Genomic DNA, 72,089 nt, shown 5'->3' on the forward strand with positions numbered 1-72,089 from the left:
TTATATGTAAAGCAAAACTAGGTAATTATAAACATACCTTCATTAATGTTATGGTGTTTTGTGGGAACTGGGATAATTTTTCCTTGTGAAGGACTATCTTGTAGATTGCAAGACACATAGCACCTCTGCCCCCTGCCAACTAAATGCCACTAGTATTCCCAGTCATCCAATTTCCAAAACCTCCCCTAAGGGGCAGTAGCATTCCCACTGAGAACCATTTTTCTAGGCAGTACCTTCCCATAAAATCAATTTATAATCTCTCCCAGGTCCACCCATCACATATTTGGCAACACTGCAAAATGAGTGTTTTGTTCATACAACACTTTCAGATCATCCCAACGTCTATGCTGTGGGACTCCTTGGTACAAGTTCCTCTGTTATGGATATATCTGGGGACTTCTAAATTTCTCAGAATTTTGTTTGAAAACCATAGTACCACACTGCCTTCTATTCTTGTCTTTGCCCACATTTCTATTGAACTATTTTGTCATTGATTGAATGAGCTGAATACTACTAGATTAGGAAACGTAAGGAAAATAGAGAACCAGAGAGGTCAAGCGACTCAGAGTCCCAAAGATGGAAACTGAGTAGACCAGGACCAGAGCCCTAATCTTCTATGTAGAGATTTTCTACTATGTCATATTATCATGGCCTTATAAATTAATTCTTAGCCAGGTGCAGTGGTGCACACCTGCAATCCAGCACTTTGGGAGGTGGAGGTGGGAGGATCCCTTGAGCCCAGGAGTTTGAGATTAGCCTGGGCAATATAGCTAAACCTTGTTTCTGCCAAAAAAATACAAACATTGGTCGGGCGTGGTTGTGCGCCCTGTACTCCCAACTACTCAGGAGGCTGAGGCAGGAAGATCACCTGAGCCCAGGAGGTGGGGGTTTTAGTGAGCTGAGATCACACCACTGCACTCCAGCCTGACTGACAGAGCTACACCCTATCTCAAAACAAACAAACAAACACAAACAAGCAAAAATTTATTAATTGCCTTATTATTTGGAAATTAGTGTCCATATATATATATATATATATATATATATATATATATATATTCATTTATTTATTTGGACAATAATTTACCTACCTACCTATCCCTGTCTATCTATCTATCTATCTATCTATCTATCTATCTATCTATCTATCTATCTATCTATCTCTATCTATCTCTATCTATCTATCTATCTATCTATCTATATCTATCTATATCTATCTATCTATCTATCTATCTATCTATCTATCTATCTAATCTATCTATCTATCTATCGAGATAGGTAGGTAGATTATTGTTGATGTAAATCAACACTGCAGGACCTGCTTGTGCCTTGGTGAAGTTACCCATTGAACTTCTCTACCTATAGATCAATAAAATAGGAACCCCCCCCACTAATGCTATAGCCACCCACCTCCCAAGGCCCAGCCAAGGAAGTCTTTCAATTATACATGTAGCTCCTTTTGGACCCAGGGTACCTTCTTGACTTTCCTTAGTTTCCTATTCTGTATTTAATTATTTTTATAGTCAGGCTTTGTTTACTGTATTGTTTGATTTATTTATTTATTTTAGAAGGAGTCTTGCTCTGTCACCAGGCTGGAGTGCAGTGGCGCAATCTCAGCTCACTGCAACCTCCGCTTCCCAGGTTCAAGAGATTCTTCTGTCTCAGCCCTCTGAGTAGCTGGAAGTACATGTGCCCACCACTGCGACCAGCTAAGTTTTGTATTTTTAGTAGAAATGGGGTTTTACCACATTGGCCAGGATGGTCTTGATCTCTTGGCCTCGTGATCCACCTTCCTCGGCCTCCCAAAGTACTGTGATTACAGGTCTGAGCCACTGTACCCATCCTGATTTATTTATTTTTTAATGTGAATTAAAAGAGATTTCCAGTTTCTGACTTGGAACAATTCATTTGCTTGGAGCCAGATATTATAATAAAGTGAATCAAACATATAAAACAAAAACGGAAACAGTTTAACCTTCTTCTCTTGATGTAGCAAGCTCTGTTTGAAAGGAAGGAAATTCATGTCTTCTGTACAAAATTAGAAAATAATTTCTTTGTCAAGGGAAAATTTTATGATTGAATTCCCTCAATTCAAGTACTTCTGATCTACCTAGATGTTACCCTTTCTAAATCAAGAAAAGTATGTGAGGTGTAACGGTTGAGTTGTGAATGATAAAATCTGTATGTGTATTAGGGAGAGAATGCATATGTAGCAATTGACTTAACAAGGTGTGCAGCCCGTGCACATTTATGTCTGAGTTCCAAATCAAGCCCTTAACAGGCAAGGTTCTTTAATATAAATGAGAAATAGGCTTTATCCTGCCATAATGACCTGCAGCCTCTTAGACATGACTCTCTACAGACCGATCACTCCACAGAAAGGTTGGCCAGCTCACTGAAGCCATTATCTTTTATTATGCAGATCAGATTGTGACAATCTTGGAATTCTTTGTTTTATCTCTCTCTCTCTTTTTAAGCCTCTTGATATGGTTTTTTCTTTCTGTTTCTATATAGGCAACTCCCCAAACAAGCATTTTCATGACTTTCCAAGTCATTGAATGAAAATATTAGAGTATAACTTGGTTAGCTTGTACTGCTGCACAAAGAAAACTGTTTTAATTTTGGAGGCTACTAGATAAAGGGAGAAGGGAAAATTCCTTAATTTTTTAAACCACACAGGGAGCTATGTACTGTGCCAACATAGTAACCAGCACCAAATCCCAAGAGTTTACATTTTCATTATTTAATATGCCCTCTAGAGTTTTGGATGAGGCTCAGAAATTTTTTTAAAAACAAATTTCTTACAGATGACCTTAATTTCAATGAGTATGCTTTAAAAAACTGTAGCTTTCTTCCTTTTACATTTTCCATTAGTCAATATTAGCTACATATTAATGGTTGAGAACCTAAGTAGCATACTTCTTATAAAAAAGCATATAAGGGTGACTTTTTTCCTGGGTGTGTTTCCAGTGATCTTTTCCTCTGGGGATGGGGGTGGCATTCAATAGTAGGAGTTGAAAGAGAGAGAGAAGAATATTACTTTTGACTGTGGCAGTTCAGTCTCCATTGCGTATTACTGTTTTTTCCTCCTGTAGTGCTGTTCTTTCTAGCTTTTATCTGAGCCAAGTAGCAATGCGAGAAATCCACTGAGAGATCAGGAAAGAATGATGGTAGGCAGGATTTTCCCAGCTGATTTGGGGTAGTGCTGAATTCAGCTGACATCCTTAGCGTTCTTATTCCTGCACTTAATCCATAAGCATTTTATTGAATGCTAATTAAGTTTCAGTTACTTTGCTAGATGTTATAGCAGATATAAGAATGAATCAAATACTATTCTTACCTTTATTTATTCATCTGATACATATTTGCTATCCACTGGCAACACAATACCAAATCAGCAGCCACAGTGGTCTTTTCAGTCCAGTGTGAAAGATGACCTGGGTATGTGATGGGGAATGTGACAGAGCAGGATGAGTTGTGCTGGCTGTCATAAAAGTACAAGTGCTGGGTGCTGTGGGAGCACTAAACATGGGACACTAACGTAGTGTGTATGTGCTGGGGTTAGCAAAGGTCTCTCTGAAGCAATAAAGTTTATGTTGAGACCGGAAACATGACACCAAGTTAGCCCTTGGGATGTAGGGAATGGAGAATGTCCCAGGAAGATGGAACAACAGTTTGGATGAAGGTTGAGGTGAGTTGTGCAGTGGAGGAACTAAAAGAAAGCCCTAAGGCAGATAGGACTCAGTTTCTTTTTCTTATCCAGTTGGTGAATCTCGAGGGCTTTCTGCAGTGGCTGCTCGTGGGTGCCTTCAGTGACTGGAAAAGATGAGCTGGTTAGGGGCAATTCACCATCTGCAAATCACGTCTCCCAAGGAGTGGGGAAGCACCACCCCCACTCCACTCGGACTCAGCAGAGATTAGGGGAAGGGAAAGAGAGTTCAAAAAGTAAATTGTTTGAGATGGAGGTAATATAAAGAACAAGCAACCTATAAAATATTAATTGATGATAAGAGAAAATTTCTCTGCACATGCAAGGAATCCCTGAGCTCCTGAGAGTGACATGAATTGTATTGCCGGCTCCTTATCAGATATTATTAACAGCTTCCTAGGAACAAGAATTTAGCTACTGGTTTAAGGCAGGGTACTAAGAACATGGGATTTGGGGTAGAAAATTCTATGTGGGATTTGGAGAATGGAGAAGTGATGGGAAGAGATGGAAAAGGTGTTAAGATTTGGGCAGCCAGATGCTCTATGAGGATGAGGGGGCACAGGGGCTTCAATTACAACACTCATTCATCTTGTCACTATCCAAACCACTCAGGGTGACAGTGGATACCTCTATCTGCATCTGAAGGTGGTGGCCTCATAATTATTAGCAATGAAGTTTTCCATTGTTCCCTCTTCTATGGTTATTGGGAAAGACGTTTTCCACAACAACAAAAGAAATTTCAGCATCAGTAAGAAGATATGTGGTTGGGATGGAGAATGAAGTATAGCAGAATAAAATAGTCCTAGAAGGATATTACCTAAGTGTCTTTGGGAGAGAAAATCAATTTTTAAAAACTTACAATTGTCATGAAATATTGCACTAAATGGCACTGCATTTATGATGAGTTTCTTTTTATTTTAGTTCGGGCATTTGTTTTTCTATTCCTTTTTTAAAAAGCACTTTAAATATCAGAAGTAAGTTTAGGGAAAGTGTTGGATCTAAGAAAAATCCCTCATGGCTTTAATTTATAACGGATCAGGATTATTGCTTAATTATTGAGATAAAGAAACTACAGAGGAGACCCTATTTGGGTACCTTTATGCAGCAGACCAATGGTGAAGTATGCAGTGCAAAGTGGGGATCCTAGGAACCCAGGAAGAAAACTAGTTTGAGAATAGTAGAAACAAAGGGGGAGGTAGTTACATTTTAAAAAATACTAAAAAAATTCCAAAACTAATCTATGCAAAAGTGCTGGAATCCCCTTAAGCTGAGCTTGTCATTTTGTATTGACATTATCTGTGCATGTGGTTTTGACCAATTAATGCTAGTTTCAGATGGATGGGTTTCATATTAATACTCATTAACTGAAAATGACCATTGAATCTGAAATTTCTATGTTCCAGAATGACAGCTCCCTTCACAGGGCACATCAATGAGAATGCAGTACTTATTTATGGCATTCTGGATAAGGCAAGCTATCTTGTTCATTTGTGAGAAACTATAATGCATCTTTCACATTTAAAGTGCCCTCTGAAGCTTTCTGCTTCACAACCTCTCTCCTTCCTTCCTTGTTACCTCTAAATTTTTCATACCATCTTGAGCATCTCTCAAAGAATTGCAAATTCTAGCCAGAACATGATTAATTTAGTATTCAGCCTCCTACGATGGAGTGCACTGCTGTCCGTCCTCCTTAGACAAGGCTACCTCTCCTCTTGGCTCTTAGCAGGAAAAGTGAATTAAGGCAAAGGCCCAGGTTGTTCCGGTGTGCTGCTTGAAAATGAATTTTTACTGGCAGTGTCATGAAGTCAAAAGTGTGGTGTTGCAAAAGGGAAATTACAATATATAGTTGATGTTATTTTAGTTGGGAAGCTTGGTCATCCCATTTTCTTCGCTCAGTTTGCCAAGGAAATATCTATTTTTCTTTATTTGAAGGTGAAGGGCAAAATGCAGGCATTCTTCTTTCTGAAATTCCCTACCTTTATTTTGTTCATGTTTCCAAAACCACCTTTATTTCATCAGCTAATATTTTCTGTGAGAAGGTCGCTTGTCTTTAATGTTGAAAGAAGAGGCACATTTATTTCCATTATTAGGGTTCTTTTAATAGGACTCAATGAAGCTGAGCTATGAAGGCCAATGCCACTATAAGCACGATGACTTCCAGTGGTACGCACCAAGGAAATCTGTCCCAGGTTATCTTCTAGACTTGGGTCCACTTCGCTTAATTTTTTTTTTTTTTTTTGAGACAAGGTTTTGTTTTTGTTGTCCAGTCTGGAGTGCAATGGCACAATCTCTGCTCAGTGCAACCTCTGCCTCCTGGGTTCAAGCAATTCTCCTGCCTCAGCCTCCTGAGTAGCTGGGATTACAGGCATGCACCATCATGCTCAGCTAATTTTGTATTTTTAGTAGAGATGGTGTTTTTTCATGTTCATCAGGTTCGTCTTGAATCCTGACCTCAGGTGGTCTGCCCACCTCAGCCTCCCAAAGTGCTGGGATTGCAGGCATGAGCCACTGTGTCCGGCCATTTGGCTTAATCTTTATGAAGAAGGACAGCAGAAAATACAGACTTCCTCTTTGAAAGGTATTATACAATCTAATTTGGATATACATTCTATAATTATTTGTATAAAAATACTTCCTATACAGAACGTGATTATCAGGCATCTAAAGCATTTAGCAAGTACTCGTATGTAGTCAGAGCTCAATCCTTGTTAGTGATAATGATGATGATAATGATAATGTAATACTGGCACTCCAAAAATATCACCAAAACAACTTGTTGATAAGAAAAGGCTGAGTTTATTCTTACTGCATCATAGTTTACTGTAAGACCCCACAGAGTCCTAGTATTGGGTGACATGGTAAAATCAGGAAGTCAGCCTTAAGACGGGTCTTTCAAGCCAAGGGGTAGTAGAGATTGGGGAGTTTGTAAGGCTAGGGCTAAGGAGAATGTAGGAGGCTGTTGTTATTTGGGACTGAGTAATTATTATCATATGGTAGTTTATAATTGGTAGAGTTGAGAGTTTTGAACGATCTTGGGGAGTAAGCAGTTATTTGAAGAATGATCAGTTAGATATTCACTTAGTGGGATTTCTAGGAAGTTGATGAAACTAACAATAAAGTTACTTGCAACTTTTCTATCTTCTTGAGCAAGAATTTTCTGAATCAGTAAAGTCATAGAACAGTGAAGGAATAAAGCAATGTTAACGAGAGTGAAGATAGCTAGCAGGGAAGCAATGTTAACATAATACATGGTAAGTTGTGTGGATATAGATGGCTTTGATTCTTCTTCCTCCTCCTCTTTTTTTCCCCTCCTCCTCCCCGTCTTTCTTCTCCTTTTTCTGGCATTTTGTAGTTGAAGCTATTTACTATCACGGTATAAGTTATTTGAGAATAGTTGTGTGTGAGTGTGTGTGTATGTGTTTTATAATATGGTAAATATTCTGTGCTAATTTGAAAAGAAAGAAGCTGTGTTAGGGAAAACATTTTTTGAGGCCAATTTTCAATGTGACTCTTTATATAATGAGTGTAACCAAAGTGCTGGTGAACTTCTACATGTCCTTCACAATCTAGCTCCCTGTGGACACTCCCAGGCATGCCCGAGAGGTATTGGGCTTTGCTGCTTTCTTGCCTCCCCCTCCTCACATTGCGAGATCCTCAAAGCAGGAGGTGCATCATCTTTCTACTTGATGCCAGGAATGTACTATGTGTGGAAGATCCAATGAAGAACAAGAAGCTGTCCTTGACCTCTTTGAGTTCTCATGCTAGTAGAGAAGGTAAATAAAATAATGGTTATTTATTTACCTTTTTAATGCTTCTGTGCCTAACAGAGCTGTGTGCCTAGCAGTGACCCAATAAATCTGTGCTGAATGAAGAAATGCCTGTACATCTATGAGGTGGGTGTGAAAGTAGTTTTATTTTTCTGAGAAATTTGAACACACACACACACACACACACACACACACACTGCCCATTGCCTATTTATTGTTTTTCTTCTAAAATTGACTATTTGTATCTTTAGCCCATAGTTTGTTATTAGGTTGCTGTATTTTAAAAACTGGATATGCAGGATTTATTGAATTATATATATTTTGTTATTTATTGCATATACTGAATTAAACATTTCTTGTTGGTTTTAGGGATTGTAAATATCTTTTTGCTGTGTCTGGCTTGTGTCCGTCTTACTTTTTATTTATTTATTTATTTTTGAAGGTCTCACTTTGCTGTCCAGGCTGGAGTGTAGTGATGTGATCTTAGCTCACTGCAACCTCCACCTTTGGGCTCAAGCCATCCTCCCACCTCATTCTCCTGAGTAGCTGGGACTATGGGTATATGCCACCATGCCTAGATGATTTTTGTACTTTTTATGGAGATGAGATTTCGCCTTGTTGCCCAGGCTAGCTTCAAACTCCTGAGCTCAACAATCTGCCAGACTTGGACTCCCAAAGTGCTGGAATTATAGGCATGTGCCAGTGTGCCTTACCCAGTCTCAGTTTTTATATGTGTCTTTTAGAGTCCAGAAGGTTTAGTTTTAGTGTACACAAATGTATTCATCTTTTTCTTTATGGCCAATTTTTTTTGTGTGTCTTGTATAAGAAAAATTCTCTACCTTGATGTGATAGAGATGTTCTTTATTTTCTTCTAAAAGTTTTAAAATTTTGCTTCTTGAATTTATTTTATTAAATGTACCTGGAATTGATATTTGTGTATGATGTATGTAGCTATCTGATTTCATTTTAGTTTTCTCACGTGTATATGTTGATCCGTATCAGCTGGATACGCAAGGGGAATTATCTGCAAATCACTGGGGGTTCTTCCTTTGTGCTACTCTCTCTCTTCTCTTTTACTTTGTCTTCTAGCTCTTGGCTCCTTAATTTCCCAGAATTCCCAGCTCTATCTCCTTAATTCAGAGAGTACACTAGGCTAGGCCTTGGTTCCTCTTCCTTGTGCTGTGACTTGGAAACTCTCTTAAGGCAGTAAACTGGAACAATGACAGAGCCTACAACTGTTTTAGATTTTGGATTCTTCTGGATTTTGTAATTTTGCATAAATATAGTGAGATATCTTGAGGAATGGGGCCCAGGTCTCAATGTGAAATTCGTTTATGTCCAATATACAACTTACACACACAGCTTGAAGGTAATTTTATAGAATGTTTAAAAATCATTTTGCACATAAACAGACTTTGTGTACAAACATATCCCAAGTGTCATCAAAAAGCAAAGGTGTCACTATCTCAGCCACCCATACAGGCAATCTGTGATCATCTGGCATCATCATTATTCCTGACTAACATGAGTAACAGTTCAAGAAGTGTCTGTCTGTTTGGGGCTGGAGAGGTAGAGCAAAGAAAATTCCAGAAAAAAAATGCAGCGCAAAGAATTGGAAGTGAGAAGGTGTTTGAATAACTGTTGGTTGTCTAATGTCACTCCAGAAGAAGATTTTTACAAAGGCGTAGGGCAAGAAACAAGTAGTACAGAGAATTAGGGGCGGTCATGAAGGCCATTAGATGCCTCTATCGTGTTTGTTGTGCAAGCCTGGGAAGATGTCAAGATCCTGAGCCAAGGTGGGGTACAACTGACAGGTGCATGAGGAGATTGCTTCAGTGGCGGCTTACAGAAAAGATAAGCGAGGGCTGATTATCCTGGGGAGAGACTAAGGATTGAGGAGGAGGGTGATAAAGAGAGGGAGATAGGGGGGTAAGATACTGATGAGATCCACACTCTGGAAGTGGCAATAGGAACAGAAGAAAAGACTGGGAAGGATGGTCAGGTAGTGGGCTCAAGGAGAGGTAAGAGCCAAAGATAAAGTTGAGGTTTTCTTGCTCTGGTGAGGATGGTGATGATGGAAAAGAATTGAGATATGGAACTAAAAGATGAGCTGTGGAAAATACATTTGTTTTGTTTCTTTTTTCTTTTTTATTTTTTGAGACAGGGTCTTACTCTATTGACCAGGTTGGAGTGCAGTGGCGTGATCATGGGTCACTGCAGCCTCTATCTCCTAGTCTCAAGTGATTCTCCTGACTCAGTCTCCAAAGAAGCTGGGACTACAGGTGTGCAGCACTGTGGTTGGCTTTTTTTTCTTTTGTCAATGTGAGGTCTCACTCTGTTGCCAAGACTAATATTGAACTCTTGGGTTCAAGTGATCCTCCTGCCTAGACCTCCCAAGGTTCTGGGAATACAGGTGTTAGCCACTGTGCTTGGCTGTGCTTTTTTCTTTTAAATTCTCATAGAATTTTAGTTTTGTGGATAAAGTACAATAATCCTTTTTCTTTTGGAAAAAAATTGGCAGGCAAGAACTATGTGTTCTGTGGACTATGATTTATAGTGTGTAGTTGTTGGATACATTTCACTGTCTTTGGTCTAACCACTCAAAAGAGAGCTCTTGCTGGGACACATATTCCAATTTGGTGTTTCTGTATTTTACAAGGGAATTGAAATGCACCACTTCAGAGTGAATTAGAAGTGAGTTTGTACATTTTTCTGCTTAGTGGAACTCAAATAGTTTCCCTGGGAATATGTTCTCTATTTTTCCAACACCTTTCCCTTATTCCCCAAACAGATTAGCACATGTCTCTCATACTCCCCACTTTGTCATCAGAGTAAGACAGCGAGAGGGAGAGATCGGTGTAGGGCATGATAATTTTACACTTGAGACAGTGATATGTACGATCTGAAGTTTTTAAACTCTTGGAAGACTCTTGCGTGCGAGATATCTTTCGTGTTCCAGCACGAAACCAAACAGCACATGCAGTAATCCCTAAAGGTATCTGGGCCCATAGACGCTGCACCTGAAGGCTTGTATTGTTCAGTGTTGGGAAACATTTCAAGTCGTTTCCTCAATGCCCAGTTTCACATTTATAAGGTATGAAAATTAAAAAGAATGCCTTTGTTAATATTTAACAGGGCTGACAGTAGGAAATGTAGACAGAGTTTCTCTTACCTCTTCTTTTAACACCTTTCTCCCGTATTTAATCTCATGGGAGTCCTTTCTCTTTTTCTTCCACTCTCTGTACTACAGCCCACAGACCCCTGGAACTCTCACATCCTCTAACTTCCCTGGGCCACAGCTGGGAGAAATTCTCTGACGTAGACCTGGAAACACTCAGAAGAGCTAGTTAATCTCATTCTGAAGAAGACGCTTCAGAAGTTACCTGTATTTATATCTATATCTATAACTGTATCTCTATCTATGTATCTATCTATCTATTTAAAAGAGGCCACTTGTGTAGTAGGGTTATAAATTTACGTGCATTACACCCAGAGTGTTCAGAAAAATAAGTAACATGATCAAGAAAGCAGAGGAGAAAGCAAATAACTAAAGGTGGCATACAATTTAAATCTCGTTTGACAGAATGTAAATAGGCCTTCATAATTGCTCTCCTCCCTCTTCTTTCCCCCAAGAGGCATCTCTCTGTCCTGGGAGTGTTTTCTGATGTGGGGGAGGAGCCCTGAAGTTTCTCGGTGTATCCCTGTTCTGTCCTGTGTCCGTGGCCCTTGTCCTGTGGGTGCACACTGCCCTACTGGTGATCCAGGCTGGGTGAACTAATTTCTCTTGCTTGGCCAGGACCTGGAAATTCTTCATCAATGAGTCAGTTTCCTCCCAGGCCTGAGGCAGGTCCCACTCAGACCCACAGCTACTTGTGCCTTTGGAGCTTCCCCTCAGAATAGGGGGAGGGTCATGGGGCTTGCCAAGTCCTATCCTTACACCCTTTGTGACCTGCAAGTGACCAAGAAAGTGCTTTTTTAATAACTTCTGCCTGTATTCCATGCTGTTTGCTGTGGCTGATAGGATTCGTGTGATTTGCCTTTAAGGATTGTCAGTTCACTTGGCAGAGACCCTGTGACAAAGGGGGAAAGATGGATGACAGGGTTTGGCTGTGTCCTCACCCAAATCTCATCTTGAATTGTAGCTCCCATAATTCCCACATGTCATGGAGGTAATTAAATCATGAGGGCAGGTCTTTCCTGTACTGTTCTTGTGATAGTGAAGAAGTCTTATGAGCTCTGATGGTTTTATAGCTGGGAGTTCCCTTGCACATGCTCTCTCTTGCCTGCCACCATGCAAGATGTGACTTCGCTCCTCTTTTGCCTTCAGCCATGATTGTGAGGCCTCCCTGGCCAGGTGGAACTGTGAGTCCCTTAAACCTCTTTTCTTTAGAAGTTACCCAGGCTCCGGTATGTCTTCATTAGCAGCATGAGGGCAGACTAATGCAATGGACTTTGCTCTTCATATGAATTCAGGTCTCTGCTCTTCTTATTGTCCACCAGCATGTAAAGTGACCATAGAATTTTGTGTCCCATGTTGGAATACTTTTGAGACTAAAAGCTAGTGCTAAAATAACTATAATTATACAATATTTTCAAATATATGTTTATTGACTGATGTGTTGATTTTATAATTTTGACAAAGTAATCAAATAGTTCTATTCAAAATTATTTCAAAATAAAATGCTTTTTACTAAAAATAACAATGATCTATATCTGTGTACAGGTAAAAATGGGAACAACAGCCATCCCTAACTATGAGCTGAGCCTGCAAGACCCTTGAATTCACATTCCTGCTGCAGGAGCAGGGCACTCAAGGGTTGGGACTGCAGAGCTAATGGGCTGCCAAGGTCAATCCTTGGGGGTCCCCTGTGCCAGGGCTGAGTTGTCCTCAGAGAGTTTCTAGATCTTGGTCACATAAATAGACACCAAGTGATACACCTCAGGTGCCTTTGGAGCAGCGCCCACTTGCTGGGCAAGGACCACCACTACAGCAGCAAAGAGGCCAATAAATCCAGTCTTATTCCACGGCTGGTTCTGCATGCCATAGCAAAGTCTTGAGATCCTAGGGCTTTGGCCTTTTGCTATCTTTGTAGGAATTATTAAAGCCAGAAACTCTAGTCTGCAGATAAAGCACCTAGAGCAATAGAAGAAGGAGGTGCCTAAAGGAGGCCTCCCATAGAATTCTTTTTCCCCTGAGGGTATGATGACCACAGGAAGGCACAAAAGCACTGGCTACAGCTCTTCAGTGAGGCAGGGCCCTTTAAAGCTAGTAAAATACCAGAGTCAGCATGATAGTCATGATCTAGGAAATACTGCCTCGTAGAAAACAATGAAAAGAAACTAGTTATGCTGGGATTAAGCAGAACAAACACTATGCTGAAATTTATCAGATGAAGAAAGTGAAACAGAGAAACCCATTTACATTATTTCCAAGTGAGTTTGAATGGCTCTCTAAGTACCGTCTTTAGTTACCTGCCTTCAACTCCCACTAAAGTTTTCAAATAATTAATATGTTAGAAATAGCATTCTAGTAGTATTTTTCTAAGGGAACGGGAAAAGGATAACTTTTGGCTTTCATTGAAGGGAATGCAGAAGCTCTGACAGGAAATTTAAATCAGAAACCCAGCCCAGTTCCATATGATGCGAGTCCTTTTGGAAATGGCTCTGTCATCAGTTAGTGGTGACCTTGCAAGCTCTTTTAACAGCCGACTGTCTGTTTTCTCATGGGGAAATGGAAACTGGGCAGCTTCTAGGTTCCAATGGTCCTTCCAGCCTTTCTAAGGACATTGAACTTTTTCATCTGGGGAAGATAGGGAATGGCCACAGGGGTTTAAGCAGTAGAGGCATAATAACATTTGGGTTTTAGGAATCACTGGCGCCATTCTGAGGCAGAATAGGACAATGACTGAAGGTGATCAATACTTCTGGGATGATGGCCAGAAAAAAAGTTAAAGACTCCAGAAAACAGCATTTCTCTGCAACCAGAGAGCACTAGCCCATGACAGAAGAGGTCCTTGAGGTCAAGTCATACCCAGGGGTCTGATGCTCTTGAAGACACACACACACAAAATAATAATTCTTTGCTCCTACAGAATTTCTCTAGCTAAAGGCATTTTTTTTTTTCTGTCTAGATTTGCCCCAAATTGTGTTCTATAGGGTTCATCCTATTGTTTCAAACTGAGAGTCAGGTGTTTTAAAAATTTAGATGCAATATTTCTATCATGGACCTCTCGAGCAAACATTAAGATCAATACCTTGAACTGAATTCAAGATTCCTGGTATCTTTAAAAAAGGAAGGAAGCCGTTGTTTTACAGAACTAAAGGTAAAAATCTACCAAAAGCAATACCTGGAATGCATATAATTCTGAAACAAATGGCAGTGGGTTACAAAAATGTAAACATTTACAAACACCATTCTGCGAATTATGTCTTATCTCCTGGCAAAGCCATTTAAGGCCGAGTAAGGGCAATGCCTCCTTGTATGACTCCACATCCTGAGGAGTGCTGGTCTCTCTCACTGTCTCCTAATTGCATGTGTTTTCCCTAGTAAGCCAAAATCTGTATAGCCAGCGTCACTCTTGGTAATCACCCAGCATTTAGTGCAATTTGCCTTCCTACCCTTTGTTGTTATTGTTTTAAAAAACAAGGCACACATTCTTTTTTTTTTTAGCACAATTTAAAAAAAAACAAAAAACTTGATTGGTCCACATGGTAGAACTCTGCCAGTGGAGATTTTGAATGAGAAAGAGTTTATTTGAGCAGCTGTCTTCTGTTGTAGAGTATCTTGTGACTTGCCTCAAGGAAAATGTCTATATTCCCCAGACTGTTGAATTGCAGCTCCTGTTTTTGACTCTTTGGGGCTGGCTGTCTCTTTATGCTATCTGATACCAGCTGTAGCAGGCAATGGGAGAGGTATCTTCTCTGCAGCCTGCTGATGTCAGGGTCTTGGAGAGCTCAGGTTCGAGGTCAAATCTGCTCTGGCAGGAGTGCTTTATTTGTATTGCTTTTGTACCCCACATTTCCCAGATCAGAATACTGGGAGTCAGGATAACAGCTATAAAGCAGTTTAAAAAAAAAAATCTGTTGCAGTACATTCAGAAGGACTCACAACCCACGGCAAATTGCTTTCCAGTAATCCTAGGAGCCCTCAGGGAGTGTCTTCTCTTTTTGTAGTCTTACCATCAAGCTTGTCCTGCATTTTCCTCCTCTCCTGATCCTGTTTGCTGGGAAACTGTGTGTGGTGACTCTGTTCCTATCATTCACCAGCAATGCTATCTCTGAGACTGGTGCCTGCTGGGGGAGGCCTGGGTGGAAGATGTCTTCTGTTTCCGCATAATGCTGGTGCCCGCTGAAGGGGAGATCTCAGCAGAGGACACATCTTCTGTCGCCATAAATGTTGGTGCCCACACCATGAATGTTTTACTCTGAGTGAGACATTGCTCTCAGACTAGAGATTAACATTTTCATGGGTGTCCTCCTGCTCACAGAATAGCATCAGCCATAGAGGGTACATGACAATTTCTGCTCCCTGCTGGGTGCAGGACTCTGTTTGAGGAGAATGTATGTAGCTCCCTACATCTGTCTTTCCTTGTACTTTTCTGTCCTCTTCCCACAGGAGTATGTCCTCCTCCCATCCCTAGGAAGTGTGCTAGGGTCTCTCAGCCTGGCTCACTCCACACATAACAAGACAGGCTTGAGACTTGGGTTTCTCAGACCTGAAGCCCAAACTGGAATCCATGCTATTTTCAAAGAGTAGACCTAGGAGGAAAATTGTGCAAGTTAAAGCCTCTTTTCTTTTTCTCCAGGGTCTGGCTTGGCCTTTATCGTACATCTTCATATTTATCTACTTCTAGTCCTCAAATCAAACTGAAACTATCATCAAATTGGTGTTTGTACTGCCTCCTACTTTTTTCTACCTCTTCTTGTTTTCTCACTCGATTTTCTTTTCCTAAGTTAACACTTTGTCCTCTTTTCTATCTATTCAAGTCTATTCTCTCTTTCCTGTCCCTCCCTCTCTCTCTATTTCCTGTCCCTCCCTCCCTCTCTCCCTCCCTCTCTCCCTCCCTTCCTTCCTTCCTTCTTTCCTCCTTCCCTCCCTCCTTCCCTTCCCTTCCTTCCTTCTTTTCTTCCTTCCTCTTCTTCTTCTTCTCCTCCTCCCTCCCTCCCTCTTTTCTTTCTACAAATATTAATTGGGTGGCTACTGTGTAAGGTATAGTATTATATTCTAGGGATACAAACACAGTTCAGTCATAACTTCTTCTTCTAGAAACTTAAAATTCAACCTCACATTGTCTCTTTTCTGATTTCTTTAATTTGTCCTGCTTATGAAGTTCCTTTCCTTCTCTGAATTCCTAGTGTACACATGACCTGCACTGTAAGCTTTTTTATATTTCATTATTAGATTTTAAATCTCTAGCTGTCTTGGACTGGATTGTCCCTGTCTACAGACACATTGGATTTGCTTGATTTGTATGAATGACATATAAATGTAAACATATTTTTGTCATGAAAGTCTTTTTTTGGCCTTATGATATGACTGTGTACTAAAAGTACTTATTATATACTATGTTCCTATTCTGTAAGCTGGGGTGGAGGTGGAGAAGCAATTATGGATAATGATAACCTGGGAAACACCTTCTCTGAATATAAAAAAATCTATCCATTAGGTGGCATTCACCTTTCCAAAATTGTTTTCAGCCACCATCTCTTTTGATACTCATGATAGATATTATTTGCTATCATTTTAAGCCGCATTTTAGGTAGGGAGACTGAGGATCTTAGAATGTTAAATGATTTATTCAAAACTAGAGTGTGACCCCTGTTCTTCTGAAAGCAAGACTGACACAATCTCCAACACCTTTTATCTCATCTTGCCTCCCCTCACTTCTTCACACCCCATCTCACCTTCCTCCTCTCACCTTGCCTCTCTCATATTGCTGGAGGAACTCTTTTAAAATGATGAAAGACTATGTAGTCTCTCACTCTCATCGCATCGCAATGCAGAAGGACATTGTAAGTAGGTTAGGTATATTTGTTCTTTGTGGTTCTAACATTGAATTTTGCCTCTTTAATAGGATAGGCTATGTGCTGAAGCCATTTGCACATCTACCTATGTCTGTAAATGGCCTGTCAGCTTGAGGAGAGGGGCTGTCACTTGCTCATCTCTTTGTCTCTAGCTCCATGCACAGAGCTGGGGCCCACCAGTGTGGAAACTGGAATAGAGTATAAGATGCCTGCAGGGAGTTCAAAGATATATCAAGGTTCTGTGTAGAAGTGAAGACTTGAGCTCTTGCTCCCTTCTAGCAGGACTGGTCTAGCCCATTGGTGTGTGCTGAGTTGAGAAGTGGGGTGGTCTATGGGTGAGATCACACAATTTTTTGGAGACGATAAGTAATGCTGATGATTAAAATGTTGCCTTGTCTCTGATCCTGAGGTCTCACAGCCCAGCTGGAATCATTCTCATTGGGTTTGGGGTATTCCTCAAGAACCCTCATTGTAGAGGATGCCAGCAAAAAGGTAGCATTTATCACCTTCAGTGTTTAACACAACGCAACATCTACATTTGATGGCAGTACGTTCTCTATCTTTTCTGGAATTCCTACCCATTGTGCCCCTTCATTATTTAGAGTTAGTTTACAGAGCTGCTGTAACAAAGTACTTTACCACAAACTTGATTGCTTAAAACAACAGAAATCTACTCTCTTATAGTTATGGAGGCTCTGGGTCTGAAATCAAGGTGCTGGCTGGGCCGTGCTCCTCTGAAGGCCCTGGGGCAGAACCCTTCCTTACCTCTGCCAGCTCCTGGTAGTCTGCTTCCTTGGCTTGTGCCTGCGTGACTCCAGCCTCCGCCTCAGTTTCACATAGTCATCTTCTCCCTGTGAACATCTGTTATGTGGAATTAAGGGACTACCTTACCCTAGTATGACCTAATTTCAGCCCGACTAATTACATCTACATCAATGCTGGACTGTAACATATATTTTGTTTTTGGAAATCCAATCAATCCCCAATAATTATTACAGAGGCAGGGAAGCATATTGTGTCTCAAAGGCAATCAAAATTAGCCAAACCTAAGATTAGTCAGGATGCCTAGATGCTTTCCAGGAGCAGAGAGATGCCTCCTGGACCTGCGGTCCTAGAGCACTGTCGTGGTTCATATTGAGTGGGAACTTTATTGGATTGTAGGAGGCAAAGCATTGTTCTTGGGTGTGTCTGTGAAGGTGTTGCCAAAGGAGATTAACATTTCAGTCAGTGGACTGGGAGAGGCAGACACACCCCCAATCTGGGTGGGCACCATCTAAGCAGCTGCTAGTACAGCTAGGGTAAAGCAGGCAGAGGAACGTGGAAGGACTATGGCTGACTGAGTCTTCCAGCCTTCATCTTTCTCCCGTGCTGGATGCTTCCTGCCCTCCAACGTTGGACTCCAAGTTCTTCAGCTTTTGAACTCTTAGACCTACACCCGTGGTTTGCCAGGGGCTCTCGGGCCTTTGGCCACAGACTGAAAAATGCACTGTCGGCTTCCCTACGATTGAGGTTTGGGGACTCAGACTGGCTTCCTTGATCCTCAGCTTGCAGATGGTCTATTGTGAGACTTCGCCTTGTGACCACGTGAGTCAATACTCCTTAATAAACTCCGTTTCATATATACATAAATTCTGTTAGTCCTGTCCCTCTAGAAGACCCTGAATAATACGAGTGGTAATGTGCAAGAGTTCCTTGGGTTCCACAGGGGAGAGCCTGTTCCTATGGGAGGGCGGTGGGAATGGGAAACGGGGAAACTCAGTACAAGCGCCTGAGTGGGCGGGGCCGTGGCAGCAAGACCCGATGGCAGATGAGGGTTGTGGGAAAGGACTCAGAGCTGACTCAGGAGGTACGCTGGGAGGGATTCAGGACGGATCCTTCCAGTTTGTGCTCCTGTCCAAGACTCAGAGGGGTGCTGCACACGCTGTTAACCACGCTTCCGGAAAGGGAATTTACAGTACTCACGCATTAACTTCACCACAATAAATGTGTTCTGTGAAACCTTGAGGCCAGCTCATTTTCATTCTTCATCCATATCCAGGACTCCCCTTGCCATGGCCTCTGCCCACTTAATTTACTTATATTGCTTCTGTACACGTCTCTATGCTCTTTTAGATTTTAAATTCCTTTGAGGGTGGTCATTGTATCTTCTCCATTTTTATTCCATTCTCCAGAATTTAGCACTGACATTTACATAGAGTAGGTGCTTAATAAATGTGAAGTTAAAGTAAGCTTATCAGTGTATTAGGCTATTTTTGCATTGCTACAAAGAAATACCGGAGACTGGGTTATGTAAAGAAGGTAAGTCAATTGGCTTATTGTTCTGCAGGCTGTAAAAGAAGCTTGGCTCTGACATCTGCTTCTGGTGAAGGCCTCAGGAAACTTATTATTGTCCTGGAAGGTGAAGGGGAGCAGATGCATCACATGGTGACAGCAGGAGCAATAAAGAAAAAGAAGGAGGCGCCACAAGCTTTTAAAGAACCAGATTTTGCGTGAACTCAGTGAGAATTCCTGAATCACCAGGGGGATGACAGGTAAGCCATTCATGAGGATGTGACCCCATGGTCCAAACACCTCGCTCCAGGCCCCACCTCCAATACTGGGAATTACAATTCAGCATGACATTTGGAGGAGACAAATATCCAAACCATATCAATCAAAGCATGGGAACTTTCCACTTCCTTCAATAGTTTGTCAAGGGCTACACCTGGTGAAAAATTCTCAGTTTAGGTCTCACTGTATTTGCCATCTGTGAAATGAGATAATCTTAGTCCTTCATCATGTAAGTAATATCATCATGAATTTTAGGGAAAATAATTCATGTTAAGGACATACCATGTCGTTAATACTTAATACATGCTAATTAATATGATTTATGTAAATGCTAATAATAGTTGCTATTTTGCAAAGCTGACCAAGTCTGAGATTGACTAAAGTATCTGCGAAAGTTTAGAACATTGCTGATTTCATCAATTTGAACAATATTGGAAAGGAAACTTATGGGAACAAATAGTGTTTATTTATGTCTTTTTTTGTTCACATTAAAATATGCTGTAACAATTTGTTTATAACAGTTTAACTTACCAAGTTTGGCAGGCCTGTATGTAACCTGGTGACTGTCAGGTGAGTGGAGAGGAATGCCTCTTGACAGGTAAGTCTGATACTTCTACTAATGAGGTCTGGAAATCTGAATCGTCATACCACAGGCAAGCACTTGCTCTTAAAAGAGGCTGAATATATTTGATAAAAGAATTAATGTATGGTTCAAAGTCAAAATTCCTTGAAACTTCTAAATTATACAAAATATGCTAAATATATCACATGAGAAAAGTTTTATGTATGTGGCTTTGAGATGTGGTTGTTTATAGCAAGGTGATTATTTCTTATGGCAAACCAAAAGATCAAAGTAGTTCAGCTATTTGTGACTGAATATCTGACTAGAGTGACGTGAGTGGAAACAACCTGCTGTGGCTGGAGTGATCCGCCAGCCTCGGCCTTCCTAAGAGCTCGGATGACAGGCATGCTTTCTTTATAAACTACCCAGTTGTAGGAATTCTGCTAAAGTAACAGAAAGTAGACTAAGGTACAACCTAAGAGAATTTCGGTAAAGGGCACTGATTTGAATGTTTGGATCAAAACACTTTTGCTGAATGTCCAACAGAAGAAAAGCTAAGCTGTTTAACAAATAATAATTTCTGAAAGAATACTTACATAGACCCTGACCCACATTTCAGTAAGTGTGAGTAGAAATGCTAAGCTGGAGTTTTTCTCTATCCCGGGCCCTTAAAATAAATGCAGTGCTCCTGCTGCATTTGCCTAGAAAATTGTCCCGCCGTATTCCTTTGCTCTACTGCAGTGCGCAGCCGTCATCCAGGCCAAACGGGCAGAGAGGCTTCCACTTTAAATGTAAACTATTAGGTTGCTGCAAAAGTCATTGCAGTTTTAAATAATAATCACAATTACTTTTGCACCAACCTATAACAAAGAATTTTCTTCTCCACTATAAAGTACCAGAATTCCCAAGCTCATGAAGAGTATTAAATGATGTCATCTATATGAAAATGATTTTGCCAACTCTAAAGTACTACTTTTTCTCTTTCTTTCTTTCTTATTACAAATGACAAGGTAATTTTACATACTTGACTTATTTGATCTTCACAGTAATTCTGAATGGCGGGGACTATTATCAACCCTAAAAGATAAAATAACTGAGGCTAAGAGATCAAATGCTTGTCTAATATATGTCCTGTTTGACATTTTGAGTGTCTTAATAACTGCTGAACAATGGTGGAGAGGAAGGCAGGGTGAGGAAGAGTCAGCAGTATTGTTGATAAATAGATGAGACCATGAAGTGTGAGTGACACGAAGGCGGGGAGCCAGCTTTCCATGTCGATAAATGCGTGTGTGCAGTCACACCTGCACAGCCAACTGAGGACTCCATAAATACCAGCTTTAAAGTGGAAGTAGCTTAGGCTCCAGGATGCTACCTCAAAAAGAAAGATCTATGGAGGAAGGATTAAACTGCTATTTAATTGCTGGGGACACATCCGCAATGTAACAAAGTCCTGAGAGCAACAATTTGGAAAGGAGTGAGTTGGAAACCTTGGGGGAAAGTCAGGATCTTTAGTCATAAAACACCTGAACAAGACATAATTATTAGCACCAAGCTTTATTATAATGATGTACTATGTCTTAAATATAATACGGACAGTTTGCTGAAAGATGCCAGCTGTTCAGAAGGAATGAAACAAAAGGAAAAAGACGACCATTTGTAATGAGTGTCGATCTTTGTGCAACCTGTCATTTTGATTGCCTGATGCTCTGGTACCCTTAAGGGGCTGACAGAATGTGCTGGCATATGCCATGGGACATCTGCCAATGATCCCTTGGGCTCTGAGTGGTCCCTACTTTGATCCTTCACCCTAGTATGTGCCTCAATGCATTTCCATCATAAGAGATGGTTGTGAGTGATGGCTGGTGGCCGGTGCCTGGAGTAGGGCAATCAGTCAAACATTTTCCTTGGCATTTGGAGATCTGGATTCAAAATCTGACTCTAAACTTGACAGATAACTTAGCTTTTTGGCCTCTCAGTTTCTTATCTGCAAAACAGGATTGAATCTAGATATTTGAAAGGGTTATGGTGAGGATTAAGTAGAATTCTCTTTGTGAAAATGTCTGGGAAGTAGCAGAAGCTTTTCTGAAGGAAAGGAGATTATTTCACTGTCTCTTTGGAAAGATCAAGTCACTTATTACAAATTTAATATTCATCCACACAATCAAGATTTTATTTCTATTATTTACCTTATTTTCTCTGTTATAAAAATATATTCTCCAACCTAAATTCCTCGAGGCAATATACCTTGGTGACCTGGCTGAATGAACAGATAATTTCATTTAGAGAAGGGAATAGGTTGGTGATCTTCTTTGGCCCTTTTCACTTAAAACTAATTAGAATTATTCTGTCTTTTGAGAAGGGACAAGATAAACAATACCCTCTGATGCATGTAAGTATTAACTTAGTCTTGATTCTCTCAAGAAGCCATTCATGAACATCCTGGCTGGGTTGACACATTCATTCACTGATTCCGTTGCCAGGTACTTCTCTGCTTCTGTAATTGCACACACACATCTCAATCATTTTTCTATTTCATTTACAATGACCTTTTCATAGGTTTCCTCTTCTTCACTAGATTAACATTAATATTTGTAATAGCAAGTAGAATTCATATGGCACCTTGCAGTTTACAAAGGGTGGTCTCGTATGTTTACTCCTTTTGGAACCTCACAAGAACACCCGAAAGAAGATGAATGAGTGTTATTATTGCTATTTATTATTATTATTATGATGCTTATTTTATAGGAGAACAAGATCAACTCCAAAGACTTAATTACAGGGCAGAAGAAGAAATCTATAAAGGACTTAAAGGTGACAGGTATGTAAAGATAAACTTAGCATTTATCTATACCTTCTCCTGCAAGATCCACAAGAGCAGAGTTAGGAAATGGCCAAGGACAAGAGGCAACTTCACATTTTGGGAAGATGTAAAACTAGTGGAGGAGTGGTAACTGATGTAGGAGAGTGGAGAAAACTGAGACTCAACTGCCTGGAGAGAAGATTGCCCAAAGAAACAGGCTGATAGAAGGGCTTAGGAAAGAGAGGCCCCTATGACTAGAAAGAATGAGATTGGAGCTGAACATTGGAGACTTAACTTAAAGGCTATCTGAGGAGAACTTATGCCCTTGACTCCCAATCTTATTCCACATTGCCTGAACTATTTCTCACATGCTGGCAGGAGACGTGTGGTTTATTCTAGATAGTAGATTCAGTCTCTGGTACAGCAGAGGGTCATCTTGAGAGTAGAAGGGTTAAATTAAATTCTACTGGATGAATTGAGAGAAACTCCAGCCCAACCAGCCCCCCACACCCAGCCACCACCCACAGTTGGTATCCATAATTTTGAAAGCCAGGTTTTTATACTTCTGGACAAACTGGATGGCAGCAAAGAAAATACATATAGACACTGATATTTTTGGTTCTCATAAATAAAATTACTCCATAATACAACCTTAAAAGTCTATGAGCCTTATCCATTTGTGCAGAGTTTCTAAGCAGGTTTTTATTAATTCACAATCAAGCTTCAGTATACATTGAAGGAAAGCCTCTAACATCAAAGATAGAGACAAAGCAAACATAAAAACAATAATTTGGAGGGAACATAGGCAAAGAAGGATGTATAAGAAAGAATCAGAAAGATAAGAAGATATTGTATTCATGAAACAGGTTCAGAATACCATAAAAGGAATAAAGAACAAGAAAGAGTTCCTGAAACTTTATATATATGTGTGTGTGTTCATGTATGTGTGTGTGTGTGTGTGTGTGTGTGTGTGTGAATATATATCCATATAAATGTATGTTCTGTGGACTGAATGTGTGCTCCCAAAATTCATAGGTTGAAATTCTGTCAATATGAAGGTATTAGGAGTTGGTTCCTTTGAGAGGTAATTAGGTCACAGTGGTGGAGCCCTCATGCATAGACTAGTGCCCTTATAGGAAAAGATGAGACAGCTTGCTTCCACTCTTTCTTTCTTCTCTCTATATGAGGATACAGTGGTAAAGTAGTTGTCAGCAAACCAGGAAGCAGACCCTCATCAGGCACTGGATTCATCAGCATCTTGATTTTGGGCTTCCTAGCTTCCAGAACTGTGAGAAATAATTATTTGTTGATTAAGCAACCCAGTCTATTGTATTCTGTAATATTAGCAAATAAGAATATTAAGTAATCATCTCATGAGTGCTAACATAAAATGAACAAAAATTCCAGAGAAAGAATGCCCATATGTGCTGAGAAAACAGAGAATAAAATATTATCAAGCAAATAACAAATGATTATTCAGAATTAAAGAACTTAAATTTCTGAATTTAAAGGAGACCAAGCCCACCATCCTAAGTGATTAACATCATGAACAAACAAAACACCAAAAAAGATACAAATATTATGAAATTTCAGAACACCGGGGATAAGAAAATAATTTAAAAGCTCCTAGAGAAGAAAAGAAAAACAGATTAAATATGGAGGGCTGTGAATGATAATTATATTAAACTCTATAGCAACAACTTCAGAAGCCAGGCCAAAAAGGAGAAAAACTGTCAAAATATGAGGAAAAATAAATTTCACCTCAGAATTGTATACCAAGCTGTGGGTTTGTATACATATATTACTTTTGAAAATGGAATAACATTTTTAGATTTGTGAGATGTCAAACAATGTCTCACAAAAGTACTAGAGGATGTGCTCCACCAAAATAATAAAACACTTGAAAAAAGAAGATAGGTTCCAAAAACCTTGAGGATTTCACAGAGTGGAGTAGCAAAGGGAATTCCCAGGGTGAAAATAGGAGGTTCCAGACTGAGAGCTGTGTACCCAGTTAAAACAATAACCAGTCCAAACTGGAGCAGAAGGACAAAGGGATGCAGAAGAAAAAGGAAGATCATTTGATATATTTATGTAGAAAACAGTACTGAGAGAGGTTGGAAACTATAGAGAATTAGTGAAAGGAAAGCGTATATAGAAATAAAGCAATTATTAACTCCAAGAAGACAAAAGTTACGTTTTTCTTTAAAAAAGAAAATACAGATGAGCACAGTGGCTCACACCTATGATTCCAGCACTTTGGGAGTCAGAGGTGAGAGGATTTTTTCAGCCCAGGAGTTAGAGACTAGCCTAGGAAACATAGTGAGACCCCATCTCTAATAATAATAATAATAATAATAACAATAATAATAATAATTAGCGATTACCCAGGTGTAGTGGCACACATCTGTAGTTCCAGCTACTTGGGGAAGCTGACACAGGATGATCACTCAAGCCCAGGAAGTAGAGGCCACAGCAAAGCGCCATCATGCCACTGCACTCCACCCTGGGCAACAGAGTGAGATTTTGTCTCTTAAAAAAAAAAGGAAATACAATAATAGTAGTGGTGATCTAAGCAATGATCAATATTTATCTAATCATAACATTCTAAAGTATAATATTTTAAAGAAGAAACTCAGTTATAATTTTATTGGGAGAATAAGGTAATGTTGCAAGAATGCTAAACCCTTCTATATAGGAAATCAATAATAATAACATATATAATTATATTTCTTAGAAATATGAAGATAAATATTATAAAAACCACTAAAAATATATGAAATGATTCATTCTCAAGAGAAAAATTCAGGAGTGATATGGGTAGGCATAGGATTTTTAATTTTTATTTTATTAAGCTTTATAATATTTGACTTTTTAGTTTCCAGAATATCTATATATATTCTGCAGAAATACACACACACACACACACACACACACACACACACACACACACACATTTCTACAAATCAATAAGAGAAAACTCACCAGAAAAGAGGCACACAATTCACAGAGAACATTCAGATAGCCAATTATGGGTAAAAGTTTGCTCAATTTTACAGGTAAACAGAAAACAAATAAAAAATTAAAGCAACAATGAAATATTATTTCACTTCTACCAGAATGACAAAGACCTAAACTTCGACAATGATAGATGTTGACAATGTTGTGGGAAAATTAGAATCATATCTTGTTTGTGGGCATGTAAATTATTCTACTTTGGGAAACAATTTGGCAATATCTTGAAAAGTGGAAGATAAGCACATATTATGATGCAGCAGTTTTACTTCGGTCTAGAGTGGTTTTCCCAAAGCTTCCCTGAGGAAAAGAATCATTCAGGGTGGCTGAGTGGGGGACTTGTGAAACATACATCTTCCCAGTTTTGTCCCTGGAGATTATGATTGGAAAAGGCTGAGATGAAGCTTGGCATTCTATCTTAAAGAAATGTTTGACTAAGTATGCAAAGCTGTTAAGTATGCAAAGCTGTTTGTTGCAGCATGGTTTTAAAAAACCATAATTTGGAAATTACTTAAATATTTATGAACAGATTTATGAATAAATTGTGATAAAAGGAAATAATTTTGAAATAAACTAAATACATTATTACACATGTATTCATTACCAGGGATAAATCTGGCTGGGCATGGTGGTGCACACCTGTAATGCCAGCAATTTGGGAGGCCAAGGCAGGTGGATCACTGGAGGTCAAGAGTTCGAGAGTAACCAGTCCTAAATGGTGAAACCCTGTTTCTACTAAACATACAAAAATTAGCTATGCATAGTGGCACACGCCTGTAATTCCAGCTACTTGGGGGAGCTGAGGCACAAAAATCGCTTGAAGTCAGGCAGTAGAGGTTGAGCCCAGATCGAGCCACTGCACTCCAGCCTGGGAGGCAAAGTGAGACTCTGTCTCAAAAAAAAAATACTGAATTAAAAAAAATTGCAAAATGATAAGTACAGCATATAATGTATGCAAAGTTTAAATACACAGATGGTACTATATAAAGTACTATTATATATTAATTTTAATACTGCATATACTATTTTTATAGTACTCTTACAAATATTATATATTTATGTTGTATATATAATATAAAACAGTGGAGGAAAGTGATACATTTAAACTTCAGGAAAATGAATTTTCAGGAAAATGAAGCCCCTATTCTCTAGAGAGAGAAGGGGCTTCAATTCTATGTAATGTTTATTTACTGACTAAAAAAGATCTGATACAAATCTAACAAAGTTGTGCATTGGGTACACAGTATTATTGCTTTTTTCTCTACTCTTTTTATGTTTTGATTATTTTGTTTTAAAAAGCAAAAATCAAATAGGCTTAAAAAAATGGCAGTGATTTGTATGATGTCTCATTATAATGGAAGCGCAGTTTTAAGCCACATATATTTTCAAAGTCTCTCCTCTTTCCTTAAGAAGTAGAAAAGGAGTAGATAGAAAATCAGTGAATTCAGTGGAGGAGAATATCTGGAAAAAAGCACAGGATGTTGCATTCAAAGTCCTGGGTTCTAATCCTGAAACGGGTATTTTCAAGTTATGTGACTGGGGAAAGTAATTGCAGATGGCCTCACTTTTTCAGCTGTAAAGAATAGAGACACATTAAATACCTTAATATAGGTAGGGTGCCTATCAGTACTTGGAATATGGTTGCTACTCTGAATTTCCTTCTTTTCTTCTTTCCTCCTTAAACTGAATAAACAACCATGTATCTAAAGAAGGCGGTGTAAGTGTGCAAACTGCGCTGTTCTTTGAAGTTACATCAAATTCTGAAGCGATAAAAGGTTATTTGACCGATCTCTAATTGTACGGTTTGTTCTCATCTAAATGCTCTTTGAACTATAGAAATCCAGGTCTGAATGACATATCTGTCTTCTCAGAGAAGAGTTGTTTGCTTTTCTTCACAAATTTTGCCTCCTAAACAAGGTGCCTGCATTAAAAAACAAACCCTTAATCATGCACCTTTATGCATCTTCACATGAAAGATTAACTTTCTACTCTATCCAGTTCTACTGAACCTCTCAGTGTTTGCTTTACCCTCTATGCAGTTAAGTTGTTTAGAAGAACTGCCATGAGATAGCATACCTATTAGAATGGCTGTTATTAAAAAGACAAAAGATAAATGCTGGCAAGGATGTGGAGAAAAGGGAACCCTTGCACACCGTTAATGGGAATGTAAATTAGTATACCATTATGAAAAACAGTATGTTTCCTCAAAAAACTAATAATAGAATTACCATATGCTCCAGCAGTCCCACTACCGAGTATATATGCAAAAAAAAATCAATATGTAGAAGAGATATTACACTTCTGTGTTTATTGCAACATTATTCACAATAGCCAAGACATGGAACCAATCTAAGTGTCTGCAATAGATTACCCATCTATTAAAGAAAATGTGTATATATACATAGTGAAATATTATTTAACTATAAAGAAGGAAATCCTGTCATTTGTGGCAAATGAATGAACCTGAAGGACACTACGATAAATGAGGTAAGCCAAGCATAGAAAGACAAACACCACATAATCTCACTCATATATGGAATCTAAAAATGTTGATCTCATAGAAGTAGAGAGTAGTTAGAATAATGGTTATGAGGGTCTAGGGTCTTTGGGAGTAGGGGTTGGGAAAATGTTGGTCAAAATATGCAAAATTTAGTTAGACAGGAGGAATAAATTGCACAAGAGATCTATTGTGAAATAATGTATTAAATTATTGAAATATGCTACGAAAGTGGATGTATTCTCATCATAAAAATAAGTATGTGAGGTAATGCATACATTGATTGATTAGCTAAATTTAATCATCCCTCGATGTATATATACAAAAACATGTGGTGGATAGTAAATACACAGTTTTATCTGTTAACATAAAAGCAAAAGAGAGAGAGAATTGCCATGAATGCATCTCTATTTTGACTTTTTAAAATAGAGATGAAAAGTAGGATGACTTTATTTCTCATCTTGACTATTTGTATTGTCAGGGCCATGTGGTATGGTAGAAGCTTTTAATGGGACTGTGATTAGACTGCTCATTTGAGAGTTAATTGGAAAAAAGAATAACTTAAAGCAGGACATTATTGACAATTGATTAAAGGTTTAACTGTTTTTTAAAACTCCATATATAAATGTGCATACTTGTGAATTCATTTATTGGTATGATGGAGCCAAGGTCTATCCTTTGTGTGTGATTCTTATTGCAGGGCCCAGGATTTCTTGTGCACATTGCACTGATTGAATCCTTGATAATTTCCAGCTTGGGATTCTTTAAAGTAGAGCAAAAAGTCAAACACTCCTGGAAAGCAATTTGAGAGAGCACAACATTCTCTTAGAGTTTTTCTATTTTTCTCTTCATTTTATAATTCTCTATAATTTCTGAGCATTTTTTTTTTTCTTTTTGAGACGGAATCTCTCTGCCATTCAGGCTGGAGTGCAGTGGTGCGATTTCGGCTCACTGCAACCTCTGCCTTCTGGGTTCAAGAGATTCTCCTGCCTCAGCCTCCCAACCAGCTGGGACTATGGGCACATGGCACAATATCTGGTGAATTTTTATATTTTCAGTAGAGACAGAGTTTCACCATGTTGGCTAGGTTAGTCTTGAACTCCTGACCTCAAGTGATCTACCTGCCTTGGCCTCCCAAAGTGCTGGGATTACAGGTGTGAGCCACCGCTCCTGGCCTTCAGAGCATTTTAAAAAGAAACTTTACATTAGCAAATCTCTTCAAAGTATTCATCTTAGCTTTCAAAGAGACATCTGTTTTGGAACTTGTATTTAGAGGTTTGTGTAATGACACATTAAATAATATAATAAAAACTGAGATCACAAGCCTTGTGAATATACACAACTAATCCTTTTATTTTTATTTTTTAAAATTTAGAGACAATGTCTCACTAAAATTTCCAGGTTGATTTCAAATTCCTGGGCTCAAGTTATTCTCCTTGCTTGGCCCCCCAGAGTGCTGGGATTGCAGGCATGAGTTACCATGCCCAGCACACAACTAACTCTTGACAGACTGTACCACCAACCTGGAGGAGAGGAAATGGATGGGCATAGTAGAGAGGGACCTAACATTCAAGAGTATTCTGCATACTGTCAATAACTGCTGGAGGGAATAATGCACAGAGGGAATGGAATGTGTAGTGAATCTGATAAATTATTTAATTAGAGGTTGGTTAAGACTGCTTCTATATTTTCATCTATCTGGGTATAACTACAAATAAGAACCGGGAGCCTTTAACAGTTGAAGTGATCAAAAATATACTTTCTCTGAAGTACAAGGAAGCTTGTGTAACTTTACAGGCATAAATGATTTTAAACAAATCTGCACTTTATGCCACATGACAGAGTAGGAATGTTCATAATCGCTTAGAGAAGAAGATAATGTTTTATGTGTCACTGGAGGAAAGTGTAAAACAAATATTTTACAATTTTTCTCTATCCTATTTATTGTTTTGATTTGACTCAAATAACCTTTTTTTGTTATTGTAATAGACTTCTTAATGCATCTTCTCAATCACGTGGGCAGATACACAGAACTTTATATGCATGAATAATATAAGTTGATGTAGCAATATATTTTCTTTGTTTTCACTTTACGCATATGGCACAAATCCTAATAAAACTAGACTGGAATATATTACGAATTCATTTGGTTAGGATTCAGTTACTGAGGGAGTGAATAAATATATATGATTTAAATTAAGAATGTGCAGTCCATTACTTTCATGCCACCTCTTCTACTTTATTTTGGCTTTTGCACTTATCAAGTTTTATTAACGTTTTGAAGTCATAAACATGAGTAGAGTGAAAGTCATATCCCAGAGTGAAGGTTAGTGGTGTGTTATATGTTGGAATATGGAAGTCCTGAGAATAAATGCAGAGAAACTTATTCTCAGATTTCACTTGAGAGTATTGCCATGTCTGTGGTGCTTTGAGCTTTCCTTTGTTGACAGCGAGTACTGATGATCTAGACAAGTGCATTTCAGAGTAGTCAGTGGGCTGCTGTATTTACTCCATATTCAGAGTTCTTAAAAATACCCAACTCCAAGCACACCATGCATGTATTAAACTTACTTCTCAGGAGGTAAGGCCAAAGAACCTGCATTTTAAATTAAGCCTCCTATTGATTGCCAATTCTTATACAAAATAAAGTTTGAGGTTATTTTAGTTTGTGCTCCTTAGGAGCAAAGACTTGGATAGGGTAGTTGTAATCATGGCACATGATTTATGGAGGAAATGGTTTTCAGAACAATCTGTGAGGTTGAGAGTGAAGCAGGATGGAGAAGAGGAAAATGTGGAGCGATGGTGTGGTCTCAAGTAAAATGGATCAGCAGGGGGCAGACTGTGAAGTTGTCCCCCTTTGAGGCAAGGGTGGCAGTATTTAGTACCTTGAGTTCAGTCAGTCCCATGTTGTGGGATACATGGGGTTAGGAGGAGGGGGAGATTGATGCAGTCCTTCCCTGGTGTCATGTTGAACCCCTACTCTTCAACAGGGATGCCACCAAGTTCAAGAGGTTGAAAAAAATACCTAGAGCTAGCAAACAAGACGTAGGGTTTTTTGAGGGAACTTACAGGGCAGCCTAGTCTTGGTGGGTGGACAGGAGAACCACTACCACTTGTAAAAGCATGAGGTTTATATAGCATTTTCACATAGCACCCTCCCCCTAGCAACCTCCACTTAGCAACCTTCCTTAACCTGGCAACCTGCCTTTAACCCAGAACAAAGGGCCTCAATCCCCTGTGCAGCCTGCATCCCACAGGATGGGCCGGGGGGTTCAGATATTCCTCATAGATAGAGACTGAACCTCCAGGTTGACCACTCCTGATTTCATAGCTCAGAACTCCAAACACACAGAGTCTTCTTAGACTGTCAGGTCATTCTCAGGTTATGCTCAAGTGATTGCTGTCAGGTGTGTCTGTCGTACACCTAGTGAGGCAGTTCCTATTCCCAGAGGGTAACCTTCAGAGAAGCAGGTAAGCAACGGTGTGTCTTTGGCAGCCAAAACTCACAGCAGCTGAGAGGCGGATGTTCTGGTTTGGTTAAGAAGGGTTAACGAGATGTGGATGGGGGATCAAAACAGCACCTTCACAGTCCACCCCTGCTCAGGTCCACCTGAATCACATATGAAATTCACTTCAAACATATGAATCCTGAGATCACAACTTTTAGGAAAATGTAAAAGAAGGGTTGATGGACTAAACTGCAACCCCCTCCACTGCTCATCATCTCCCCACTATATTACCCACTTCTGATTCCCCCTACCCTCAGCTAGCACTTCTGGCTGATGTCTAGGTGGCTTGCATTTTGGGTTTATGTAGTCTTCATCCCTGCAGGGTCTGAGTTTCCCAGTTAGCATGCCTTTGTGAAACTGGGGTTGTCAAATTTGCCCATTTATAGTAATAAACGGGCACTGATGTACCAAGAGATGTACTGGCAGATGGCTAGACATCTTAATTTACGTTCTCATTATTAAATGACTGTTCTACTTCCTCACGATGGTGATGGTTCATTTTCCTGGCTGTAAGAATAGCTCCTTTTTCTACCTAATGGCCTATTAGCATGAAAAGCCCAATGTGACTAGGTGATAGTCATTGCTTTGACTTTAGTTGGAGCTATGCTGTGTCCTTTGGGTGGGGATGTTCCCCTTCTTGAATTCAGAACCCCCAGACTCCTAGACCTTATACATATGAGGATGAGAAACACAAATTCTTCAAGTGAGTCATCAGAAGTGAGGTGAATGGAGCCATTTCTACCTTTCCACTACTTTCATACCCTATCAAAGGTATTCTATCTATTGAAGACACAGCACTACGTGATGGAACTTTGTTGAAGAAATGTACTAAATCCTGCAGAATAGCACCTATTCTCATAGGATCTTATCTTCAAGCTAGTGTCTCAGCTACATCTTTAAGAGGTGGGTTCATCATTCTGCTTAGATGGTAGCTTCTTTATGGTATAGAAAGTGGTAGGACTGTGTACCCTACATATATAAGCCCACTGCCACTCCTCATAGCCATAAAGTGGGTCCCTTGACCTGGAGTGATACCACATAGATTCCATTACTGTAGATTACACCTTCTGTGAACCCTTTGATAGTGGTGCTAGCTCAGAATGTATGAGTGATAAGGGCAAACCTGTGCTGTTTGTCAATCCTGGTTAGAAGGCTTTACTTCCCTTTCCATGAAGGGAGATGTCTGATGCCACCAATTTACCAGTAGGTAGTTAGTTGGTTTATTTGAGAGATGTGTATGTTGTATGCCCCAGTAAAGGAAATCTGGGTGAGGCACTGCAATTCATTCTGCCACAGAGACCCACTGACCTTTTGTTTCAGAGTACAATTTTAACCAGATTTAAACAAGGGACTCAGTTTGATCATATTTTTGGATCAATTTATTGATTTCATACAGGCTATTTGATTGAACCAAAAGTATGACAAATTAGTTGAATTCATAGTTATTTTCAATTCAGTTTGAGTAAACCCAAACTAAACCTATTATTAGACCAGATAATTCAGTAAACACAGATGATAGATATTAAATATTAGCCAGTTAATAGGGGCAAATGTAGATAGTCAAACTTTGAAAATCTTAGCTGCTAATCAGGAAGAAAAAGCTCAGAAGCAGGAAATGCAGAGATATGTGTGGACAAATGAGACCTTTTTGATTTTGAAAACTGCATTTTATAAAGTATGTTTCTTTAAAAAGGTACTGGCCTATAATTTTGGAATAGAAGGAAATAAGTACTACCCTTATTGCTATCAACTGGGAAATTACTTATGAATTTTAAAATACAGAATAATCACAGTCATGACATCTCAGAATTGAGAGGGCTTCAATTCTTACATACTTCTTTCTTCCAGTAAAGAAACTCTGTTTATTATAGGCTGATGGTCAAATAGCTTAAATTAATCATGTGATAGAAAACCTAGTACTTCACAAAACATCTACTTAATTTCTTTTAAACATAATCTTTTTATGACGGTAAGGGTAATATATTTTATAGTAGAAAACACTTGGACTCAGAACTGGAAAGTAAAAAAGCACTTTAAACCCCATATTAAAAACTGTTGCTATTTAGCATTTTGTTTTTCTTTTCAGTATTTTTATGTGCTTTAATCTTCCACCAAAGTAGTTGCAATCATGTTACATATACAGTTGTATGCCTTGCTATTTTTTTACTTTATAATAAAAGCCTTCCTGTGTTGTTACAGAAACATTTGAAGCATCCTTTACAATGATGCGTAACGTTCTGTCCTGTGGTTCAACCACAATGCTGCTTAATCATTCTCTTCTGGTTAGACAATTAGATTATTTCCATAGGCTAAATTGCAGGGTGACAGATAATTTACCTATATATACTTAAAAAGACCCCCCCACACAAGATTGCCTTCTGAAAGTTATGCCATAATATTAAGACATGATGGATAATTATGTCTTTATTCTTCTGTGAATCCTAATGAGCTTCATACTTCACTTTTCAGTTTGCATATAATTCCCCTTGATAATGTATATGCAAGGTAAAAATTGAATAATTTCATTTTCTCTGGTGTCAACACATACTTCAAAAGCATAGGGACTTGTTTTCCTTTGATCTCCTCTCTTTGAAAAAGCCAACATGTCCTCTTTGCTGTACTTAGTTTCTTTCTTTCTTTTTTTGGTAGGACTCAATTCTGTTCTTCAGTTTTTTTCTTTACCTTTGGTTTTCAGCAATTTGTCTATTATGTTCCTAAGTTTTTTTTTTTTTTTCAATTCTGTTTGGGTCTTTTTCAATCTGTTAGTGGATATTTATTATCAAATTTGGAATATTTGCCACCATATTTCTTAAAATTTTTTTCCATTCCAGTATTTCTCTCTTCTCCTGTGACTTTAATTATGTGTGTACTTGACATCAGTTGGATATTTGTCTCCTTTAAATCTCATGTTGAAATTTGATCACCAGTGTTGGAAGTGGGACCTGGTGGGAGGTATTTGGATTAGGGGGATAGGTCCCCCATGAATGGCTTGGTGCCTTCCCCACCGTCACCATGGTAATGAATGAGTTCTCCTCTTAGATCCCCCCAGAGCTTGTTGTTAGAGTCTGGCACCTCCTCCCTATTCTCTTCCTCCCTCTCATGTAGGTTCCCCATTCCCTTTCCACTATGCTTGAAAGCTTCTTGAGGCCCCTGCCAGAAGCAGATGCTGGTGACAAGCTTCTTGTACAGCCTGTGAATTGTGAGCCAAATAAACCTTCTTTATAGATTACCCAGCCTCAGGTATTCCTCTACTGCAATACAAAATGGACTAAGACAAAAAATCGTACCCCTTGATATTTTTCTATAGGTCACTGAAGCTCTTAAAAGTCACGTTTTCTTTTCTATATTTTTGTTTTTGAGACGGAGCCTCACTCTGTTGCCCAGGCTGGAGTGCAGGGGTGTGATCTTGTCTCACTGCAACCTCTGCTTTTCGAGTTCAAGCACTTCTCCCTGCCTCAGCCTCATGAGTAGGTGGGATGACAAGCATGCACCACGACGCCCGGCTGAGTTTTGTATATTTAGTAGAGATGGGGTTTCACCACATTGGCCAGGTTGATCTTGAACTCCTGACTTCAGATGACCTGCCTGCCTTGGCCTCCCAAAATATTGGGATTGCAGGAGTGAGCCACTGTGCCCTGTAGCCTCTTTTCTATTTCTAAGATGGGATCCAGAGTGTTTTTTTTTTCTTTTAAATATAGTCTTACCAGTATTTCCTTCCAATGTAAACACTTCACTTGTGATGATGAACAATTTACTTGTTTTTAGAATAATAGCCATCACATGTTTTGCTAATACTTGTTTTTCCTTTTAGTTTGTCAACTCCATGAGGGAAGGACTCTGTTTTCCATTGAACTGTTAACAAACAATACTGTGCCTGAACATGGTAGATGCTCATTTGTTAAATAGTGATATTAACTGATATTATAACTAATCTTTATCAAGAGCTATGTACTAACAGTCCTTCTAAGAAACATGTATTATTTTTTGAAAATTACTTTGTTTTGTATACAGTCATGTGTTGCTTAATGACGGGAATACATTCTGAGAAATATGTTGTTAGGTGACTTCGTCGTTGTGTGAACATCACAGGGTATACTTACAGAAACCTAAGTGGAATAGCCTACCATATAACTAGGCTGTATGGTATCATTTATTGCTCCCAGGCTACAAACCTGTACAGCATGTTACTTTGCTGAATACTGCAGGAAACTGTAACACAATGTAAAGTATTTGTGTACTTAAACATAGAAAAAGCAGTCAAAATACAGTTTAAAAAATTAAAAATGGTACACTTGTGTAGGGCACTTACCATAAATGGTACTTGCAGAATTGGAAGTTGCTCTAGGTGAGGCTGTGAGTGAATGTCTGGCCTGCTACTGTAAGTTTTATAGACACTAGGCATTATGGCTACACTAAATTTATTAAAAAACATTTTTATTAAATAACAACTTTAACTTACTGTAATATTTTTACTTGATCACATTTTCATTTTTTTAGGCTTTTGACTCTTGTAGTAATAGTTAGCTTAAAACACAAACACATTGCCCAGATGTATAAATATTTTGTTCCTTTATATCCTTATTCTATAAGAGTTTTTCTATTTTAAAAAGTTTATTTTTTTTTTACTATTCAAACTTGTTTTTGTTACAAACTAAGACACCAACGTTAGCCTAGACCTACACGGGGCCAGGATTATCAATGCCACTGTCTTCTGCCTCCACATCTTGTCCCACTGGAAGTTCTTCAGGGGCAATAACACACATGAAGCTGTCATCTCCTATGATAACAATGCCTTCTTCTGGAATACCTCCTGGAGGACCTGCCTGAAGCTGTTTTACAGTTAACTTTTATCTTATGAGTAAGTGTACACTCCAAAAAAGTATAAAACTACATAGTAAATACGTTAACTAGTAACAGATATTTATTATCATATCAACTATTATGTACTGTGTATGATTATATGTGCAATACTTTTATACAACTGGCAGTGCAGTAGTTCATTTACACCAGCATCACCATGAACATGTGACTCGTGGTATTGTGCTATGATGTTATGATGTCTACAATGTTACTAGGTGATTGGAATTTATCAGCTCTATTATAATCTTATGAGACCACCATGCATGTGCACTCCATCATTGCGCAAAATGTTATGTGGCATATGACTGCATTTAATTTTTCTTCCTTTGACCCTTCAGGTATTGGTTTTTGGCAGGAGCATTTCCCCCAACAACATATCGTAGGTGACTGAAGAAAATGTCTAAGTTTTGAAATTCCAAGAGACTTGGAGAACATGAACTTTCCTGGAGATGTGGCTACCTAAAAAAGAAACAGTATTAAGGATGTGGATTGGATCCTATTTTTCAAGGGGTGGACTGCGTGAGGAAGGGTCATCCATCAACTTAAGATAGGGAGCCAGTGAGATGGGGAAAGCTGTGTGAAGCATAATACTCTCCGTAGCCTTTTAGAGCTTCAGACACATTGCTGAATTTTCAAAGTTGATGAATGTAATTGCATTTCTCGTGGAAAACAGTGAAATATTTTTAGTCTGTACACTGACTTGTGAGAGGCAGAATTTGTGTGTCAGATCCCCATAGAGGAACTGAGAGCACCCAGAGGAATTAAGGTCAAGAATTCACAACAAACATCAGTGTTACCTTTTTTGGGAAAAAAAAAAAAAAAAAAAAAAAAAAGAAGAATCCATAAAAATTATAGGGAGAGAGTTCAATTCACAGGTTCTATAAGTTGAGCATTTTGATAAAAGTTGAGCTAATATCCAAGGGGCAGAAAGGCTTTATGTGTTATTTGGGTCACATGTCTGACAGTACTCATTCAGCCATGTGGTTGTTGCTGGGACTCAAAACTAAGTTAATTAATTTGGTACCCATGTTTGAACTCATGTGCTTCCTGATATCCAGATCCTGCTCATAAAACAAAATAGAGAAGAAAGGGTCTCTACACACATGCCATTATTTGAGAGCCTCCTGTAGTGGGCCACCAGCTAATGTGCCATAGCATATGTCTTAGAAAATTAGACTAATGGTCAGTACTAGTGTGGAAGAAGCTCTTTGTAGAAAAGCATCACTGGCAAAACACAGACTGAGAGAGGTAAAGTCTTTTTAAGTGCCACTTTAGCCAACCTAGATATCATAGTTGGTAAAACTGATCTTGGAAGAGGAAAAGATGGACACAAAATTGGTTGATCTGAGGGAATAAGACAGAACAAAAGTGGCAATCCAGGGTAACAGGTCAGACATTAACAGTGGGAGTTGACATGGGAATGATTATGTTCCACGTCTCCATTCCCATTGCCAAGCTATCTGTGTAACAGGAACCAGGGAGGAGGGGAAGAACAGGTACCTCTCACCATTGGTGAGGAGATGGCCCAATGGTGGCCCAAGCTCTCTAACGAAGATTAGTCTCACATCTGTGATTTTCTTGTGAGAAGCTTATCTCTCTAACATGTGTAAGCACAGGAATTTATTTACCTCTTGCCCTGTGGAAGTCTTCAGCATTGTGTCAGATAGATTTTTAAGAAAATATTTAAACTGCCTCAGATTCCATGAATCAATTGCTAGTTCACTTGTGGTTAAGGCAGCCACCTTGTTACATGCAGATTGTCTCTCAGGAGGTTCCAATAGATCAACATCTGGACAGAAGTAGCAGAAGTGATTAGCTCTTCTGGATTTAAGAGAGAAGAAGGTCTGGAAACCATTACTCTTTTACCCAGAGAGAAGTAAGACCACTTGTGGGGTTGGGCCTAGGGAAGAAACCTCAGCCATAAATAATTATGGCTCTTCTCACCAATTCTTCAGGATGAGATGTTGTAGTGAGACAGCAGGCGTGTTATTCCCCTGAATTCCAGAGTGAAAGTGTAGGGCTGCTCCGTGTCCCAGAAGCAGTGGATGTAGCCATGGTGGGCATGGATATTTCCCAGAAGCAGTGGATGTAGCCATGGTGGGCATGGATATTTCCCAGAAGCAGTGGATGTAGCCATGGTGGGCATGGATATTTCCCAGAAACAGTGGATGTAGACATGGTGGGCATGGATATTTCCCAGAAGCAGTGGAGGTAGCCATGGTGGGTGTGGACATTTCCCAGAAGCAATGGACATAGACCATGGTGGGTGTGGACTTTTGTCAGGGTCTTGGTTCTCTCAGAGGTGGAGGAGCAGGAGGCAGACCTGTGGGCTAGAGAAAGGTGTGTGGGAAAAAAATGACCTCTCTGTAACTCTCAAGTTGAGCTGACTCACAGTATTTATGAGTATCATTGGCTTTCTCTTGGGAAATAGTGCAGGGTGAAACTGAGATAGCAGACCCCATGAGGAATGGAAAAGCAGGCAGGTCAGAAATAAGAAAGTAGTCTCAAGAACATGCTTTTCCTACTCGCGGAGCAAGGTAGTCTTCCAGAAACTTAATGGATGGGCTATGTTGTCTTATTTATGTGTAATACACTTTACATTTATGAAATGTCAATGGGTTTTGAGATTTATGACTAACAGAAACAATGTGAAAAGCACCATCACCACCAATGATAGCAATACTGTTATGGAAGACTTTGCTCCTTTGCTTTACTCAGAGTACTCTTGATAGGGTTCTATTTGAGAATATTATTTAAAGATTTAGTGCCCAGAAATACATTGTAACTTCAAAGAAAATTGATGTTTCCTCTATGAGATAATTAAAATGAAATGCCAGAATGAAATGAAAGTGAAATGACAGAAATGTTTCCTTTCTGTCCTGGTTCAGTGGATGCTGAGAGCCGAATTTGTTAATTATTTCTAGTAATGTTATCGTCTTCACAGTGAGCCTAACTTGTTGGCTACCTATAATTTTGAATTTCTATTTTCCATTTTATTAAGCTTGCCTAAATAGCCTTTCTTGTAAACCATCACAAATCCCACTTATTATAATAATTTACTACTTTGGGGATATAAATAGATTTGATAAATGAAATTACTAATAACTTAATTAATGATTTGTGGACTCATATCACATGTGCTCATCATAATAGCTTATTTTTTACCCACTTGATCTCAGAAGTAAGTTAATTATTTTGGTACCCAGTTTTGAACTCATGTGCTTCCTAATTTTGATTACAGAACTAAAGTCAATGATGTGAACAGAAAACATGGAAAACACTTCCATTGTTTGCCCATATGCATGATATATTAGATTCCTTATTTCCCACTTTTTTATTTTTTTCAGATGAATTCTGTGTAAACTGAGAAATTACATTTTTATTTATCCCTTTCCTCTTTATTTATTGTCCAGAATAGATGCATTTTGTCTGTTACACTTAGTTCAAGCATAATTATTTTTGAGTTCAAGGTGACAATGTAATCTATTTTATTATGAACGAATCAAATTTCCCAGGCAGTGTATTTATTTGGGGACTTAATATGCTCCATCGACTGCCAGTGTAAGATTCAATAGTTAATTTATTCCCTTTGAGGAATTGCATGTCCGCAGCCTCTGGGATTTGCACTGAAACACTCCTTTAGGAAGGTTTAACATGGGACGACGTTTAAAGAAAAGACAGATTTGCAGAGCTGGAGTTTCATTGTAACGTCAATTAGATTGAGTTGTATTATATAAGCAAAGGTTATTTGCAGAGTTTCCAGTGACAAGAATAGCATTATTCTGAAATTCTCTCTTGATTTGTGCAGCACACTTCCCATGGGAATTTGGGGCTCATGTTCCTATTCCCTTCAGGGAATGTGCAAGGGTATGAGACTGGATTTAGACTAGGAATCCCTGAATGAGACTTAGACATTTTCTTGAAAAGGATGGTAAAATTTGGAATACTTTCAAAAAATTGGTGGAAAGCCAATTTGCCCTGTTAAAGACTCTCCTAAGCAGAAAAACAAATGAAGTTGCAAGAGCTTATGAGTTAACCATCCAAACAGAATTCTTCAATGCCTCCCCTAAAATGTATATACCTGCTTAGCCATGGAAAATCTTACTGCATAGGTTTTTCTCTCTGTATCTACCATTGGCAGAGTAAGGATGTATTGGATGGAACAAATGTAATTGATTGATTGTATTTCCATCAGACTTTCAAGCATGTATACCCTTTACTTAAATGCATTCTAATAATCTAAAAAGTGATAAAGGTCACAGACTCCACTTAGATGAATTAATATCACCATTTCTTTCATCCACATGGATCTGTGTCGCACTTTGCTGGCACAGGACTCATTCCGCTGAATGGCATAATTGTAGGTCCGGCATCTCCAGTATTTCTTGGGCACATAGAGAAAAGAAGTCATCAATTGTACTAACTAGCATATTAATTAGGGCTAATTACAGTGACCTTTTCCAAATTACCTACTATTGCAAATAAAAATTCAGTATGGGGACCTTAGATGTAAACTTAGGGACCAATGACCCTTAATTAAATACAAAGTCAAGTTAATTTAGCTGAATATAAGATATAAATTCACAGTATACCAAACTGTACCTTGTAATGAAAGGTTCACAAAGCAGAGAAAGGAGACAGTGGAAACTGCTTTGTTTCTCATTTGGCCCTTGCTGGGTTTACTTTTATTCTGCTGATCCTGTAGGCAGCTATGGGGGAAAGAAGGGCTTAGGACCTGGAGGAGGAGACCTGGGTTTGAGCCCAGCTCTGAAATTTATTATTCACGTGACTTTGAGAATAACTCTCTGAGTCTTAGTTTCTTGACCTGTAACCTGGAGACTTAAACTTTTTTTACCATTGGAAGGCTGGGAAGATTAGATGTTTATAAGTTTTTGTAAACTAAAATATGTACTAGCTGTATAAAGAATATTAATACTTATTACATAATGACATTAATTTATGTCTTACAAGATATTCTGATACAATTTGGGAGAGCAACGCACCAGATTTATTTCTTTCAAAGGTGTCCTGGATGTCTATGGTGGTAAATAAGTAATGATGATAATAAATAAATCCAGGAATTAAGTATTTATGTATAATACTTTACAACTTCATTTGGCGGAGCATCTTTCATGCCAACTATATCCCCAAACAGATTACATTCAATAAAGACTTACAGTGATAAGCAATAAATACTAGCAGTGAGAGACAGACATTGAGATAAACAGGCAGCAAAAAGTGCTTTTCAGCTAAATTCTGAAAAGAAATGAAGAATTTAGGGGTGAAGAGACCCAGCAGAGATGTCACAACAGGCGGATACTATTGGAGATAAAGTTCTCACACTCAATTTTCTTTGTGAAAGGCCTGAGGCATGAAGTCCAAGGTCTTGAACTTCTGCCTGGGTCATCTCGCAGGCAGCAGGTCTTTGCTGTGGGGAAAAGAAAAAAAAATGATATTAATTCTGAGAGAGGTGAATTCCAACTTCATGGGGATTATGAAGCAGGAAAATCTTTCGTAAATGGCTTTGCTTTGATCTATATGGACCAGAAGGGAACTATGTATTGGTATTTTATTGTTCATAAGCTACCCAAAAAGTGCAGCTGCAGCGTTCATCACTAAAAATCAGCTGGAAATTTGATTTGCAGTCTAGAGAAAGGATTTTCAAGTTAGTTCAGGATAAACTGATTTCTGACTCTTCCATGAGTTTGCCTTTGGCTCAGCCAGTTTTGGACAATAGATGAGAGTGACTTCCTTGTATGCTAATTTGACTTTTTAGTAGGCATGTGGATAACAGACACACTCTGAGTAACACTATGTAATGTGTGTGTGTGTGTTTGTATCAGTTCTTACACTGCTAATAAAGACATATCCAAGACAAGGTAATTTATAAAGGAAAGAGATTTAATTAACTCACAGTTCCACATGGCTGGGGAGGCCTCACAATCATGGTGGAAGGCAAATGAGGAGCAGTGTTACGTCTTACATGGCGGCAGGCAATAGAGCTTATGCAGGGAAATTTTCCTCTAAAAAACCATCAGATCTTGTGAGACTTATTCATTGTCATGAGAACGGCATGATTCAGTTACCTCCCTCAGGTCCCTCCCATGACACAAGCGGATTATGGGAACTACAATTCAAGATGAGATTTGGGCAGGGACACAGCCAATCCATATCAGTGTTTGAAAGATGAAATAGTGGCATACAGAGCAGCCTCTTGAGGAGAGTACTAAAATGAGTATTTCTCTATCACACTGACTGAAATTGGGGAAGACAAGAGTGGGGTAAGGTGAGCAAGCTCAAAGACTAAGGAAAGGTTGCTTGGTATGATAAATTTTGCTCAGATAACCTCAGGAGTGTATAAAGAAGAGTTACTGTATTCTATTCACAAAGGGTTTTTGTTGATGATGGCCCGATTGAAAGATGAACTACCACCTGCCAATGAAAGGGAATCTTACAAAATCATTTGAAACCTGACTGTCTCATGTTATATTGAGTTGTGCATAGTATAGTTCAACTTCAACAGGGTACTTTGGCTATGTGGGTACTTATTGACAGCTTTAAGGAGGGCTACTAAAGTCTTCCATGGTGCTAAAAGCACCTCAAAATGAGTAATTTATTTTGGAAAAGCATATTAAGGTAGAAAAAAGAGTAGAAAAAGTACTTCATCTAGAAGCACTGATATGAAGAGGAGATGAAATACATGAATGAAGAGGTTAGTGCAGAGTAGCTACAAGCACAAATTGGTTTCATAGTTGCTTCTGATTTGGCCAATGAAAAAGATAAAGAATAAAAGAATCAAGCAGTCAGGGCAAGTCAGCTCCTTAAGGGCAGGTCTCCTGTCTAGCAGCACACGGTGTATCCCAGGTCCCTAGAATATGGTAGGCACATCGTAGGTTCTCACATTTTGCAGTAAAAATAAATAAATATATACAGGAACTAATGGTATATGTTTAGAGGGGAGTTGCTTGACATTAGTTAGACTCTTTATTATTTTAGCTCCGAAACAGGGGTTGTCTTTGACAAAATTTCTTCTTTTTTACAGTTGCCTTCTAGATAGCTATCTCTATTTGTGATGTTCTTTACAGGCTAAAAGGTGCAGGAGAGATGCCTCAAGGGACAGAGAGATCTGAAATTGTTACATTAAATAAGTTTCCTAGGCAGAGCAAGAAATGGCCTGGAGTCTGCTCCTGGTTACAACTTTAATCATTACATACAAGCTGACTGCGAAAATCTATCTGAATGATGAACAAAATACTTTAATCTGGACTTCATTACGTTACGTTTGCAACTTTGGAGTTCTGAATTTGTAATAAGGGCATGAAAGATTTACCTGCAATGCCATTCTCATTGAATTCCAGTAAATCCAAGAAAGAATGTGTGGCTTCATGGAATGGAGCAAAGAGGTGAAAGACCAGGTCAGGCAGGGAATCAGGCATGGGGGAGATTAGGGTGCGTGGGAGTGGGAGAGCAGTTCAGGTTCCAGGAAACAGAGCTATTGGAATTTGGATGAGGGTTTTAAATCATGGTAAGCCCTATCAGGAGTCATAGGTTGACAGCAATCAATGAGTAAAATCACCTCATGTGTTGGGAAAAGAAAATCAAGCAGACCTCTGGAAGTCTGTGGTCTTGGATGCAAAAGGAAGCTAAAACTACAATAGTCATGAAGGCAATGGAAGTGAGAAAGAACTTTCAGAAAATTTGATTTAAAACAGATAGGGGACTGGGTTCCGGGAATTAGGTTATGAGAATGACAGCACCTTTCAGAAAATAAGGTTTGTGTAATTATTCTGCTATAAGGATTATTACTTATAAAGACTATTCTCATCATGCAGGTGGAGGACCTGGTGCCCCGACACTGCAGGCACAACAGTGTGGACATGGATCCTCTCTGCAGAGCCCTGCATTCAGCCACATGCCTAGGACAGTGGGAAGTACAGGAATGTTCCTGTGCCTGTTTACTTGTGACAAGATCATCAAGTTTCCCAGCTCAGAGGGGATACTGAGAGTGGGGGAATAGGTAAGACTTTGCTGCTAAAAAGGAGAAAAAGCAAGAAATGAGGAAAATGACAGAACCATCTATTCTAGGGTCAACTCTAACATATATTACAGGAGAATTGTATTTCTTGCAAATAAAAGCAGAGACCTTCTGATGTTTGTTTTTTTACTTTAACATAAGAGAAACTTCATTGATTTTCCTAATCTAGATCTTAAATACACACAAGGAAGGTGTCCTGAGTGAGGCACTCATGAGAAGTTAACTAAAGTCATTTTCAGATTTAATGATTGCAAGTGTCAGAATGAGTGTGACTTCTCTTTACTTCTTGAAATAGCACTTGCAGGTGTTCTTCTGTGGTTAGACCGGCTGCCTCAAATTACCCAGAAGTGAAACTGCGTTTTTGGTGATGCTCATGCCTGATCCATGACCTCCATCTTTTCTGTTTTTTTTTTTTTTTTCCCCTCTTAAGATAACACAGCACATCTGAGAATGCTTAACATATTCGAGTGGTGCTACTGGCTATAATTAAGTTCTTTCAGCCTTTCCATTACAAATTCTTCTTTCCGAGGTTTAATATCTCAGAGACTTTTAATCCCACTGGGCCAAACTTAGTATAGAGGCTGTCAGCAGAAATGCAAATGTTTTTGCTCAACCCTAAATATTTCCAATCAAACAAACCTGTTTTTTTCGCCACTCATTATAGCATAGGTATAAGAAAATAGGTTTCAGGCACTTTTGAAAAGCAAGAAAAAAAGGAATCTAAGCACAAAATCTGAGAGAAATGCATAAGAATGCAAAACCTGTCTAGTTTCAGGGTAGGTTGGCAAATATTGAAGAATTCCAGCATCGGAAAATTTTTACCTTGTGTTTTCTTAGCAAAATTCAAGATGTAGCCATGAAATAAACTGACAGCATATTGCCTGTTGGTTTGAACTTTTGATTTTTTTTTTTTTAGGAGAAATCCTTGTTATTAGGAGAAATCCTTGTTACTTCTGTGAAAATTTAAGATGAACAAGTGATTCCAGTATACCCATATGACTTGGGCTATGATGGAAATATTTTTTCTTTTCCTTCAGGTCTTGAAGCTAATTGAATGAAAATCATTTGTAACATTGGTTTATTCAAAAAGGTTTAAAAATTAAAACTTTTTAATTTTTTGTTGTGGTAGACAATGTATAACATAAAATTTACCACCTTAGCCATTTCTAAGTGTAAAGTGTAGCACTGTTAATTATATTCATGTTGTTGTGTAACCAATCTCCAGAACGTTTCATCTTGCAAATCTGCCACTCTGTGCTTATTCTGTTTCAGTGAAATTTACTATACCTGCAAACCTCATATAAGTCAAGTCCAGCAGTATTTGTCTTTTTTGATGGGCTGATTTTAATTAGCAGAATGTCCTCAAGGTTCATGTGTTGTAGCATGTGTCAGAAATTCCTTACTTTTCAAGTCTGAATATTATTAACATTTGACTTTTTGGATGCTTATTTCATATTGTCTTTATATTTTTACTAAGACATAACAAGGTCTTCTACTTAAGAAATAGTAAAGATCCTTAAGAATAGGATCTTTCCTATTTCTTAAGTAGAAGACCTTGTTATGTCTTTAAATTATTTTGTAATTATTAAAATTCCTCTTTCAGAATTTTAACTCATGAGTTTAAGGCTACAGGTCTTTGAACTTGGCTTTACTGCTTAAGAGAATGAGCATCTTTTTTGAAGCCGGTTTTCTAGTGAAAGGCGGACCTTCTAAGGTCCCTGGCAGTGGTTGTTTGCCCTCAGGTCAGAGCATTCCTAATCTTGTCTTATCCTTGTCCCTGTTAGCATTGTATTGCACAGCCAGTCCCCACGCTGTCTCTTTGGGGAATTTGGTCTCTGATATCACATTTCTGAGTATTCCAATCTCTTCGACACTTCTAAATGTGGCTCTCATGTTCTCATCTACCCCTAAAGCCATTTTTATTGTGTTCTGTAGCCTTTCTTCTCAGTTTGTCTTCTACTTTCTTTTGCCTCCTAGAGCCTCCCTGATACTTCTTGTTTTTTTCCAGAAAAGATTAATGTCTTCAGAATACACGAGCCTTCTATATTCCCTTTCTCATTGAGCTCTGACCATTTGGTACAATTCTGTCCAACTTCACCCCTCCACTTTATGGAATACTTCTGGCTGTCAGACTGATATGTTAAGACAATGGAACACTCCTTGCATTCTTGAGGAGATCAGAGGCTAGTGGGCAGATGAATATGCAGACAATCGCAAGGAGGCACTGTAATAGAAAAAGGGGAGAGAAGAGCCCTGTGGTTTCTGTGAGGGGCACAGGTGAGGAAGAACTGCCCTATGTGGGAAAATGGGATCAGATCTTATCAATAAGGTGGCATTTAAAATCAGTATTAAAGAATGACTAGAAGTTGGCTGGAAAAAAAATATTATGGTTTTGACTTAGTCTCTCTCTAATTATTTGCTTATTTGGTAAAAATATTCTTTGAAATACCCAGATCCCAAGTTCCTTCTCACCACAAAGACGCACTGGATACAATCAGTAACTTCTCTTGAGGGCATCTGTTATTTGCCGTCACCTTGATGCTGCTATATTTTCTACAAGGACATTGTGTTTTGAGGCCTCTGAGACTGAAATGTTAAAGAATCCTGAGGGATCTGAAAGGCTGAATTCTGATGAGCAATCATGTTATAAATTGTTCAGTCATTTACATTTAGATACGAACAAACCAAATGAAAGCAAGATTTGGTAGGGGCAGGGGAGATGACAAGAGGGTATGAGGAGCTTGGGAAAGGGATGGCTAGAGATTCACTGGTGGAAAAGTAGTGGTAAAGTTGAAGAACAGGGAGCTTGAACAAGTGACCTGATTCTCTCTAGAAAAAAGAATACACTTTGAGTATTTTATTTCAACAGTGAAACTTTAAGAGCTTTTCATAGTGGTCTCTAATCAGTTGCTACTCTCTTCCCCATGTGGATTCCAAGCAAGTTGAGAAATAAAGCAGAGTAAATATGGAATTTAAAAAAGGTCCTATTGCCACTAATAGAATTCAGATTGGATGACAGAGCTTAGTTGATTTTGAACCTAGAACTGGACAGCCTTGCTTTCCACTCCCACATTTTGGTGTCACTTGACTGGGATAGGTCAGATAAGTTCCCAAATTCTTCTCCAAATTTAGCAAGCACACATGCCATTCCTCTTCCCCTAGACTGCAGTGAGAAGGAGGGCAGGGAGAGACTGGAGTGACACCAACATGTTTGTTTTATAGAAGGACACATAAGAAATAAAGAAAAGCAGAGCATTCCCCTCCAACAAGTTACTCCACTTAATTGCTTTCTTCTTTTTCTACAATTGAATTCAATATTAGTGTAGATGGCATTGCCTTTCAGTTCTTTTATCTTTAACTTTTGTTTTACTCTGTGTTTTGGCACTGAACTGCCTCATAAGTGTGACTAGCCTAACTCTATCCCTAATTTGATTGCAGAAATCTCGTTTTCAGTTTTTTTTTTTTTTTTTTTTTATGGAGGGACCTATTTCTTGAAGCACTATACAGAAGAGGACAGGAACAAGAAGTGCTGGAGTTGTTGGTGCTGCTGCCAACTTCTGCGTTGGCATCATTGAACTCTCCGTGGTTCAGAGGAGGTTGATTCTGTCAGGTGCAGTGCTGATATGCTTACATCTTAGCTCAGTGAATGAGAAACGATGGCTTGTTTACTTGGTTTCTGCACTGCAGTGTGGCGGCCGTGTGTTGAATTATTATTGCATTTGTTTTAGGAAGACACCTCCCTTGCTGTTCACTTCCCTCTATGTAACATCACCTCTGCGAGGTTTACTGGCACTACAGGAACTGAAAAAATGGAGTAAATGGCTCTCTAGAGAAATCTTCCTGGGAGTGTGAGCCACCTGGAGTCTGTAAATGCTTGAAATTTTGTTCTCAACAACAAAAAATCAATGTAACTTAGAAATATAATGAAAACAACACTTTCTTCTGGTGGGTAAAGTTGAATTGGTGACAGTTAGGTGTTCTGATCATCAGGTTTCATAACCTGGATTGATTTGTAGAGAAATTAAAAAACCATCAATTGTTACAATGCTATGAATATGTAAGAATACCAGGAGAGGGTCTTCTAATCTACATGAAAGCCAATGCCATCAATGCTAATTTGTTTTCTGTTTTGCTCATGACGCAACAAAGCGGCTGAATATATAGTTTTTACTGTTGTTGTCACTCATCTTTCAAATGATAGAATATTGGTAGTTTCAACATCATACTTTTAAAAAGTAACTTCTGCATAGAACGTACATATTGGAAAAGCACACAGAGCAGTGCCTGGCAGACAGTGAGCACTGCATGAGGACTTTGTTAAATAAATAAAGTGTAAATTAAACCACCTTCACCAAAATTCACAAATGACTTAGCATCGATCATTTACAATCCAGGTAATCTTCCCTGTAAGCTGCAGAGCCTCTTCTGGTACTCTTCTTAGTATCAATTAAATATCATTTTCAAATAGCCTTCTAAAGTTATCCAAACTTAGAAACTAATGTAAATGTAAGAAAATTATAGAGAAGACTAATAAGAATTTATGTGTTGATTAACAAAGGATTATGGTAAGTTAACTGAAAGCAAAGTGATTTAATTAATTTGTTTTTATTTATTATTGTTATTTTTTTGAGACAGGGTCTGTCTCTGCTGCCAAGGCTGGAGTGCAGTAGCATGATCTCAGCTCACTGAAACCTCCACCTCCTGGGCTTAAGCCATCCTCCCACCTCAGCCTCTAAAGTAGGTGGGACTACATGTGTGCACCATCATATCTGGCTATTTTTTAAAAAGCTTTTGTAGAGATGGGTTTCCCCATGTTGCTCAGGAGTGTCTCCAACTTCCGAGCTCAAGAGATCTGCCCACCTCAGCCTCTTAAACTGCTAAGACTACAGGCATGAGTCACTGCGCCTGGCTATGCTTTAATTTATAAATGAAAGATGATACCGTTAATTCTAGAAAGGGTCACTTAAAGCATTTGTCAAATCTAGAAATGTAAGAGAACAATGTGTGTTGTTGTCCTATAATAGATTTTTCTGTGAAAATTGGTCCCACCACTTTGGGTCCATGCATATATGAAACAAATGAGCCAAAGGCCTTAGAACCCTGAGGTTTGGCTAATTTGCCCATATTTATACAATGTATAGAGGTTGTTTCTACTCTGTGTGAGGTTCTATACTAGTAATGTTGTAAACACAGACCAATATGAGGAGAGAGGAGATGGTTTGTAGTCTACTGTGTTTTGTGAAAGTTTTGATGTAGTTGATTTGGACAATATTTAGATTCATTTAGAAACATTTTCAGTTATATCATGTCTAATTGGTTCTTTAAAATCTCTTCTTAAAGGATCCTGAAACTTAAAGAAGGGGAATGCTTATATTTTCCATAGACAAAAGTGGTGCTTCTATGATAACAGGAATCATTCGAAGACGTGTTGTTTAGAAGGTGATAAAAAAATTCTGATGAGAGAAAACATGGAAGAAGGAAAAGGCATAAAAGGTAAGTTTGAGTGTCCTGCCTACCAAGGAGAAATTAGATTTGCTAAGAGCGTATTTCGACTTTGGGAGGCCAAGGTGGATCGGTTGCTTGAGCCTAGAGGTAGAGACCAGCCTGGGCAACTTGGCTGTCTCTTAAAGCAAAGAAACAAACAAAAAACCCCCAAAACAAAAAACAATTTAAACCCCAACATTAGCCAGCTATGGTGGCATGGGCTTGTATTCCCAGTTACTTGGCATGCTGAAGTTGTAGGATTGCCTGAGCCCAGGAGGTACAGGTTGCCATGAGTCAAGATTGTAACCAGCCTGGGCAACAGAGGAAGACATTGTCTCACCCTCCTTTTGAGGCTCAAGTGGATTTTGGGAATACCCGGGAATTTACAGATTGTAAATATTTAGAGCTCTTAATCAAAATCATCTATGAAGTCCTTTTGCGTGTGTGCCTGACCAAAACAATTTTTGACTATTAGGGGATGTCCTAGTTCTAGGAAAATTTGAAGTTGGTTTTTAGACCCTTAAGCGTATAGAGTTTAGATTACCCAAATTTATCCCTGCCCCCTCCATAACACGTAGAGTTTCTGGTAGCCCTCTGCTTCACACTCATGTTCATCCCAAAGAAAGGACGGAAAAGTGGCTCTAATGTTTTGAGATTTTCTCTGTGCCTTGCACTTCCACATACTAATTTTTGCATCAGCCCTTTCAGGAATATTTTATTATTTCCAGTTTGCCTGGGAAGAAACAGAAAGTCAGTGAAATTAAATGTATTACTCATCATGATACAGCCAGTGACAGTGATGCCAGCAGTCAACACATGTCCTTGAGGCCAGATACCTGCTCTTTCTGCTGTTTGATAGCACTCCCTATGAAATTCACCATTACTCTACATTTTGCCTGGTGCTCTGTCATGCTGCTGAGATTATGAGTTGTGACTTCTGTTCTGTGGTGCATTTCTTTCTGCTGTTTTTTCTGATAATCAAAATCATGCTATGGTATTAGTGGCTACCAATGTCTTTTAGCAAAGGTAGGTCTTAACCCTGAAGAGAACTACTGGCAGAAATGTAAGTCTTGTCATCACTCTTTAACATTGCCTGTACAATGTCTGTGGGTGGGAGAACTTGGGATGTATTTTCTTTTAAGACTCCGAGGATAGGGCACTACAGAACACTGTGTATATAGCACACTTGAAAATTGTATTGTGTGGATGAATGAATAAGTTGATGGGCAGCATTCAACCTCAACAGAAAGGCAGTTTAAGTGGATTTCCACTTGTGAGAGCCTTCTTTTTACTTTTCATGAATAGCAATGTTATCTGTACAAATATAGGTTTTGAGCCAAATGGAACATGGAATCTAAGAAATCATATACAATGAATGTGTTTGAAGCTTTTATAAACTCTGAGTGATTTATAAAGTGATGTTATCTGATTGCAGATAACTTCTTTTGTCCCTTAGAGTGCATTCTGGTATTTGAATGAAGAGTGTGGTGGAAGGCCGTTGCTGAACTCAAGCTGTGTCAAACTGCCTAACTACCCTGCTTTATTATTTGTGACGAGGGGTAAGGCTGGGTGATAGCAAAATAAAATATTGATGGAAATGCACTGAAAATGTGTTAAAGCAACGTATTTTGAAATGTTTATAGAGCTCTTTGAAGTGAAATGATGGTTTTAAGTGAATTAATAAGATGTTAGCTCACCTCTTCAGTGATAAAATCGTGGTGACAATGTAAATTCTTAACCTCACACAAGAGTATAGATTCACTACAGGGTTTATTAATTTTCCAAATTTCAGATTAATTTAATAATAACAATATGGGAAATATATGCTACAAGGACTGATTTTTTTCTTGTTAATCTCTTTAATATTGACATGACCTAATAAAGATGCATGTGGCTGTTACAAGATTTACACATTGCTAAATATTTTTAGATTGATTTCAACAAGAGAGATTGAAGACTGCTTCTTCAGAAGTCTCAGGAGAACTGTTTTAGCATTTTTTGATAAAAAGCTATATGCACATAATAAACAACCTCAAATGTAATATTATTTGAACACTTAATCTAGTTGCCTTTTAACCTTCATAAAATGTTAGACCTAGATTTCAAACTTAATAACGGAGGTGAAGTGTGTGTTTGTGTGTTGTAGTTTTAATATAATGAAGATCTTAGATTTTTCTCAGAATAACCGACTCCACTTATTTTCTTGGAAGACAAAATGGAGAAAAATATGATAGAAACAAATGGATATGTATGAATATCTTTACAAGTATATTTATACATGAGGCCACCAATCTGTCCATTTGGCATCTTCTTATTTTAGAAGAAACTATACTTTGATGATAGCTTGTACCCATTATTTTATGTTGCTGGATCATGGACAGAGACATGGAACAAGAAGGAAAGCTAGGTGGAGCCGGCTTTCTGTAAGCCACAAGCTTTATCTTTAACAGAAAAGCAAACTCTGATGTTTTAGATTCCATTCTAAAGAGAAAAAATAGAACACTCAACTGTTCTTGCTGGTGGACTACTAATGACAGTAAAAGATGAATCCCATTAAAAACAAACCAGAATAAATTGTCACTTAATTGAACACAACAATGCAAAGATTGCCAAGGGGCTTGCTTTCCCACCACAAGTATTTTGTTAGAAGTATTCAAGATCACAATTGAACCCTAAATTTACATCAACTCTAAATCTTTACCATGTAATTGCCTTACTAATAGGTAACTAGATTAAGATGGTGACATATTTTAAATGGAATATCCAGAGCTATATACAGCATACTCAGTTTCCTTCATTAAAGGAATTTATTTCTGGTTGCTTTCTATTTCATTATAGCAGCTATAAATTCCTTGTTACAACACATTAATAAAAATATTTTTTTTTCTGAAGTTGTTAGACCCCAGACTAACATATTTAGATTTAGAGAGCAAAGGCCTAAATTGTTTTGCTAAAGACCAAAATAGCTGGTAAAACTCTGCCTCTCCTCTTTTTCCCTCAGATTTCAATTGCGTTGAGTCTCAGGTTCTAAGGATTTCTGTAGCACAAATGGCAGCATTTTCATTATTTTCTGCTGAGACCACACTGTACCGGACGTCATCCTGTGCTTTCTAGAAGAGGGTCTCAAGCACTCTAGAACTTTCTAGGGAAAAACCTCCTCTTTTTGAGAGAAGAAAAACAATATATTACCCTGGATGCTTATTCACATAATTTTAACCCATTTTTCAGGAGAGCAGGAAAGAAATACAGAATCACTGGACTCTTAATCTAGATGCCCAGTTTATTACAGTGATTTTCACCAGCCTTCTTGTATTGTGTTTTAGATACTCTCTCTCAGCTGATGTCAAAGCATGATCTGAACTGCTGGGGGTTCACTGAGATCTTCTCTGAAGTCCACATAGTCAAAATTATTGACATAACCACAGTTAGACCTTATTTGTCTTTTGCACTGTGTTGACGTTTGCACTGATTGTGCAAAAGCCATACTGGGTCAAACTACTGGTGTCTCAACACCAAGAAAGGCAGTGGTGCCTGCTGTGGTGGTGGTCATTGTGTTCTTCACTGTCACTCACTCACAGGATATCTTTGATGAATCAGTAGAAATTACAAATGTTGCTAAGTATCCAATCTAAGTATACCTCTTTAATAGTCTACTATCGAAGTAGGACGTATTAAAAAAACATTGCTGGCTTAGCAACGTACAATGAACATTTCAGGAAAAGAACTGGTGGGATGGTTTGCCTTGGGAGCTGAACTCCCTTCCCATGAATTTCCATTTGTACTTGAAAGGATAACTAACAGGTACACACCGAAGTTACTCAGAGTTGGCTATTTAGCCGACATTTCTTAAAAATAAACAAAATGAACATGTCCCTTTAGGGAAAACAACTGACAATTTTTGTTTGCAATGGTAAAATTCAGGCTTTCAGGCAAAACTTAGAATTTTGGAAAACTTGTATATGCCACCGTAAATTAGACAGCTCCTTAATACTTAAAGACTTTTTAGATAAAATTGGTAGTGATATTAACAAATGTAGTTTTTTGATACATTACATATATGTGTAATGGAACACATGAGTTGTAATGCATTCGTTACATGAACATGCAGGAGTGAAAGATTCCTTTGAAATTAAGACCGATCAATATATTTCAGTGTAGCAAAGTAGTGATCCAAGTTGTAAAGTTCACTGATATAATTTCAGTTTCCATGTTACGACTAGCTTTTAAGAAACTACCTCTTGTTGAGTTTTGGGGCATATTAAAGAAGAGTATTCTTAATTAACTGAAAGCCTTTTATTTTATTTTTTGAGACAAGGTCTCATTCTGTTGCCCAGGCTGGAGTGCAGTGACACAATATCTGTTCACTGCAGCCTTGACCTCCCGGGCTCAGGTGACCCTCCTACCTCAGGCTCCTAAGTAGCTGTGGCTACAGGAGCACACCACCATGCAAGGGCTAGTTTTTCAATTATTTGTAGAGACGGGGTCTCCCTACGTTGCCTAGGCTGATCTAGAATTCCTAGGCTTAAGTGATCCTCCCACCTTGGCCTCCCAAAGTGGTGGGATTACAGGTATGAGCCACTGTGCCCTGCCTGAAAGTCTATGAAAACTCATTTTCCTTTTTCAGCTATTCATCTGTGTGAGAACATATTTCCTTCACATACTTCAACTAAAAATAACTATTGAAATAGATTAAATGCAGAAGCAAAATATCCAGCAGTCTTCCATTAAATCAGACAAAAAGACATAGACAAAAAAAAAATTCAATATTATCACTAATTTTCTTATTTTTGAAAATATATTTTTTTCCAGTAGATAAGATTTTTATTATTTAAAATAAGTTAATAAATAAATATTGAAATGTTTTCTTAATTTCTTTTTTCTTTATTAGGCAGAGTCTCACTCTATCACTCAGGTTGGAGTGCAGTGGTGCGATCTTGGCTCTCTGCAACCTCTGCCTTCTGAGTTCAAGCAATTCACCTGCCTCAGCTTCCCAAGTAGCTGGGACTACAGGTGCCCACCATTATGCTTGGTTAATTTTTGCATTGTTAGTAGAGACGAGGTTTTACCATGTTGGCCAGGCTGGTCTCAAACTCCTGACCTCAAGTGATCGACCTTCCTTGGCCTCTCAAAGTGCTGGGATTACAGGCATGAGTTACCACATGCAGCCTTAAATTTTTTAAAGGTAAATATAATCTACATAAATATTGCTTGTAGTCTTCAATAGTTTCTAAGAGTGGAGCGGGATCTTGAGACTGAAAAGTTGGATTGCTGCTGTTCTATCTTCTAAATAGAGAGATATGAGTCTCAAGGCTAGATCACTCATGTGTGAGAACACTGAGGTTTGCTGCCCAGATCTCCCCTTTGAGGAAGAGTGTATTGCCTCAGTTGCTGGGAGTGTTGCCCACTGACAGCTTTCAGTTGTCAGTCCCTTCAAGGATTGTTTCAGCTGCAGAGAGCCACCTCACAGAAGGCCGCATCCTTTCCCAGAGTACCCCCATCTAGTGGTTGATGGATGCAGGAGTATAAAGACATGGCCATCTTTTTTTTTTGTTTTGAGAGGAAGTCTTGCTCTTTTGCCCAGGCTGGAGTGCAGTGGCACGATCTCGGCTCACTGCAACCTCTGCCTTCCAGGTTCAAGCGATTCTCCTGCCTCAGCCTCCTGAGTAGCTGGGACTACAGGTGTCTGCCACCATGCCCAGCTAATTTTTGAATTTTTTAGTAGAGACAGAGTTTCACCATCTTGGGCAGGCTTGTCTGGATCTCCTGAGCTTGTGATCCACCTGTCTCGGCCTCCCAAAGTGCTGGGATTACAGGTGTGAGACACTGCTCCTGGCCTAGACATGGCCATCTTTGTTTAACTCAAGACAACTCCTAGAGTCCATTCCAACTCCAGAGCTCCTGGTGGGGTCAGCTGAGGTGTCAACTGGCCTGCGTCAGTGCTCGACTTCTGCCTTTCTTCCTCTCTTATCTCCTTCCCCTTTCTCCTCATGTGTTAATCCCAAGGGCTCTCCTTGGTAAAATGTCTGCTTCTCAGGGAAGTCAATCTGCAACAACATGAGGGCACAATAATAGGTTAAAAGTCAATTCTCTTTACAGTTTTGAGTAAGGTGCTACACTTTTGTCTGTATCCTCATGCGGGTCCTAAATTCCTTCTTGACAAGTCACGCAAATCCATTGGCCCGTAGAAAAGCTTTATATAGCCTGGAACACTGTAAGAGTTTGGACTGCTCTCTTAATGTAGTTCTGGACAAGCTAGTTCTGGATCCAGCAGGGTTAGTTCGGAAAAGTGCACAAAAAACACAGGCTTCAGCTTCTGAAGAACATAGGTGGACAAAAAAATGGATGCTCCTTTTTGTATGCTCTTGGATTAAAGCATCTTCCAAATTTTAGGTGTTGATGAGAAGACAAGAATTGAATAGAGAAGGGGGTCAAGAGGACAGACAAATCTCTTCATTTAACTCATCTTCACATTAAATATGCACCAACAGCCAAAGCCAAGTCAGTTTAGCTGTGACCCGGACCAACTGTTAATATCATCTAAACTGAATGGCTGTTCCCTAATCTGTCTATCTCTCAGGCATTCCTACCTGACCTAGAAAACAGAACTTGGGAGTCAGCCTCCGTTGGATTGGAGAGCATTGCATACTTTAACATTTTAAAGAATGAGGAAGCTTAGGTGAACTGTCTATAGCTCCGTTGACATGGCAGTCACAAGAGAACATTTGTTCCCACTTTGATAAAGTTAGCTTTCTTGCTCTGGGTATTGAATACTCTTTAATAGATCGTAGATATGCAGAATACGTGTGATTTGAAAATGAAGCCAAGTTTTAAACACTCTGCCATTTGAAAATGACCCATCTGCATGCTGGTGAGCTAAATATTTATTAATTCATTCCACAGATACTCACTATGTTCCAGTAAATATTCTAGGTTCAGGGGCATATATTGGTGAATAAGACAAAGTCGCTAAACTTAAAGAGCCTCTTATGACAGAATAACATTATCTGGGTCTCAGTTCATTTGCCTGTGTAGCTGAACTGATCCATGGTGAAACAGCAAAGAGTTAAAGAACTTGAAAGTGTTGAAAAGAGCTTTTCTATTGAGATGGCAAAGCACTGGAATGTCAGTTGCATAGTTTGCATACTGGAGGCAATGTTCCAGGTGCTGGAGACTCAATAGTAGAAGCTATTTTGTCCCTGCCCTGTATTTTATGACAGAAAGTAAAAAAATAAGACAGGAAAAAAAATAGAGATTTCTCTAAAAATTAACAGGTCAAGAAAACAAAGAATAAATAAAAACCTAGAATATTTGAATAACAATCAACATGATTGCTCTATTACATATGCAGATCTTGAAGGCATATATGCTTTCAAAATACAGAGGACTTTCCAAAACGTAACCATATAGTTGATTTAAAAATTGTACAAAATAATTATCCAAAGCTGAAATGATACTGGTCAAAATATTTGCCCATAATGCAAATCAGATTAGAAATAAACAACAAAAGGATTTTTTTTTGAAAATCCCAAAAATTTTAAAAGAGGGAATCAAAGCTATAATTATAGGCCATTTAGAAACAAAAACAGCAAATGGATTTGCATTTATTTGAAACCCATGGGATACAGCCAAAAGTGTACTTAGGAAATATTATAGACATAAATGCATTGATTAGGTGATGAAAGTTTGAAAATGAAAAAGCAAAGTATTTAACTCAAGAAGTTGAAAAAAGGCAAACAAAATAAAGACAGTAGAAAAAAAGAAAAAACATATATTTGCCATATAAAATGAAGCCAAACACAATAGAAACGGTAGTAATACTAGTCTAAAATTTGTTCTTTGAAATAAACCGTAAAGTATTTAAAAACAGTTGGCAAGTTATATCAAGAAATAAAAGGTGCCAAGTATGGGGACTTTGTACCTGTAATCCCAGCTACTCTGGAGACTGGGGTAGGAGGATGGCTTGAGACCATGAGTTTGAGGCCAGCTTGGGTGACATAGTGAGACCCTGTCTCTAGAAAAGTTTAAGAAACAAAAGGAGAGAGAAGACACAAATAATATCAAATATGAGAAAATATGACATAAAATCAGATATAAAAGTTATTTTAAAAATTGAGATATTTAATAATATACCAATAAATATTAAAATATTATAAAATGGATGATTTCATGGACTACTGTATATAGTAAGAATGACTTGAAAGGGAATAATAAAGGTAAATCAGCTAATAAAAATGGAAGAAAATGAAATCGTAAGGAAAAACAAATACTCATTACAAAAGCACCAGAAAAGGAAAGTTTAGTGTATGACTTCTATCAGTTCTTCAGGAAAAAAGTAATTCCTTTTCAGAGAATGTTAAAGATAGAGTGCTTTTTACCTTATTTGATAGTGATAGAACGATCTTAGTGCCTAAATTAGAGAAGCATTGCTTCTGAAAGAAAACTACACAGCAGTTTAACTTCCGAACACAGAAATAAAAATCTTAAATTGAAAAGAGTGCCAAGATTGTTGGTGAGAATGTAAATTAGTTTAAGCCATTATGGAAAACAGCATGGAGATTCCCCCCAAAATTAAAACTAGAACTCCCATATGATCCAGCTACCCCAGTATATGGTGTATCTCCAAAGGAAGTAAAATCATTATGTCCAAAAGCTATCTGTAATTCCATGTTTATTGCTGCATTATTCACAATAGCCAAGATAGGAAATCAATTTAACTGTCTGTCAATAGATGAATGAATAAAGAAAATATGACACACACACACACACACACACACACACAATGGAATATATATATATATATATATATATATATATACACACACAATGGAATACTATTCAGTCATTAAAAGGAAAGAAATCCTGTCATTTGCAACAACATAGATAAACTTGGAAGACATTATGTTAAGTAAATAAGCTAGGCACAGAAAGACACATACTGTATGATATCACTCATATTTGGAACCTAAAAAAGTTTATTGTGTGGAAGTGGAGAGTAGAATGGTGGTTACCAGGAGCTGGGATGATTGGAGGGTGTGGGTGGGTTGGGGAGATTTTGGTCTTAAAATTTTAGTTAAACAGGAGCAGTAAGCTAAGAGGTCTATTGTACAACACGACTATAGCTAATAGTGCACTGTAATGAATTATTATTTTTTTTTGAGACAGAGTCTTGCTCTATTAACCAGGCTGGAGTACAGTGTGCAATGATGACTCACTGGAGTCTTGACTTCCTGGTTTCAAGAAATCCTTTTACCTCAGCCACTTGAGTAGCTGGACCATAGACATGTGCTACCACACCTGGCTGATTTTTTAATCTTTTTGTAGAGATGGGGTCTCCTTATGTTTCCCAGGCTGGTTTCCAATTCCTGGGCTTAAGCAATCCTCTTACCTCAGCTTTCCAAAGTGCTGGGATTACAGGGCTGAGTCCCCACACCCAGCCTTGTATTATTTTTGAAAAATGCTCGGAGAGTGTATATAGTGTTCCCACTACAAAAATGATAACTGTATGAGGTATTACATATATATTAGTTAGCTAGATTTAGTCATTCCACAGTGTACATATACTTTAAAACATTATGTTTACCTGGTAAATACATACAATTAATCCACCAGTGTGAAAAAATATATTAACACCGTGCTAAATTAAATCCAGCAATATATTAGAAGAATAATTCATCATAACCAATTAGGATTTATCCTAGGAATGCAAATGTAAATCACCACTACAGCTCCATCAATGTAATGAATCACAATGAATAAATATTAACATTTATATAATTATTAAGGAAATACTTCTAAAATGCCTGCAGTAAGGAGGGCACTGTTCTAGGTACTGGGGAACAAGTGTGAACAAGATAGGTGAGATCTCGGGGAACTTGCATGAGGTGAAAGTTTAAAAATCCATATAATCATTTTGATAGATGTCAAAAAACCTAAGCCCCACATATGTGATATAATTCAGTTCAAATCCAATACAATTCATTTTTCATAAAAAGCCATTATCAAGAGAAGAAACATTCTCAGTGCAAAAATAGCCATGGAGAGAGCAAACATTATTCCTGAGAAACATTAGTAACATTTCTTTAAACTCAGGAACTGAGAATGGATCTTGGTCTCACTCTTAATGTTTGTCTTACCAGTGCAAGAAAAAGAACTAAGATGTGTGTGTGTGTGTGTGTGTGTGTGTGTACGTATAAAAGAAGGAGGTAGTCTCCATTTGTAGAAGAAAAGATTGTTTAAAAACCCAGGATCATTAACTAATAAATGATTAGAACGAATTAGAGGGTAAATGAAATGGAATTTAGAGTCCGTTTTCAAACTCCTAAAGATACCAAGGTATCCACAAACTCCTGAAGATAACAAGGGATAAACTAAGTGTAAACTCATAGGATCTATACTGAGAAACTTGTAATGCTTTATTGAAGAATACAGAAAAATCTAAGGAGTGTAAAGGATAGTATGCTCTTGGTTGAGAGGATACAATTATGTGAAAATACCAAATTTCTTTATGATTTATCTACAAATCAATATCAATTCTGATAAAATCTCAATGCTATTTTTTGGAATTTAATTCACTGTGTAATCTTGTAGAGAAATAGAAATAATAAAAAACAGATTAAAAACAAAATAAACAAATTAATGAAAAAACAATGAGGGGAAGGACTCACCTTATCAGATGTCACAATATTCCGTTGAGATTTAATAACAACAAAGGTGATTATTTGTGCAGATATACACAATACAGAAAAGAGACCACAGAAACAGACACAAGCACGTTAAAATTTAATATAATGGTGACATTTCAGATCATTAGAAAATGTATATATTTAACAGCATAGTATTAACCCATAAATACACTAAAAGACCAGTGAAACAAAATAGGGGGCTCAGAAAGAGATCCATGTGTTCTGGTTATTTTTCTGACATCCCAGGTTCCAACCTTTTCCTATCTTTCTTTGCTTTTCTATGTTTCCCGAAAGGCATCATCTGAACTCCCTTTCAAATTGTATTTGGACAATGGACAATGGGAGACACTAGCAGAAGATGGGAGAATAGGAGGAGAGAAAGGGAAGGGAATTTCTTCCTCCATTCTTTCCCGCTAGCTCTATTTCTCTGGCTGCAGCTGAATTCCTCTACAACGTTAGCTCCAATGAGAAGCTTCTCCTCCATGGTTCCAGTTCTTACTGGGTTCCAGCTCTTACCAGGTTCCAGAACTTGGGTTCCTTCTCTTTGATAATAGCTTCCTGGTTTAAGTAATCACTGGATGCCTCAGTGTCCTTTATTTCTTGCCTTGACTCTGCTCAGACCTCTGTAATTATCCTCACTTAAATCATCTTCATGAATTCTCTTTTCTGCTGGGATCCTGTTTGATAATGTAGTTATATCAGGAATGAGTAAGTCTCATTTCAGACCTAATAACTCACTTAGAGAAGTTTTGCTTCTTTTCTCTGCAACTTGGGGCTCAACCATTTATAAAGCCTAGTTCTCAAAAAAGGAACTTTTCCAACAGTGATGGCTCTAATAATATGGAAGATGAGACTACTCCTAAACATTTTTAGTTTCTCATGGCATTAAATCCTCAGACAGAGAAAGCAGGGCTTATTCTTACCAGGATTTTTAATCCTTTTACCAAGGGGATTGGGGTTGCTGTTTGAGAGCAGTACCTGTGAAACTCAGGCCATTCATTAGAGCACCTCTTACTACAATGTGTTGTGATTGCCCTCAATGGAAAACTGTAGTAATGTATTTTTATACCACTACTATGCTGTTTTGGTGACTATGCTTTACAGTATAGTTTAAAGTCAGGTGATGTGATGCCTCCAGATTTGTTCTTTTTGCTTAGTTTTGCTTTGGTCATGTGGGCTCTTTTTTGGTTCCACATGAATTTTATAATTTCTTTCTTAGTTCTGTGAAGAATGATGGTGGTATTTTGATGGGAATTGCATTGAATCTGTAGATTGCTTTTGGCAGTACGGTCGTTTTCACAATATTCATTCCACCCATCCATAAGCATGGGCTGTGTTTCCATTTGTTGTTTATGCTTTCTTTCAGCAGTGTTTTGTAGTCTTTCTTGTAGAAGCCATTCACCTCTTTGGCTAGGTATATTCCTAAGTATTTGATTTTACTTTATTGCAGGTATTGTATTGTATACTCCTAAGTATTTTATTTTTATTTTTGCTGCTATTGAGTTTTTGATTTCATTCTCAGCTCAGTCACTGTTGGTGGATAGCAGAGCTATTTGTACATTAATTTTGTATCCTGAAACTTTGCTGAATTCATTTATCAGTCCTAGGAGCTTTTTGGATGAGGCCTTAGGGAACTCTAGGTACATGATCATATCACGAGCAGTGACTTTTTGACTTCCTCTTTACTGATTTGGATGCCCTTTATTTCTTTCTCTTGTCTGATTGCTCTGGCTAGGAGTTCCAGTACCGTCTTGAATAGAAGTGGTGAGAGTAGGCATCCTTGTCTTGTTCTGGTTCTCAGGGGGAATGGTTTCCATTTTTTTTCCATTCAGTATAATGTTGCCTTTGGGTGTGTCACAGAGGCTTTAATTGTCTTAAGGTATGTCTGGTCTCTGCCAGTTTTGTTGAGGGTTTTAATCATAAAAGGATGCTGCATTTTGTCAAATAATTTTTCTGTGTCTATTGAAATGATCATGTGATTTTTGTTTTAAATTCTGTTTATGTGGTTTATCACATTTATTGATAGGTGGATCACATTTATTGATAGGCATCCCTGGTATGAAACCCACTTGATCATGGTGAATGATCTTTTTGATATGGTGTTGAATTCATTTAGCTGGTATTTTGTTAAGAATTTTTGCATCTGTATTCATCAGGGATATTGGTCTGTAGTTTTCTTTTCTGTTATGTCCCTTATGGGTTTGGGTGACACTGGCTTCATAGAATGTGTGATACTAGCTTCACAGAATGATTTAGGGAGGATGCTATTCTCTAACTTGTAAAATAGTGTCAATAGGATTGGTACCAATTCTCATTTTGAATGTCTGATAGAATTCAGCTGTGAATCCATCTGGTCCAGGACTTCATGTTTTTGTTGTTGGTAATTGTAAAATTACCATTTCAATCTCACTGCTGAGATTGGTCTTCACTCATTGGTCTGTTCAGAATTTCTATTTCTTCCTGGTTTAATCTAGGAGGTTGCATATTTCCAAGAATTTATTCCTCTCCTCTAGGTTTTCTCATTTATGAACATAAAGGCATTCATTGGTAACCTTGAATGATTTTTTATATTTCTGTGATATAAGTAGTATCTCCCATTTAATTTCCAATTAAACTTATTTGGACCGTCTCTCTTCTTTCCTTGGTTAGTCTGGCTAGTGGTGTATCAATTTTATTTATCTTTCAAAGAACCAGATTTTTGTTTCATTTATCTTTTGTATTTTTTTTTGTTTCAATTGTATTTAGTTCTGCTCCGATCTTTATTTCTTTTCTTTTGCTGGGTTTGGGTTTTGTTTGTTCTTGTTTCTCTAGTTCCTTGAGGTGTGACCTTAGATTGTCTGTTCATGCTCTTTCAGACTTTTTGATGTAAGCATTTAAGGCTATAAACTTTCCTCTTAGCACTGCCTTTGCTGTATCTCAGAGGTTTTAATAGGTTCTATTACTATTATCAATTAATTCAAAGAATTTTTTAATTTACATTTTGAATTCATTGTTGACCCAATGATCATTCAGGAGCAGGTTATTTAATTTCCATGTATTTGCATGCATTGAGTGTTCTTTTTGGAGTTGATTACCAATTTTATTCCACTGTGATCTGAGAGAATACTTGATATAATTTCAATTTTCTTAAATTTATTAAAATGTGTTTTGTGCCTATCACATGATCTCTCTTTGAGAATGTTCCACGTGCTGATGAATAGAATGTAAATTCTGCCGTTGTGGGGTAGAATGTTCTGTAAATAACCGTTAAGCCTGTTTGTTCTAGGATATAGTTTAAATCCTTTTTTTTTTTTTTTTTTTTGACTTGTCTAGTGTTGTCGGTGGAGTATTATAGTCCCCAACTATTATTGTGTTGCTGTCTATCTCATTTCTTAGGTCTAGTAGTCATTGTTTTTAGAAATTTGATAGCTCCAGTGTTAGGTGCATATATATTTAGGATTGTGATATTTTCCTATTGAACAAGTCCTTTTACCATTATATAATATCCTTTGTCTGATGCAAGACTAGCTACTCCTGCTCACATTTCAAGTCCATTTGCATGGAATATCTTGTTCTACCCACCCCTTTACCTTAAATTTATGTGAGTCTTTATGTGTCAGGTGAGTCTCTTAAAGACAAAAGATACTTGGTTGGTGAATTCTTATCCATTATGCCATTCTGTATCTTTTAAATGGAACATTCAGGCCCTTTACATTTAATGTTAGTATTGAGATGTGAAGTATTATTTTATTCATCAAGCTATTTGTTGCCTGAATACCTTGGTTTTTTATTTTATTCTTCATCTTTTTACAGTGTCACTCTCACTATAATTTTTTTTTTAATAAGCACATAAACTGATAGAACAGAATAGAGAACACAGAAATAAACTCAAATACTTACAGCCAACTGATTTTCAGGAAGGAAACAAAAACATAAAGTGGGGAAAGGACAGACTATTTAACAAACAGTTCTGGGATAATTAGCAAGCTACATGCATAAAAATGAAAGTGGCTCCTCATGTCTCACCTTATTCAATAATCAACTCAAGGTAGATCCAGGACTTAAATCTAAGACCTGAAATCATAAGAATCCTAGAAGATTACATCAGAAAAACTCCTCTAGACATTGGCTTAGGCAAAGAGTTCATGACCAAGAACCCAAAAGCAAATGTAACAAAAACAATGACAAATAGATGGGACTTAATTACTAAAAAGCTTCTGTACAGCAAAAGAAACAATCAGAAAACAGACAACTCACAGAGTAGGAGAAAATCTTTGCGAGCTATACTTTCAACAAAGGACTAACATCCAGAATCTACAAAGAAATCAAACAAATTAGCAAGAAAAAAACCCAACAATCCTATTATAAAGTGGGTTAAGGGCATGAATAGACAAGTCTCAAAAGATGATATACAAATGGCCAACAATCAGGAAATAAATGCTCAGCATCACTAATTATTAGGGAAATGCAAATCAAAAACACAATGCAATACCACTTTACTTTTGCAAGAATAGCCAGAATAAGAATATTAAAAAAAATAGATGTTCCTGTGGATGTGGTAAAAGGGGAACGCTTTTACACTGCTGGTGAGAATGTAAGCTAGTACAACCACTGTGAAAAGCAGAATCTTTAAAGAACTAAAAGTAGAACTTTATCATTTGATCCAGCAATCCCACTACTGGCTATCTACCTAGAGGAAAAGAAGTCATTACAAAAAAAAGATACTTGCACACACATGTATATAACAGCACAGTTTGCAATGACAAAAACATGGAATCAACCCAAATGCCCATCAATCAGTGAGTGGATAAAGAAACTGTGATTTTATGTATATATATATATGTATGTATATATGTATATATACACATATATATACATATATACATATATATGTATGTATATATATACATACGTATGTATATATATACATACGTATGTATATATATATATATATATATACCATGGAATACTACTCAGCCATAAAGAGGAATAAAATAATGGCATTTACAGTGACCTGGATAAAATTGGAGGCCATTTTTCTAAGTGAAGTAACTCAGGAATGGAAAACCAAACATCGTGTGTTCTCACTTATAGGTGGGAGTTAAACTATTAGGATGCAAAGGCATGAGAATGATACAATGGATTTTGGGGACTTGGGGAAAGAGTGGGAGGGAGGAGAGGGCTAAAAGACTACAAATTGGGTACAGTATACACTGCTTGGGTGATGGGTGCACCAAAATTTCGGAAATCATCACTGAAGAATGTATTCATGTAGCCAAACACAACCTGTTCCACCAAAACCTATGAAAATTTAAAAAAAAGTGTGGTAATATACTAGGGTCACCAGGGCTCAGATCCCAAAAGAATGAAGTTTTGGGTCACTTTGCAGCCAGAGTGATAAAAGAGGAAATGAGTAGTGGAAAGGGGAAGTTGTGATTGCCAACTTTCGGCTTGGTAATCAGAGACAAAAGGGACAATAATCATGGCAATTCAAAAAAATAATCAGAGGAGGGACAAAAGCAGCCATCCATATCTTACAGTAATTGATGGTTTCTCTTTACTCCCCTTTCCTGCTACCTTTTATCACGAGAACAGGTGGAGGCTAATATTTTAAGTTAGGTTCCAAGTGGGTGTATAATTGATAATTGAATTAACCTCATCCCTTGATAATACTGTAATCGATGGGATTATGTGGATCCCCTGTGTGGAGAATAGTTTTTTTATTTTGTCTTTTTATTTTATTTTATTTTAAATCCAATAAAAGGCAAGAATATCTGCAGAGTGGCAAAAGAAGTGGGCTGTGCTGGTGACTCCCCCCCACTTTCCCTAACCTCTACTTACCTGTACTCAGCCCTGTGCTTTGGGAAGCTGAAATCTAAAGACTGCCTACCAGGCCTCCTTGACCTCTGGCTTCACTTTGGACTTGACTGATTGATGGCACCTGCAGAGAATCAGAGGGGAGGAGGAGACTTGAAATTGCTTCTAAGGCAGCAGCTCTGTTTCTCTGCAGTTACAGCTTCTGCTGGGCAGCCCTCCTCCGATACTCTGCTCTCAGTGGGATCCAAAAACGCTAATTTCTCCTTTTCCCTTCAGTGCTAGGTGTGGAAAGAACTTCCTGCTGTCATTGGTCGCCTCCATATCACTGTTTGTTTTCCTAACCCTGCCCTTCTCTCCGTAAATTGTCCCCCCATTAAAGACTATTTAAACCACCTGATCAAGTCCTCTTCTTTGATGGGACCTTTGGAACATACCTACATAAAAATTTAATATATGTCTGATAGCATTACAAATTTGTGGTGAAGGACTGGATTATTCAATAAATGTGCTCTGCTAGGATAAGTAATTTTCCGTATAAAAATAATAAAATTAGATCTAGACCTCATTCTGCACACAAAAATTAATTCTAGATGGATTAAATCCCTGAATGAGAAAAAACTTTTAAATTTAAAATTAGCATATTTATGAAACCAGAATGGGGGAATATTTTTTTTTCAAGAAGATACAAAAACCCTAAGCACAAAGGAAAAGGATGACAAATTTGAATATGTTAAAGGAAACTTTTTGTATAGACATCAAAAAACACCATTCATAGTCATGTCACAGACTGGGAGAAGATATGTGAAACTTATACAACCGACAAAGACTTGTATCTATAATATACAAAGAACAGAAAATCAAGAAGAAAAAGACAAACTAGCAGAAAAATTGGCAAAGGATTCAATAAAGCAATTCACAGGAAGAATATTGTAATGGTGGGAAGTCATATGGAATGATGGCCAGCTCATTTGCAGTCAAATAAATTTAAAAAACACAAATTTCAGCAAGGTAGCATTTCTTTAAGATCAGCTTGTCATTTAGTCTGATAAGAACTAACGTTTCAAGAAAATGAGGAGAGTGGAACTCTCATAGTGTGTTGGTAGGAGTACAATTGGCCCAACCTCTTTGAAGAGGAGTTTGACAATATCTAGTAATGTTGAAGATTTGCATGCCATCTGACCTCATGATTCCTCTTCTTGCTATATAGCCTGGATGAAACTTTTGCACAATGCCCATAAGCATACATGTACAAGAATATTCATAGCTGTATTGATTATAATAGAGAAAAATGGAAAACAACCCAAATAAACCATTAAGAATGAATTATATGATACCATGTTATATTACCACATGGCAATTAAAATGAATGAAATGATAGCTACGTGTGGCAAAATGGATAATCATATGAAAAGAACATTGAGCAAAAAAAACCCGCAAGCTGCTAAAACAATGGAAACTATTAGAGATGTATTTGAAATCTAGATTCAATACTTACATTATGCCCATGTTCCGGGTTTACCCATGACAGTTGTTGAGTAGTTTAGTTGAATTCAAAATATGTTGCCTATTCTGGGTATATACTCCTTCAAAACCAGAAAAGTGAGGAGTAAATATTAGAATGTGCTACATTTAAATTTTTATTAAAATTTTTAATAGTCATTTTCACTATCTATTGATTCTTCCTTGGTTAGATTATTTTAAAAATTATTTTCATTTTTAAATATTTAAGTATTTATTTATTATTATTAGTATAAATTTAAAGGGTACAAGGGCAATTTTGTTACATGGACATATTGTGTAGTGGTAAAGTCTGGGCTTTTAGTGCAACCACCACCCAAATAATGTACATTGCACTCATTAAGTAATTATTCATCCTTTGCCCGGCTCTCGTCTTCCCACCCTTCTGAGTCCTCAGTGACTATTATTCCACACTCTGTGTCCAGGTGTATGCATTATTTAGCTTCCAGTTAGTTCCATCCATGTTGCTGCAAAAGACATGGTTCCATTTTCTGTCTTAATAGTATTCCATTCTCTCTCTCTCTCTCTGTCTGTCTCTCTCTCTCTCTTTCTCTCTCTCTTTCTCTGTCTCACACGTTTTCTTTATCAGTCCTCTGTTGATGGACACTTAGGTTGATTCCATATTTTTCCTGTTGCGAATAGTGCTGTGATAAACAACTGAGTGCAAGTATCATTTTGATGTAATGGTTTCTTTTCCTTTGGGTAGACACCCAGTGGTGGGATTGCTGGATTGAATGGTCATTCTATTTTTGAGAAGTCTCCATACTGTTTTCCACAGAGGTTGTACTAGTTTACATTCCCAAGAATAATGCATGTGTTCCATTTTCTCCCCATCCTCACCTACATCTGTTATTATTTGTCTTTTTAATAGTCATTCTGACTAGTGTAAGATGACATCTCATTGGGGTTTAAATTTTTATTTTTCTGATCAGTGGTGCTGAACATTTTTTTCATATGCCCGTTGGCCATTTCTATGTTTTTTTTAAGAAACATGTCTATTCATGTGCTTTTCCCACTTTTAATGGGTTTTGTTTTTGCTGTTATTGTTGAGTTGTTTGAGTTTTTTCTAAATTCTGGATATCAGTTCCCTGTCAGATTCATAGTTTACAAATATACCACCTCATTCTGTAGGTTGTTTATTTTTTAAATACTTTATTTCTTCATTGCAGTTTTGGATTTACTGCAAAGTTAAGAGGAAGGTACAGAAATATCCCACATATTCTCTGCCCTGACACATGAACAGCCTCTCTGAGGTAGATTCTTTTTAGTATGACTTAAAATGTAAAGAAAATTAAGAAGACTCCATTGACCCAGATAGTAATTAGTTAAGACTATTCTTCCTGGCAGACTGATGGCATCACTGTCACTGTGTTCCCAAATGCAGACTTCAGAGCCATATAAGAGACTTCCTTCCTTTTCATTAAAATCTAATTGCCTCTATGTTTTAAACATCTCCAGATTCCCCCATTCCCACATATATAGCCTTAATTCAGACAATATCATCATTTTAAAAATTTGAACCACTGCAATAACTGACATGTTTTATTTTTTTTGAGACGGAGTCTCACTCTGTCCCCTAGGCTGGAGTGCAGTAGCACTGTCTCCGCTCACTGTAACGTCCACCTCCTGGGTTCAAGCAATTCTTGCCTCAGCCTCCTGAGTAGCTGGGATTACAGGTGCCAGTTACCATGCCCTAATATTTGTATTTTTAGAAGAGACAGTGTTTTACCATGTTGGCCAGGCTGCTCTTGAACTCCTGACCTCAAGTGATCAACCTACCTTGGCCTCCCAAAGTGCAGGGATTACAGGTGTGAGTCACCACCCCTGGCCTAATTTAAATGTTTTCTTGTCACTAGTCTCAATCCCGTTCAGCTCATTTTCTATATTGTTAACAAAGTAATCTTTCCAATACCCCAAATTGGACCATATCTCAGCACCGACTAACACCCTCTAGTATTTTTCCACTCATTTTAAAAATCCAAGCATCTTAGCACATCACACAAATATCTTCAGGATGAGACTTTATCCCACGTCTCCAGTTTCATATGCTGGCCTACCCTTTCCTACTCTCCCCACTTCCAAACTTTCTGAACTACTGTTTTATATCTCTTAGTCTGCTTAGTGCCATGATCTTTTGAAATTTAACTTGCTAATTGCTTCCAAGAAATGTTTCCTTGAGCTCCCAGGTAAAGTTCCCACCTCTGTACTTCTTCTTCATCATACAAGCCTCTGTTGTCACATCATTCTTTTAACTATTGGTTTGCAAGTCTGTCTCTTCTTGTTTCAACTGTATTGATGAATTCTCTAGTAAATTCTCAAAATGTATGGTGACTCTGTTGATTGCTTGATGTAGATAATCATATTATTTGTAAGTAAATAGGTATTTTTCTCTTTCCCTTATTCCTATTTCTTTTCCTTTTAATATGACATTTCCCCACCTCTTTCTATCCTAAAATAGTCGTGTTTTTCTACTAATTGCTGCCAAATTGCTCTAGGCTTTTGTTTTATAACTTTGAGTTAATGAATTCCTTTTTATTCTTATTTGCTAAGAGCCTTACAAAATTAATATATGTATAATTTTGTGTGTCTGTTAAGAAATATCTCTTTATTAAACAAAGACATAAACGAAAAGTTTCCAACTTCCTGTATCTGTTGAAAGCTTTAAATAAAGATTCTTGAATATAAAGTATGGCCTACACAGCTCAAAATGAATTCAGTGACATAATATTATGCCAAAGTTGTACTTATTTTGAATGTCTAGAATTTTTTGTTAATGGTTATAAAAATACCATCAACCTAGACATTTTTATTTGCAAGATAGAACAGAATTACAAATAGAACTATTAACAGTCCACACATTCTAAACATTTAAACATCAATGGTTTCTGGAAGATGCTGTTATCCTTCATAGTTTGGAGAAAGTTCAGATGGCTTACATGAAAGCCAAATTTTCTTCCACCCACAAAATTGTCTTTTCAGAAGTCTTGCTGGATGTTGTCTTTGTTTGCCTCTCCATATTGCTACTGAATTTGATGGTTTTTATTTTCTAGTTGAACAATAGTCACATAGTCTGTTCAGTCTTGTAATTCTTATGGATCAGGGATATCCAATTTGATTCGATTTCTCTTGATTTAGTTTCAGCTGTGAGTTGCATGCTCTTTTGCTGCCGGTTTAAATCTTGAACATGTTTTCTTAACTTCTGAAGCTCTTCTTTCTGTGTGTGTTCAATCACATTAACTAGATTTTCATCATATACCTTCCAGGCATTACATCCAAGCTGTGACATTAGTTTTAGATTCTCAATTCAAATTGCTTTATGCTCTAGCTGGGCCATATGATTGTTTACACATTCTTGCCATGCAGCAGAGTCATTTTTTTGACCGGAGGAAGGGACTGGAAGCTCAGATCATTTCATATGGAGCAATTATATATGCTTCAGCCTCCTGAGTAGCTGGGGTTACAGGTACCTGCTGCACACCTGGCTAATTGTTTTGTGTTTTTAGTAGAGACGGGAGTGTTGCCATGTTGGCCAGGCTGGTCTTGAACTCCTGATCTCATTCACCTGCCTTGGTCTCTCCAAGTGCTATGAGTTGTGATTACAGGTGTGAGCCACTGCACCTACCATATACACACACACACATATATACACACACATACACATATACACACGTGTATACACACACACACATATATACAGACACACACAATTTATTTATATATACATCAAATATATATATCGAATATATATATACACGTGTGTGTGTGTGTGTGTGTGTGTGTATATATATATATATATGATGATGTTTCTTCTTACCTCTTCAAGTTTCTTATATTGCTTTTTTGCCAGAGTCTTGTAAACACTGTGTTGGTTGTTTCCTATCTTTACCTTGTCCAATCAGCATTTTTATAGCTACATATTACTCTAAATATTATGCTTACAGAATTTCAACAATGAATATTTATATTGTCATCAACTTGTATTTAGTAATTTCTCTTATTTTATTTTTTATAATAGCTAAATTTGTTAGTATTTTAATTTCTAAATATACAAGATGTTTTAGTTCTATGTCTATTTCTAATTTTATTACATTATGATCAGAGAACATAGTTTATATAGTATTCAATTTCTAAGAATTTTTTGACATTTCCTTATGGCTAGTACATAGCCATATAAATATTTTTCTGTCCTCAAAAGGAATATATATTTTTTGTTTCTTAGATTAACAATTCTATACGTCATATGTATTTTGAGCTAATAATTGTATTTTTTGGATCTGTATTATA

General features: G+C 37.9%; 1 long non-coding RNA gene across 1 annotated transcript; it reads left to right on the plus strand.

Annotated features, from left to right (window-relative positions):
* The first annotated feature begins 7,615 nt into the window (after positions 1-7,615).
* On the plus strand, positions 7,616-54,563 carry LOC118152852 (uncharacterized). Its single transcript, XR_008479691.2, has 7 exons — positions 7,616-19,031; positions 22,358-22,430; positions 36,087-36,288; positions 43,376-43,705; positions 44,123-44,307; positions 48,961-49,062; positions 49,666-54,563. It is a non-coding gene; the product is annotated as an uncharacterized LOC118152852 (long non-coding RNA).
* Positions 54,564-72,089: the final 17,526 nt, after the last annotated feature.

Source organism: Callithrix jacchus, chromosome 1 (genome assembly GCF_049354715.1).
Source record: "Callithrix jacchus isolate 240 chromosome 1, calJac240_pri, whole genome shotgun sequence".
Lineage (NCBI taxonomy): Eukaryota > Metazoa > Chordata > Mammalia > Primates > Cebidae > Callithrix > Callithrix jacchus.